The sequence below is a fragment of the Vipera berus genome (assembly GCF_964194415.1).
Source record: "Vipera berus genome assembly, chromosome: 5".
NCBI classification, from domain to species: Eukaryota; Metazoa; Chordata; class Lepidosauria; order Squamata; family Viperidae; genus Vipera; species Vipera berus.
Genome location: NC_138207.1, coordinates 62,110,967 through 62,183,055, shown reverse-complemented (window position 1 = coordinate 62,183,055; position 72,089 = coordinate 62,110,967). Strand labels below are relative to the sequence as shown.

Genomic DNA, 72,089 nt, shown 5'->3' with positions numbered 1-72,089 from the left:
GAACTAGTGGATCTAATTTCACCAGAAATTTCACCATCCTGCCTTCTGCCAGCCTCTCTTTTATTGCCTTCCATTTTCCAAGCATTATGGTATTTTCCAATTATTATGTATATAAAAAAAAATTATATTCCAATGAGAAATCTGGTTTTATTTCACTCAGCATTCAGTTTTTTCCCCTGCCTATGTAGTTCAAGGAATCTTCAATAATTTTCTTCAACATGAGTTAATTGAGCTTACGAAGAAAAAGGTTGTTACTCTTTTGACTTTTCCATCAATTTGTCATAAATTGTTAGGGTGTGTGTGTGCGTGTGCGCATGCACGTGTGTGTGTGCACATGTGCATATTTTAATATTGAGCAGACTAATGGCTTTTGCAATCTTTTGTATCTTCAACAAAACAATCCTCACATTTTCCTTGCTTAGATTTACCGTATTGGTATCATCAGTATATTTGAGATTTTTAAACAGAAACTTGTTTGTCCACTGAGAAAATGCTTATCACTAAATGATATAAATAAAAAGAATTAGCAACATGAAGAATTAGCAGATTGAAAAGAATTAGCAACATCCTAGAATATTGAATATTTAAAAATTGTTTTTTAAGCCACTTTCTAAAATAATTTTAGGGATTTCATATTTCAAAGAATAAAATGTAATGAGGGACAAAACTGCTGATTATAATATGAGCACCATTTTCTTCAAAGACAAAATGATTCAACATCAAATAAAAGTAGATGTTACTTATTCTACTTCCCCACTAGAAAAAAAAACTTCTACCACCAAAGAAGCAAAGAATTCAAGAAAAATTAAAGTATGGCATGTAAACACAAATGGGGAGAAGTAAATTACATACGAGTATGCCCTTGATGTTACTAATCATTGCTATTATTGAAATAACTAGTGGCATTTTGGTCATTAGTTTTAAAAATATATACATTTCCATATATTAGATTTTCAGTACAACATCTGCTTATTCACATTTAATGTGGCATGCAGAAGCATTCTTTCACAGAAAGAAGAGAGATATGATTAATGGTAGCTGAAAATAGTATTGGAAATACAATGATGCCATATGCGCTATACTGGATTACTAAACATTTTAGATCTGGGTTATTAACTATAGCAACCCCTTGGAAGTCTGTCATTTAAAGCAAAGCCTGACTATATTATTTTATTGTGCTTAAGCAGATATTCAAGAAAAACAGCCTCATAAAGCTGAGTTTCAATATTCACTTTACAGAATTGCTTCATTTTTATTGGTTTACTATATATACCATTTTGCTAGTCCCCTTTGTATTCTGTCCAATATTATGAGAGTTCAATTAATGTATTAACTGAGCATAAATTTTACCAAAGTAGAAGGGAGGAACTCCTCTCTGAAGGAGATGGGCAGTTTAGAAATTGGAAAACAAACAAACAGATTGATTCTTATCAATTATTTTTTATTGGAATAGAATTAAACTGCTATGTAACACACTCAAATAAAATGCAAGAATATATTGATATCATAAATGGACATATATTGATTGCAAACATGGGGCAGGATACAAGTCTAAATGCTATTGCTATTGCTAAAAATGCTTGTGAAAGTAATGTTTGTGCTGATTATGATATTCTTAGAGGATGTATTTATTTATTGTGAGGGGATGTATATAAACTACAGGGATGCATGACAAGCATTAGTTTGGCTTATTATGTTCATGATCTCCTCTGTAAAGTAGCCAATGAGTTGCTATGGGAAGCTGGTAATAAACTAAAGTTCCGTGGAACAGTACTGGGCCACGGCATGCCAGCAACTGGTCCGCATAAATAAGCAAAGCCCCATCCACGAGATACAGACAGCACACAGAACCACGCACCTTCCAGACCGTGGAAAAACCTCTCTCCATGGAACTGGTCCCTGGTGCTCAAAAGGTTGGGGATCTCTGCTCTAGCCCGAGTGGACAGGGAGACTTCAGATGGCAAAACAGGAAAAAGTGTGGAGCAAAGCACCCCAATATCATTTGAAGGTAAGTGGGGGATTAATAGAAGGTCATAGGTCCAGAAACAGTTACCTGTCTGTTCCAGCACCAGAATGGGTACTGCAGAAAAGCCAGCTTGGGTCAATCTTTTGGGTGACTTCTAGAAGCGTAATAATTTAATACTCTCGATCCTGCTTGATTTCTCAGTGGTTTTGATATGGTCTAGCACTTAATTTTCTTCAATCCTCTGTTTGAGATTGGAGAGTCATGTTTTAATAGTTCCACTCCCAGGAGCAGGAAAACTCAGAGAAAGATGCTTCTCCTTGCCCGGCTATCACAAGACAGTATTTTGTTGGCTGTTTGATGCCAGTTTCAGAAATGATTCAGAATTGCTTTGGACCTTAATGGAAAAGAAGCACATTTCTCTGCTGTTCATTAGTTCAGCCTGACTGTTTTTTCTCAAGAATTTACTCCTAACATTCTCCTCCTCCTCCTCCTCCTCCTCCCTCCCTCCCTCCCTCCTTCCTTCCTTCCTTCCTTCCTTCCTTCCTTCCTTCCTTCCTTCCTTCCTTTCTTTCTTTCTTTCTTTCTTTCTTTCTTTCTTTCTTTCTTTCTTTCTTTCTTTCTTTCTTTCTTTCTTTCTTTCTTTCTTTCTTTCTTTCTTTCTTTCTCTTTATCTACTTTACATTCTTTACCTTACTTTGTTCAGGAGTGCCCCTGTCCTTCTCCTGCTTCCTCGGTGATTCATACTGCTTTCTTTTCTTCCTGGTAATGTCTCCATATGGCTAACAAATGTATGCGTGGTTGAAATATTGGATCATTGTGTCAGCTTTTGTACACCTATTCACCACATATCTGCAATGAATCTAAATGCATCACTGAGATGATGAAGTGAATTCCATACCAACTGAGGGTCTGGAACAGGCAACATGCAGAAATACCAACCTATCTGCGTGCAGCATGTATGTAGAATATTAAATGTGCCCTTTCTGTGATATACAGTATGTGGGAATGCATAAGGACAGAAAAATCCTGTACACAAAATATTGAAAGTCATAAAGTGGAAGGTTGCCCAGTCACAATTTCCTGAATCCTGCATCACTTGCTGCATGGGACTCAGGGGCTAAAATTTAGGAAAAATGGATCGTTGCTTTCCTTTTGACATTTTTTTTTCTGTAATATTAAGAAGATACAGGGGTCCATGTATCTTGTAAAATGAGACATTGCAGAATCATTTTAATCTGATTGTCAAAAATAGCAATTTTTGACAGTTGATTCTTAATCAGTGATAGAAGAGAGTTTCCATATATATACAGAGTGTTTGTATTTATGTATGTGTGTGTGTATATGTGTGTGTGTATGTGTGTGTGTATGTATGTGTATGTGTGTGTGTGTGTGTGTGTACATACAGTATACATATGAGATAGGTAGGGTGGAATAAAAGGAATATAGTAAAATTGGAAGGATTTGGGGTTAGCTGTCATAGCATTTCTCCCTTGCAAACCTGTGTAAATATCTTTTAAGTCACTGCAGTGCTTTCCTGTTCATTCGCTGGTGTAGCATCTACAGTGACACCTATCAAGGTGAAATGACTGTAGTTGTGTGACTTGAGGTCATCTATTTGTCCTTTGCTGCTCTCTAGCCATTGGAGTTCTAAATAAATCATTATATTTATTTTCCTGTTGTCCAAATTCTATTCTATTCTATTCTATTCTATTCTATTCTATTCTATTCTATTCTATTCTATTCTATTCTATTCTATTCTATTCTATTCTATTCTATTCTATTCTATTCTATTCTATTCTATTCTTTCAATATCATCCACTGTTCTGTTTCCTTTTGCTTGCTTTTAGTTTGAGGCATGCAATTATCATACGCCCACTCTTTTTCTTCGCTCCTGGTCCTTTTCATGGCTCGCTTAATTCTTTGTGAAGGTTGATGTTTCCAGCTTGCTTAAAACCTGCAATTATTTGAAGACACCTAATGAGATCAACAGTGATATTCCATGCTAGGCAGAGAAAAAGGGTTCCCCCCCTCCTAATGGAATAAACAAGGAGAGATGACAGCTAGAGCACTGAAAGCAAATCTTCACATTAGACAACTGGAAGGAAAGGTCAGTTTTCTAAAAATGAGCATGCAATCAATTACTGTGCAGTTGTCTCCTTCCAAAGGTTTTTAACCAGGCTATTTTTATTTGCACTTTCAAAACCTAATTGGAAGACCTTGGTAGATTTTAAGCTGTAATTACAGGTGATGTTAACGCTGCCTTTAAACATCTTTCAGTTCCTGCCCTGCCTTAAAAAAAAAAAGAAAAAAGGTAACACTGTATCAAGGTTAATAATAGTTCCTACTTTAAACATACAGGCCATCTGGGTCTGGAAATGAGCTGAAGGACAACTGTTGTTGATTTTGAAGATGCAGAATTTAAAGTGAAATATGATAACTCTAGCCTCATACAATTTGACAATCTGGAAATCCTGATAAAACAAAGATAATTTATTCGGGGGGAATGATTCCTCCCACTTCAGATGTGGAGGCAAATATCAGAGCTTCTGCATTGTTCAAGCATAAGTCCAAGGGTGTGTGTGTGTGTGTGAAATTCTACCATGAAAGAAAGGAATTATGACTGAGTAGAGACTGAGATAGATATTGGACTAAACGGAGGCAAAATAGAATAGACAGCTGCCTTTAAAGTATAACCTGTGATACACGTATGAAATTTTCTCTTGTATACGAGTAGAGAAAGGGCAAAGACCATGTCTATTCTGTATTTGGCCACCTTACTGTACATTAAGCCTCAAATTTGGTTTTGGTGCAGATACTTCTACAATATTTCTAAAACTGTTTAGGATTGTAGGCACCACCTGCAGTTAGAAATCTAGTATAGTATAATGTGAGAGCAGGGGTCCCCAACCTTTCTGGGTTGATGGGCCCGAGGGGTTGGAGGTGCCTTTCCATGTGCGAGCATGAGCATATGCAAATGGGTCCATGGCCCACATGAATGGGACTGTGATTGCATGTGCGATGCAAATGGGGCCACGAGTGCACGTGCAATGATCGGGTGATGCTAGCACCCACGCAATGCCGCAATACTAGCACGAGTGGGGGTATTGCTCTTGCAGTGACAATAGCACAGCATGATGCTGTGACGCCAGTGTGAGTGGGGGTTGCACTCGTAGTGACGCTAGCGCCTGGGTTCTGCCATGACACTAGCGCAAGTGGGGGAGTGCGAGCACACGCACATGTGTGCACTGGCCAGCCACTCACATGGCCCAGTGACCACAGCCCATGGCCCAGTAGTGGGCCACAGACCACAGGTTGGTGACCCCCTGTGTTAGAGAATCTGTGCAACATGTTTCTAATAGACTTGGACTGTGTCAGAAGTTGTAATGATACGTGGGGAAGGCCCTTTCCTGGGAAGAGGGAATACATCCATCGGAGAAAAGCCCAAATTAGTGTGAATAGATGCTGCCTAGGGAGCAATCAGGTAAGAGACAGCATAGCTTACAACTCCATAGTGGGCGGAACAAGAGACTGTTAGACTGTAAAGAATACAGTAGGAGAATTGTACTTTCAGGCTTGGAATATTCTGTTAACGTGTGTCCCAAAGGTGCTTTTCCAAAAGGCAACTGGACTTTCCTGGTATTTTTCATTGAAAAGGGACAAAATTATATTATTTGTAGTCATTTTTCCTTGAAAATGGAAAAAAATGGAAGGATTAAAACCTTTCATTCCCCGTTACTTACTTAGAACTGAAGAAACTCCTAGGATGAGAAGAGAAATGTTTTCAAGGAAAACCCCAAGAAAGTCCTGTTGCCTTTTAGAAAAACATCATTGGGACAACCATGATTTGGATGATTGAGAATCTCTGTAGACATTCTGTTAATATAACTTTACAATAAAATAGCATTGAAGATGTTATCTAGCTTGGGTAATGAAATGCCTGCAAGGAAACAACAAAACTCAAAGAGCACCAAGGACCCCTCAGACTTAATTTGGCTGGTTGTGTTTTCTGTCTCATCTACCTGTTAAGACTATCAGAAGTTCAGAGACATGACACATACTAGCCACAAAAGCCTATATATAGACAAAATAACAATATCTTCAGTAGTGTTGGGCCAAAGTCCAAAAATGACACAATAAAATTCAATCAAGTCCAATCCTTTATTTGCTTATAGCTAATGGACAGAATCTTGCCAAACTAAAGCTGTAATCTCCTACCCTAACAGCTATGTCCTGAGAGATTCCAGGGTGTGGATCTCCTGAAAAATCTTTCGATTCCCCTCACCTCAACCTCAGGACAATGCAGTCTCTTAATTTGGGCTTTTCTCTGATGGATGTATTCCCTCCTCCCTGGGAAAGCTTTGTGCTGCCAAAACTCCTCTCCCTGCTTTGCCAGGTGCACATTCCATACATTTACTATGTTTACTTTTATTGGATTTCAAATTGCTTATTTTATTTATGCATTTATATAAGCAAAGCAAGATTAGTTACATATACTGTATAGTTTCTGCAAGGGAACAGATCATTATTCCATTTCAATGTCCTCACTCCCCAGGACTACATCAAGATGAGTTGCTGTCACTGACATGAAATTCTCTCTCTCTCTCTCTCTCTCTCTCTCTCTCTCTCTCTCTCTCTCTCTCTCTCTCTCTCTCTCTCTCTCTCTCTCTCTCTCCCTCCCTCCCTCCCCCTCCCTCTCTCTGATTCTTCTTTTAAAGAAATATATATGGAATACTATTTCAAAACATATTTTTTGGGTGAATTCCAATTCAGGGATTGGGATTCACCCATAACATCCATAACAATCACTAAAACATGAACACAGTTTGGCAAGATTCTTGATTAGAGTTAAGAACTGATTTTAGACAAAAGTATGTCAGATCCATTTACAATATGTATCAATGTACATATGATTTACATCCTTTATTTATTTATTGAATTTGTATTAATTCACATTCGCAACAAGAACCAGACATATCACAGAAACCACTGCTATCATAGAAATGTGATAATATCACCGGGCTATATAACTAGTCACATCTGGCTACATGATGACACTACAGAGGTGATTCAAACTAAGAATGCTTTTAGTTCTTAATAGGTATGGGCTTTATAGAAACAAACGGACAACCCAAGATCCACTGGGTCATCTTTTCAGAGATATTTCTTTACTTAAACAGAGAAACAGAATGACCATAGGCAATTTGTTTTGGTTTTAAAAGAAGAAAACATCCTTTATTAAAAAAGAAAGGTGCAAAGCAAGACAAATGTAGATTTTTTTTGGTATGCTTTTGATGACAACCTTTGTAGTTGATCTGCCATTTTTTAAGAATAGTGTATCATTTTCACTTCTTTTTCCTCAGCTTAAAGCAATATGCAGCTGATCATGCTGGAATACTGGTTTTTCCAGATAAATCAGAACCATAAAAATGTCATTTTTGAATCCACCAATGTTTATCTTCACTACAATAAAATTCTTTTGGGGTTCTTCCACAATCATCTGTGTTCTATTGCAAAGTCTTGAAAAATCCAAGATCCTCATTAAAATGATGGTAGATACTATCTTCAATCTAGCTAGCTAGCAAAATTACTATCTTTGCTACAGCACAAAACATTGGTATTTCCCATTCTCTAACAAGATAAGAACTAAGAAATCCCTTAGGCAATGATTTGAGAAACTACCCCACAATCTTACATCTTGTCTATATGACATATACCTTCCTGGGGATTTGTCACCAATACCCAATGTCTTCTAAAAATTCTCTCCTTACTTACTGGTAATTGTGAAAAAGTGGGTTTTCACCAAGTAAAATGACAGCACAGAGAAAAATTGTATTATTTTCTAATTTTAACTGGCTTTTCTAGGCTTATCTAGTTTACAATTAAGAACTTCAAGCTAACTGGAAAACATAGGGTTGAAACTGCTGCTCTGTTAGAAGATTGTATACACACACATACACACACACTTTGAAGTTCCAACCTCCCTTTCTCTTTAGAATGTCTTAATAAAAAAAGGAAAGGGTTCTTTCTAGTAAGCACAATATGAATGTTGTTGATCATACAGAATAGAGTTGAAAGCAGTACTTCCTTTCCACTTTTCTTCTCTGAATAGCATAAGCATGAAGAAAGACACCAGGAATTGGTGATTTCTTCACAGAATAGGCATACACAACAGTGAGGGCAGACAGTAGCAGAAATATTACATCGTACAAACTGTGCATTTTGCCTCGCTCTTTCTCTGTTGAACTCTTCTTGTTGAAGGTGGGTATTGTCATACTGAGGAATGCTCTCAGTAATTAATATGGGCCATATATTCTTGAGTTGACCTTCCCTTTCCTCCTCCAATTCTCACTAAGCCATAGAAAAGAAACAATGGAACTTGTGCCACCCACATGTTTTGGGCTATCATCAGCCCAGTGAGCCTGGTCAGTAGTGAATGGATATAATTGGAGTTTTAGCACAAATAAATGAAAAAAAACACCAGAATCTATCACTTTAGATTATAGAAAATCTAAATTGCATATTCTAAACCTTCTCTAAATGGCAGTTTCCTTATCTGTTGCCCATTTCAAATTTGCTTCCAATACCTACTGTTTCTCATTTTTGTTCATGTAGGCTGGACTGATGGAAGGTATCCAAAACATCAAGAGGACACCAACAAAAGTGTCTGCAACTGACTGCAGTGCTTCTGAAATGATACTGATATATCCTGAAAATCTTGCCATTATGTATTTTTCTATCCCAACATCTAATTTAAGTAGGAAATCATGGCATTTGCAATAGTGATGTTATGATCTTTTGTCATGGGGTCTCCCACTTGTACCTTACCTTTGCACCTTGTTTGTGCCTATATCAAATTGGGAAAGATATATAAAGTTCATTTGGTAAAACAACATCTGCATTGTTCTGGCTTTCTTGTCAAACCAGAAGGTCCCGCTTAATTTACTGTCTCCTCTGTTTTATTTGGGGTACAGTAGTCATAGTCCCATTTCACATGGATTTTGTTGGCTGGTCCAAATTTCTACTTGCTGAACTTTCTAGGCAAAGTTTTGCAAGATTGCTATTACAATTATAAGGCTCTGGGTTAGATTGTATGGGAGCCAGTTTGGTCTAGTGGTTAGGGCACCAGGCTAGAAAGCGGGGGACCATGAGCTCAAGTCCTGCTTTAGCCATGAAAGCCAGCTGGGTGACCTTGGGCCACTCATCCTATGTCAGCCCAACCCATCTTACAGGGTTGTTGTTGTGAGAAAAATAGGAGGAAGAAGATGTTTTGGGTATGTTCACTGCCTTAGATTTGCAAAAATAATAAAAGACATACATACATACATACATACATACATACATACATACATACATACATACATACATACAGAAATGGTGCTGTCTTCCTATCCTGTCCCTTCACTAGAGCTTTTAGAATACTATGTGTTTCCTTTTGTACATTGCTTCTTCTTATGCATTGTAGAGAAATCTGGTTTTTTGTATCTGGCAGTAGATTAATAAAGTTCACATTCTGTATATTTTCTTTACAAAATATTGCAGCTGGAGGTCACATTGACACGTAACAACAGTTTTCTTTTTTTCATAAAAAAGCGTGAACCTATTTTAAGGACTTTGGCTATCGAGGGCCACCCTTCCAATTATTTTTTTCATTTAGCTATTCAACAGATGAATCAGAGGTTAAAATGAAAACAGTATAATAAACAATTTCTCTGTATTGAAAGTGCATAAACAATTCCTGACAGAGCAGGGACTCAGTTGCTTATCTCTGCTATGAAAGAAGCAATCATGGAAACATTAGCGAGACTTAAATTATGTAGGTGTTATGGATTCAAGAAGAAGAAGAAAAGTGCAGAATAAGTGACTCAAGGTTACCACTATGAATTCCTTCTAAGAGTCAGTAGGAAAACACGGCTCACCAGAAGAGAAAAGTCTTCTGAAATCTCAGCCTGTCAGGTTTGTCCCAACTTGGCCATTTAGAAAGAAAGAGCTTTTGACTGCATTCATATTGAAAGGAATAACTTTACTAAAGCCAAGTGGTTACTAGGTAGAAAAAGCCAGACCTGAGGTTTGACCCCAAAAGCCAGTGGTGGGATTCAGCCAGTTCGCACCACTTTGGCAGAACCGGTAGCTAACTTTTTGTTGCTCAGGCCCAGAATGGACTTCCACAAATGGTATCCACGCAGAGAACTGGTTGTTCACATATTTGAATCCCACCACTGCCAAAAGCTGCGTACTTACGTACCTTTCCCCCACCCACCCACCCACCTATCACCCTTGTGTCCAATTAAATTCAAACAAAATGTTTCGGTGGACTCGGGGATGGTCCTCATTCCATTCTCATGGTTGTGACCTTGGGATCGGCTGGCCAATATCTCTGGCAGGCACCCAATTTCTTGTCATCCCTCTCTGCTTGCTGGCTCCTGACAGCCCCCCCTCCAGATTCATGGTTGTCTGGCATCAGCAAAGGAGTGAAGGGGCAAAGCAGGGTAGCAGCACTGACTGAGCCATTGTTTTGGTATATAGGTCACATATTAGAAGCACTCTGTTTTCGTTTAACTCAGTCCTTGAACCTTCTCCATTCCCATTACTTTTTAACTTGTATTCTTTCTACGCCAATAATTTGTGTAAGCTCTGAGACTATAAGACTTGCAATGCATTACAACTATATGTGATGTTATGATTGCTTGCAACCGATTTAGCAGTTAGTGCTGAAGGGAACAATTCAACAGCCGTGGAAGTAAAATAAGGTGGACAAATGAGATTTGAATTCAGCAGGAACCCTTCTTAGAGGATGTGATTCTAAGCATCTTCTGACTGCTAAAATAATACAGAGGAATTACATAGTAGAAAGTCCATTCAGAAGACAAATGCTCCATATGGTTACTTTGCCTGAAGAGTATATGCTTGGCCTGTCTGTCAATGAATGCTAATAGATATTTATTGCAATTGAAGAAAAAATAGATTTATTAAGAAATACCTAAGGCAGAGAACTCTTGCCTTTAAGCTGCATCTTGTAGTGAGTGAGAAAGTTTCCTCTATCTCTTAAACATAGAGACCCATTTTTCTAATAGCCTAGATAAGTAAAACAGGGAGAACATTTGAAAACTGTTCATCTTATATATCTGTGTCTCAACATTTACTCTAGTGGTCAAAACAGCCCATAAGAAAAAAAGAGATGATGTAATCTCTCAAAGATAATCACCAAATTATAGACTTGCTGAATTAGACCGAGGAGGGAAAAATATTCTGCTAAGCTCCATAGAAATCCTTCTATTTCCAGCCAACTTGGTTGTGTTAGATTAGAATGGATCACCTCCATGGTCTTATAAAAAGGATATTTTTGTTTTAAAAAGAAAGCTTTTGGGTTCAGACTGCAATTAGCATCAACTCTGCCATTTTAGAGAATAGTTAAATATCACTACATTAGAACAAGTGGGAAAAAGTGAGGTTTTGACTGATTTCATAATAGGATTTTGAGATGAAGGTGGCAATCACTCACCTGGGAGAGGATCAAGTAAAGGGTAAGTGACTCACCACTAGCTATAATGAAATGATAATTGATGCCAAGGAGCATACCATAATTAAATCTTCTTTTAATAAAACAAAGCAATATAATGCCCCGAAACAAACCTAAGGAACATGATTAAAAGTGCTTTAAAATGTTGCAGAGATGAAGTGTATATGGAATTATCAGACTGTACACAGGAGGAGGTTAATTATTATTAATTGCAAAATTTCAAATGAAAATACACAACCTAAGATAGATTCAGTCTTCATTCATCTCTTCTATATTCACTTATTTTGATTCTTGTGATTTATCAGCAATGTAAGCTCCTTAGGTTTAGCAAAACATTTTTTCCCTTAAGTGCAGTACCACGTGTTTTAAAAGTTGTTGCAAAATTATAATCTAATGTGACTGGAGACAAGTGTATTAAATAAACGACTCATGACAAAGACTATGAACTGAAATGTAAATGAAATCAAAATTACTCTGTATTTTGAATCCTTTCTTAAAACATAGCTTCTAATATAGACTACCAAAGGCCAAGAGTGGCAGCAAAATGATTTCCATCCTTAAGTTTTGGATGTCACCTGAAAAATATCTTGGTGCAAACTATATGTGGACTAAGTTGAAGTGTTGTACTGTATTTGTCAAGTTTTGAAGCATGGGTTTTGCTGGTGCGACAAATATTGCTTCTCAGCTTGCCATTGAACTTGGGAAGAAGAGAGAGGTTTGGAATGCAAACTTCAAAGATTGAGAAGCTAGATCATGAGACTCAAGGACATTACACAGTGGCTGGCCAGACCTAGAGATTCTTTCTCATAACAATATTTTCCACTTGATTGGGCAACATGACCTGCCCAGAGGGAGGAGGGAGAATTCAATGTTTTTACTATATGGGTTTGGGAGGGGTCTTGCCAGAGCTGGTTCTGCTTTCATTAGTGCTGAAGTGATGTACTCAATAAAGTTTTACATTAAGAGATTGAAATGTCTTGAAGGTGTTTGCTTGGTTGGGTTCATCAGTCAGAACCTTGACAGTATTTGTCATTTGAGTCAGGAGCCATCCATATCTTGACTGAGAAGTACTGACTCAGAAAACAGTGATGTAGCCTGGCCCATGCTCAGTACTCATCTGATGTGTTGGCTTAAGTATTTAGCAGTTGGACTTGTTCTTCCTATAGGATTTTTAGAGACTGTGGAACTGAGAATAATACAGATTGAGCCTGTGCTATTTCATATACCTACATACTTGTGAGGTTGAACATTTGCTATAAATTAATTTACTCTTTCAAGAGATTGAGGATCCCTTTATATTACTAAAGCTGTGTTCACTGCTTAACACATGAGATGAAGAGAAGGAATTGCTACACCCACAGCAGTTTACAGCCTTTAAATGCCAGGAATATATTTTCTACTTGGGTGGCATGTGGCCTAACTGAACATTAAAAAAATTAGTTTCTTCATACCAAAGTAATAAGGAAATTCTGATTCAATGCACTTATACATATGGCTAGTCATTTTGATCCAGTTAGGAGAAAATATATATGTAGAAAGAGTTGAATAAGATTTTCATGAAATTAACCAAGCTTTATAAAGTATTTTCTTTTTTGCATTGTCCTGAAATTAAAGCTAAATATTAAAGAACAATGAATAAATAAATAAAGGAGGAGAATAGGGGTTGGATGGGTGGAAAATGTTCCTGGACATGATGGAAATTGTAACAACATTACCCTTGGAATTCAAAATGCAATTTGCAACACTAATTAGATTAGCTTGTGTCTGATTTTTTTAAGTTAATGAAATAAAACTAATGTAAACCTAGGACAGAGAAGCAACAGTTACTTGATCTGCCTTTAACACTTATCAAAATATGTGGGTCCATTGTAAAGCAGAAAAGAAGATTGAAAATAGTAATATATAAGGCTATACTACAAAAGCTGGAAAATAACTTTGGAAGCAAAATGGTTATATTATAACCATATTATAATTTAATTTTATAATATAATCATATTATATTATAACCACCAGAACCCATGCTGGCACAGTGGTTAGAATGCAGTATTGTAGGATAAATCTGTCCACAGGGAGGAGTTCGATCCTGACCGACTCGAGGTTGAGTCAGCCTTCCACCCTTCCGAGGTTGGTAAAATGAGGACCCAGATAGTAGGTACCATATGCTGACTCTGTAAACCACTGTAAAGCACTGTGAAGCAATATATTAGTGCTATTGCTATTGCTATTACCTGTTCATAAAAATATTTCTTCTACTTTCTTTTATATCAGTATAATTATATCAGTATATTGCATCCTGAATTGTTTACATTTTTCTTCAGCTCATTGCCTTGAAACAAAGATGCATCTAGTGTCTATAATTGGACCACCTATGTCATATTTGGCAGAAATTGTAATAGTCTTTCTTTGCAGACCCAGTTTGAACATAGGTCTGGTTTACATGGCTCCTGGATATTTACCATTGCAAATGAAATGTGTACAGCAGTGTTTCTCAGCCTCAATAACTTTAAGATATTTGACTTCAGTTCTAGAATTCCACAGCCAGACATGAGAAACGTTGATAGATGTCTCCCTGTTGAATCACAAGGCAGAAAACCAACCAAACTATCTAATATAATTTTAAGGGTATGGATTTGGATGAAATTATTTTAAGAATATTATACTAGTTGTATTCAAAGCTACCCACACAGGGAAATTAATCCCAAGAAGTGCAATAAAAAAATGAATACAATGAATAATTTGGCTGCAGATTCTTTTATCTAACCTGACTGGACTGATCCCAGATTTTATTTTATTTTTTTACCTTCCCATCCATCCATTCTGGATAAAGAGCAGTGTTTAAAGGCAAAAAGATATAAATTTTAAAAGCATTATTCTACAATTCTACAAACCTCTACATTTGAGGTTTAGTTCAAATCGATGTTTTCATTGCTTTCATTAGAGCTGAATTTCTTCCAGCTGAGACCTATGAAAATCAAGAGATGGAATCTTTAGCATTTGAATAGAAATTAAGTATTATAAAGAAAAAAAAATCAAGGGAATCTCATTCAAAGGCAGCAATTGAAGAATAATATGCCATAACAATTTTAATTAGAAAATAATGGGACCCATCAAAAGTAAATACATTGCATGCAAATGAATGTTAAAAATAAATAAATAAAATGTGCAGAATTAATATGCAGATATTAAAATAGACCTTACTGAAGACAGTATGAATATTCACCAGGAAATCCTTTGTCAGCATTTAAATTAACATAAGGGATGGCAAATTCAGTGACAGTAATGTTTTTCTAGGAAAGATAAAAGCAATATCATGGAATGAAAGGAGTTATGATCCCTCTATCAATCAATAGACAAGGAATTAAAAGGGCAATGAGATGAAATGTGATCAAAATAAATTCCAAAAGATTTAAAGTCTTCCAATCACAGTTGACAATTCACATCTGACAATTCTTGACATAGCCAGATTATACTTTGGATGTAGGATTATTCATCTGGAATAATGACTCTAGACATAGTCTTTCAAATGGGTGACAATACACATTATGCAGTAGAAATTTTCACAGCTAAAATATAGTAGCATAATAGAGATGCTTACATCTACCAAGGAATAAAATTAATTAAATTTAGAAAACCACAAGTGTGTATAAACATATATAGGATCAATCTGCATAGTTCATTGACTCCTGTGGGACTTCGGGTAGGTGTTGAATTAAAGAGGTCCTTTGTTGCTCATTTAAAAAAATGCCAGAAGAAAGTGCTTTTTAGTGCACTCTTCAAGATGGGATGGACTAAGAAATTATACTCTGCCAATGTAAAAGCAAAATATATTTTCCCCAGATGTTTATATTTAGAATATCATCATTTTTAGCATCAGAATGCACAGTATTTGGTCACATGCAGCTAATTTAATTTAATTTAATAATATTTATATACCGCCCTTCTCCCTGAGGACTCAGGGCGGTTCACAGGGCAGAATAAAATACCAAATACAAACATTAAAAAGAGATTAAATGATTGCCCAAGTTAAAACAATAGGAATACAATTCTAAAAACCCCAAGATAAAATTAAGACACCAAAAATAAAACAACCCCACCGATCCCCATCAGGCTAGGCCGGCTTGTACAAACAAAAACGTCTTGAGATCGCGACGAAAGGAGCGAAGATCGGGCGCCATCCGGAGCTCTACCGGTAGCTGATTCCACAGCTCCGGAGCGCCCACAGAGAAGGATCTCCCCCTGGGGGCCACCAAGCTAACCATTGCCACATACCCATATTTTGTAGGAAGGATGTCATTCAGTGTAGGGAAAATTCCTCTGTCTCCAGAATGGGTCTGAATGTGTCCAGAAGGAGGATAGGCTCCAGCATGAGCCCTTTGGTTCTTGTGACAGATACAGATTGGATCCTGCATCATCACTTGAAGTTTAAAACAATGTAGCCCAACCTGTAAGCAGAAATAATGACCAAATGTTTAACCATTCCCAAATACAAAATCCTCTCTGGACCATGCTATTAAGTGGCCATGTTTCCTGACGCTCAGCTGGTTCCTTTAAATTATGTAAAAAATATTTTTAAAAAATGCGTATATACAACATCTACGAGATCAAAGGTTGAAGTTCTTTTTTCCAAAGTCTTCCCCAGCAGCATCTGTGGGGACATGTGTCAAAAAGTTAACATGGCAGTTGCACATACTATCTTAACTGTTTTGAGCTTCCCTGGGGTGATCCTTGGTCTCTTCTCTTTGTTGTGTTCATGCCTTTTCTTTTATCATATATCACAAGGAAGGTGTGTCTTTCACTAGTCAGAATAATAGAAAAACAGAGTTGGAAGGGACCTTGGAGGTCTTCTAGTCCAAACCCCTGCTTGCGCAGGAGACCCTATACAATTTGTCCAGTCTCCTCTTAAAAGCCTCCAGTGATGGAGCAGCCACAACTTCTAAAGGCAAGCTGTTCCACTGGGTTGATTGTTCTCAATTTTAATGCATTAATGTATTGTAATTCTTATTTTTCCTCAAGGATCACCTGACAAACTGCTAAACATGAACAAGAATTTGTTTGGCTGTCAGAATATTATTTAATTAATTTTGATTTCTTTTTCTAGTGTTATCTATCACTGAATTTGGCTGGGGAGCGAAAGAGAGGGAGAGAGGGAGAGGGAAAGACAGAGAGAGAAAATAAATGAAAACAAATGCAAATTATTTTGAATCAAGAAGAAAATGCAGAAATCTCTATGTATAGAGCAGGATGGATAGAAGAATTACTTTGTAGTCTTTGTGTTTCATAGATAAAAGTCTTTGCCACACTGTGTGTGCTTAATTCATAATTTAATGCAATATTTTTAAAACATTGCAGCATTTTCCTTTTTTAATATAATTTTTTTTGCTATGTGAGTAGTACTATGTAATAAGAAATGGTGGAGAAGGTGAATTCAGCAACTTCTTAAGATTGAGCAATTATAGGCCTCGCAGGAATAGGTCGATACATGGAGCTTTTGACAGAAATCCTGGAAGGATTAATTGGAGGATCTTTTCTCATGTTTCCAGTTAATTTATCAACTATTTATCAAGAAACAATAGGAGGAAGTAGCTTTTCATAGGAATGGCTCTTGAAAGATGCTCAGTGATGCCAACCACAGGGGTTTCTCCCATATAAATAATATGGCAGTTGGACAAAGAAAGTTTCCAGTGCTCATGATAAGGGATTTTGATGTGGATTTAAGTACTCAGCCTTTGTGATATGGATTTAAGTACTTTGAAATAAATGGTCTTTCTTTTCTATGCCCAGCAGTTGCCATTTAGCAGTCTTGTAAAAAAAAAGCCTGCTGTTTAGAGTTCTGCACACAGTAACTGGAATATTCGGAGAGTTTTTGTTTTGTCTGCTTTAACCTCAGCAAATTGAACAAACAAAAAAAAGCATTAAAAGATGCGTATAGGTATTCTTCTCCAGCAGCTGCGAAGGGAGCAGATTCCAAGATACCAATTAGCCTTTTGTGAGAAAGTTTGTTTACTTTACACAGGTGATGCAAACAATGTAGCAAAGGAGAAGAGTGTCAGGCAGTTCAGATGATGGAGACTGAGCCAAAATTTAGATTGATGAGATGCAGAAAAAAGCTTTTCTGTTATTTCTGTTTATAGTGTTCTATAATAAAGATTATTTTAAATATGTATTTCCCTGTTGTAATATGACATGTTCTTTTCTTAACCTAAAAATCCCTTATTGTTCAGGCACATTTATTTAACAAACAAATCTGCCTTATTTTTTTAACCAAACAAATCTGAATTTAAATGAAATGCAGTGCTATCATTAGTTTTTCAGCTCTGCACCCATTAAAATTGTGAGATTCCTTTTATATTCTCAACTCCTCAAGTTATTCTCTTTGAAACTTCTTAAGAAATTCCAATATGACTCAAACCTCATATAGCATTTCTTTAAGTATATTATATACTTTAAAAGTTTTAACTGATTTGCAGGCAAAGCAGCTGTAGGTTACTAGAAGAAAAGTTCATATGTCTCTAAGGTTAATTTTGTTGGGAAGAACTGTTAGAGAATAGAATGTTAGTTGGGCATTTTCCCCAGAAATAATCCCCTTCTAAATTGGCTAACTGGACATCAGAGATAATAAGTCTGCATTAGATCTTTAGCTGTGCCAAAACTATGGAAAAATCAGTACTTCATCTAGCTCTTGATCAATGTTGACATTTGACATAGCTGCTTTGTGAAAATCTATGGCTATTATAATTTGTGTACTGTTCTGTTAGGAATGTGTAACAGTAGAGAAGCCAATAGTTTGAGTCTAGACATGGTAAATATTGCTTGCCTTCTTTCAATAATGGAAGCATCAGGCTTTTAAAGCCTGAAAAAAGTAGCAGTTTACGATTTGAAAGATACATTAGATCAAATCACATAATCTGTGAAATTCATTACTGCGTATATGGTGCACGCACGCGCGTGCACACACACACACACACACACAGAAACATACACACACGGATATACCAATTCTTATGAATTTGCTATACCATTTACTTTAGGAATATAGTATTTGTGACTTCAGTATTGTATTAGGCCTCCTAGAGTTTGGGTGTGAGTGAAGAGTCCATACAAAAGTTGCCATTAATGGCAAATTATAATTTGACAAATAGGAAGACTTATTAGTACATTACATTAGCAAATCAACTTTATCTTTTATTCTGAATTCTTCCATTTGGGAATGGTTCTCCAGCATTCCACTTAAAGACCGAGGCGATGCTCCATCATAAAAATGTTATTTCCAGCTATTTTTCCAGAATAAATAATAAATAGTAGAGTTTTAGAAAGATATGTATAGTGACAGCCTAATTCCTAGGCATGGAAGAAGTCAGTGAAATAAAAATTCAGTATCTGAGATTTGTTGTTATTCAAATACTAAATAATATTGGAATAAGCATTTCATTTTGCATTCCTTTGAGAATGACAAGTAACTCAAAAATATGAGTTTTGCATTCTGAAATGATCTTTATAAAAAAATATCAGAAAGGAGGAAGTGCGTTTTGCAATTCAAGGCACCTGTTCATTACTTTCTTTTATTTTCCAGGCAATTTGCAATCATGATGTTTCAGTGTTTTCCTATGCAAATGCCCCCTATTTGTCTTCGCCTATTAATTAGATGTTCTACAGCAGGGGTGTCAAACTGCAGGTTGCATCATGGGCCGGTTGCATCATGCGGAGGCTGTGCCCACCCTAGCTCCGCAATGCAAAAAAAAATTGTGATATGTCGTAACACGTCATGTGACGCGGCGAGTTTGACACCCGTATTCTACAGGATAAAAAGTTACATAGAATATAACTAGTTATGGTTCTCTTAATGTCTGCTATGACATTGGCACTCTATGTGGTTTAAAAAAATATGTAAATCTGAAACCAGTTCATACACCATGGCTCTACTGAAAAAACTTTGTGAGTTACTATCCAAGCAGAGGCTACTCCGAATATGTTCCCAAGCCGACATGTAAAATATAAGCTGACACTTTATATATATAGTGAAATATTAAAATTACATGATTAAATTTGGAATTTACCTTAGAGATCTTCTATGTCAGTCTGTTGTTTGGTAGCTGCAATATAGGAGGCAGTTATAATATCCATAAGGATATCCTGTTTAAATAGGTTAATTTGCAGACTACTTATTTGGTATTTATTGGATACATCAGTATTATGTATCAGAAAGAGCTGCTTTCTGCATGATGCTGGGTTACAATGATGTATGTTATATTTTAATTCTCATTAGCTATCTTATAATAATTTCTCTGAATAAAAACTCAAGTTATAAATCAAATAAGTAAACACATGTACAGTATATTTGAGGAAGTATGTTCTGAAAAGGCCCCATAATCTCATAATTTTGCATTATTGTTGTTGAATAGTACTATATTGCAGTACTATAACTTGAAAGGACCTTAGTGTCCCATAAAATGAACATATATTATGAAATAGTAAGAGACTATGAAATGCCTCTTTCTAGGGATTCGGTAGGGATTCAGTACTACTACTCAAGCGTTAACTAGGAAAAGCAGTATGAATGCTAGTTCTCAAACACACACATATATCTAAGCATTGCTTATTCAGTTTTATGTGCTCAGGCTTTCTCCATGAAGACAAGTAAGGTCTGATTTCAACCATGCCAGTGGTGGTGGTAAAGAGGGGAGGAAAGATTTAATGAAAATGTTCCAGGGATGATAATATCCATACAAGATTAATGAGGTAACTACACAGCATAAGTCATGATCCTCACATGTCTGTAGAGAAGAATTGTCCAGATTTGAAGAGGTTCCTGTTACACTTTGCAAATTCTGGCTTTGACTGGTCCTTCTGAGTACAATAATTCAAGATGGATATATCTATAATACTGTAAATATGTACTTCACAACTGGGAAAGTCTTGTATGATTGCACCAAAAGATTTTTGCTGTTGTTATTGTTGGTCTGGTTTGTCATATTTTTTTCTGCTGTTCTAAAATAATTGGATTCACTCACCTCTTCACTTCCCATTCTGAGAAGCCTTTTCAATAATGTGCGCAGAATTCAAAATCATTGATAATATGTCCTGAAATGTGTTTAAAGAAAAACAACAACAACAATGTGCACTTTTACCAAATGAAAATAAATTGGTGGTCACAGCTAAATGCCTGCATTATATCTGATCATGCTTCTTAAATAAAATGACATTCTCTACCTTCTCTTGGTGAAGTTTAAATCGATATGAAAAAGGAAGAAGGTATACAGGAACAGTCAATTCCTGAAAGCAGTGAGTTTAGAAACAAAGATGAGTCAGTATACTTTTGAGGTCACTCCATGTGTTGGGTTTGTATCTGCCATATCCTCTTCTCAATTTCCTAGAATATCAATACAAGGAATTGTGAAAATGCAAAATATGGATGAGTTTTCCAGTAAAACTGCTACTTGAAAGAAGGAGACGAGTGGAAGAATGTGGAAAGAGACACTCAGGGGCAAAAAGAAACACATCTAATTATGGGGACTCTTAAAAGGTAAAGGTAAAGGTTCCCCCGCACATGTGTGCTAGTCGTTTCCAACTCTAGGGGCCGGTGCTCATCTCCGTTTCAAAGCCGAAGGGCCAGCGCTTGTCCAAGGACGTCTCCGTGGTCATGTGGCTGGCATGACTAGACGCCAAAGGCGCACGGAACGCTGTTACCTTCCCACCGTAGTGGTCCCTATTTTTTTACTTGCATTTTTTACGTGCTTTCAAACTGCTAGGTTGGCAGAAGTGGGGACTCTTACTGCCATACAAATTACCCTAGAATTTCTCCAGTATTCCCTTTTCTGCAATACTCTCTCACTCATCAAGAATTATGGACCAAAACACACACAGTAAAAGAAATCCATTAGCCTGTTAATGGCAGGAAATGAAATGGTGGTTACTAAATTTAACAGATATCTTTTTTTAGTTCTCCAGCTTTCTCTTTTTCCTATTTTAACAATATTGCAGTGAGATCAAAGCAGTCTTTATTCCTTTAATGTTCATATGTTTCAGGAGGAACAGAATAAAACTGAAAGCAGAATCAGATTTAAACTGTATGAAGACAGACAATTTTGATTTAGTATTCTGACAAGAACATTGACAGTGTTTTTTTTAACAATTTCTTTTGTAGCACATTGACTCATATAAATGTTGACTCTTGAATATACTGAAACTAGGCACAATAACATTTCCGTCCAAAACAAGAAGAATTGCTTAATTATACACAGTTAGCAAACTGGCATGCAAGGTGTTATATTTATTTGGGTTATAAGAGCAACTGCCTTATAAGTGCTTTTCAATAAAGTGCACTGACAGACTATCTAGATGACAACCTGAAATAAATATATTCATAAGAAACTTTTGCAATTGTAGCTCATTGGATCAATACTTTTCTTTTCATTATATTACTTTCATTCTGTAAAAAACCCCTCAAGTGCCTTAATTTATGTATGTACATATCCTGTATAACTTTACTTGATGTATGCACATTTCTTTATTTTTTTAAAAAAAAAATAATTTACAGCTCCTCTGCTACAAAATCTGTTTTGTAAACATATCACAATCCTTTCTTCCAAAGAACATCCACCAATAGCAAATTGAAAAGACTGTTCAAACAATGCAAATTAAAATAAAATTGGCCAAATCAAGCTTTGTGATCAATAGGGTCATAGATGTTGCAGCCAGGTTGTTCTCACATCTAGTACAAATTCTATTAACATACAATTGAACAAACAACAGTTACAGTTATCCCACTCTTGTGAATTTTTAAAATATGGAAGTAAACTTCTCATCCTTGAAATGCACTGCTTTCATGAACTTCATATATCAAAACTAATTATGGTAAGTGTTAAGACTTGGGGCATTTAGTCAAACATAATTGTGTATTTTTATGGATTAAATATTCAGATTATGAAACTGACATGAAATTTTGTTTTCTATTATTTTCCTGTTTTTGTTTGCCCATTAATGTGACAACAAATAGTGCAATAGTATTAGCAAGATGATTGATTTTTTAATCAATGGAATTCCTCGTTTGCAATAAAACGATAGCAATCAATCTCACTGATTCAAAAATCAATTGTTTTTAATTGCTTCCGCTCTATCTGGGATTATGTTAAGAGGCAAACAAACGAAAGTATAAAAAAATGGAAAACCTCATATTCTCCCTGAGATTTGATCAGCTCTGACCCACTTTATCTTCCACACGGCTTTTATATATCTGCTAATTTAGTGGAATTGTTATGTCTTCATTTTTGTCAGTTGATTATTTGCCACTGAGATATATATTTTTAATGAATTGTCTTATTATTGTTTTTCTAAATAAATAAAATCTCATGTTCTGAAATCTAATGGAAAAAATGGAATTGAAATTTCAAATTCTCAAAATGGTAAATTGAATGCTATTTAAGATTTCTATCTTCCTAGAGAAAAAAAACCCAAACAAATCAGTACTAATTCTATAGCATTACAAATATTTTCAGACTTTAGACTGCTCGACAAAGTGCACCCGAAAACTTTTGACATAAAGTCTTGGCAGCTAGTTATCTACTCACAATTGATTGTTGAATTCTTTAGATTCTTTTTTAAAAGGTCAAGTTACAACATTTTTGCTAACAGAAATATTAAATATGAAATCACTCAACACAGTTTGCAAGTCTTACAATTACACAAAGGCTGAACAAGATAAACCTTTTCCACAAATACTAGAATTGAAAGTATGCTGAAATCAAAAGAAGTAACCAAGCTGCTGATTTTCACCATAGTTTAGTTTGAAAACCTAGAAAAATAAGCCCAATCTCTTTAGAACGAATAAGCAACTGCAAGTAAGATTTGGGATTAAAGATTAATATTAATATTAAACAATCACATTATGATTATTGTGTCATTTTATGATTGTATAAAAAACCTGGTGATTAAAATACAAACTGTATGAATTTACAAAGTGACATATAGATTTAGATCATTTTGGAAAAAAATGAATATTTTATATTTATCAAATTATATATTACAAATTATATTTATCAAATTATATATTACAGGTACTCTATATTTCTGGCAGATGATTACATATTAAACCATTCATTATAAGCAATGGATTTAACTGGTATCATGTTAAATAATAATAAATTTGGTAATTACCATTGACATAACTTTAATAAAATGTCCACTTTATGACCAATTTTTATAGCCCTGCAGGTAATTTTCATGCTGGAATGTCATTGACCATACACATAATAGCAGGCATCAATTCATTAGTTTGCATGAGTGATTTCCTAAAGATCAAATTACAGATTTAGTGTTGAGTTATGTATCTTACAGTCAAAATAAGAGTCTTGAGCCCTCTGTTTCTGAATAATTAAAAAAATAGATATTCCTTGGGTGGAAGGGGTGTTCCTCAAAATTGTTTTCTGATTCCATTTTAGTGTGTGATAAAATAGTTAAAGGTACAATCCATCTAATGATACAACTACTCACCTAAAAAAGTCATAGATGAATAGAATCATAAATAATATCAATTAAAGGTTACCTTCACTAATCTTTTAGATGACCATTTTGAAAAAGTTAATTATCTTGCATTTTTCCAAAACAGACTGTATAATTTAAATTGCAGTTATCAACAAAATGTTGTACTTTTCCCTAATGTAATGTCTCAGTCTGATCCCCAACATGGTAAGGCTGTTTTATTTCAATCTACTTTGCGAAGAGGAATTGTGATAACTGGTTCTTATGAGGAAATTAAAAAACAACAGCAACTTCTTACTATTAATTTTGGGGAAAAGGCACTCTGACAGAATTGTATGAAATATTTATTGCTTAAAGTAATATTTAATATACTATATACTAATGAAAGATGGACTAAAATAGCTACATTAGTTATTACTTAATGAAGAATTAAGCAATATGCACCCTAGGCAAACATACATACCATACTTGAGATCTGCTTTTGTTTGTTAAAAATGAAACAAATGATAACACATTAAATTGGAGAACCTGTGATACCTTCAACTTTTTTGGACCTAATGTATTTCAGTCTCAGGGTGGTCATTCATAGCAAGATAGTCGATTTCCAGTTTCAGCGCATTAGCATTTTAGCATATTTATTTTAAAGAATACTGGATTCAAATGGAAATGTCCAATTATGCTAAAATAGTTGATGGAAGACTTAAGATCAAAATAAATAACCCTGAAGATGTTGTTAGATTCTGACTTCCATGAGATCTTGTCAAGAATGCCAGAGATCAGATAATTATAGTCCAATTAGAGGGCCTTGCATATATGCCACAATATATACAGTATATTGTGTTTATTACATATGCACAGATAGAAGAGTGCCTTTCAACTTAACTCCAATCTAAATATCTTCTGCTTTGATCTTAATTGTACAATAAAATACTTCACTGTGTTAAAATAACAGCAAGTCTGAAGGAATCCAGAAACTTCACAAAAGCACTCTGGAGAATCTTGCATGATTTATCCTTATACTCAGGGCTTTTTTCTCATAGAACGCTTAGAACGGAGTTCCGGCACCTTTTTTGGATGGAACCTTGTAGGGTAGGCAAAGTGGGTTGTATGACATGTGTGAGTTCCGGCACCTTTTTCTTTTACAAAAAAGCACTGCTTATACTACTTTAGAATGGTCAGTAAAGAATTCTGAAGGCTTGTCAGCATATAGAATTGCATGAAATGAAGACGATTTGAAGAAGATGGTTTGCCAACATATAATGGAGAATGAAGTTCTTGCCTTATACCATGCTATAATGCAAGGTGTAAAAATCAGAAATTGTCTCTGTGTGTCTCTCTCTACACTGTATACCCAGTATGCATGCTTGTCATCTCATTTTTGTCATCATATGAAGCTGTATGGAAGATGAATTCATATAAATGGATCTTGGTAGTGAGTATAACTAGTGAAATAAAGATGTTGCTTCTCCTCCAGATGTAAGAATTAAGATTAATATGATAACCAGAAAATTACCTCAGCTTCTTAAAAATCAGATGGCATAAATCTTCATCAGGGAATCACTTGTCCATCTACAGATGTTCTCAGCATACGGTCAAATGATGAAACTAATAGGCATCAAACAAGCCTATTTTATAACTGTTCCCCATAAATCTTCAGGAATCAAGTAGAAATTTGGGATTTATAACATGGAATGAGAGTTAAAAAACAGATTCATTTCACCACTTTCTACACTATTGATTGATACCTTGCTGCTGAGTGAGAACAATCTTATCATTTGAACATTAGCACAACCCTTTGGCTTTCCATTCAGCCATGTCAGATAGACAAATTCTATCCTTGAACTGCATCCTGAAGACATAACAAACTATGAGGGCATGATTATTTTCTTTTCAGGAGAACATTATGTTACTATGTTTGAGCAAAGGTTATTTTGACAACAGATAAATTTGCAACAGACCCTAAGGATAAATGCAAAAACAAAATGATTGAAACCAATTTTTTTTAAAATGCAGTGATGATAGTTATCTAGAAACAGTAATATAAATTAACTGAAAATTATTGTGTCTTTCTCTTGTTTAATAGTTTAAAAAGAAAATAATAATGACATGGAAGCATTCTCATAGAAAAGGTAGCTTCAGCTGACCTCAAATTGTTATTGAGAAGTAAAATTAAAAACTATCAGTTAAAATACTTGAAAACTGTACTTGTATCACATAATTAGTCATTTTATTATAAGTAATATGTCAACTAAATAGGGAGGGAGGGAGGGAGGGAGGAAGGAAGGAAGGAAGGAAGAAAGGAAGGAAGGAAGGAAGGAAGGAAGGAAGGAAGGAAGGAAGGAAGGAAGGAAGGAAGGAAGGAAGGAAGGAAAAAGATGCCAATACTATTTTATATGATTGTGAGAGAATTTTGGATTAGATCCAGTGGTGGGATTCAGCCAGTTCACACCACTTCAGTAGAACCAGTAGCTAATTTTTTGTTGCCCAGGCCCAGAATGGACTTCCAGAAGTGGCATCCATACAGAGAACCAGTTGTTTACATATTTGAATCCCACCACTGATTCGATCCATACATAGCTAACCCCAATTCATCGCAGGACAGCGAAATATCATTCATTTCTAAAGAAAAAGTAGTTCTTTGTGTAAATGAATATCTTATTTGATACCAAAAAGATCTATGAGGAAAGTATAAATATGTTTAGATGGACATGGTCATAACCTTTTATAGGAGCAGGAACCTTATGCTTGGCTGTTCATTTCCTACAATTCTGTTTTTGAGGAAGGGCTACATTTTTTTTTTTGAACGCTTGAAGTGGATTTAAATAAGGAAAATCATGCATGCAAAAAATTTTTGAGCAATGATGTTTGCAGAAGATGTAAAACGAGGGAAAGTTCGTCTGCTGAACGATATATTGAGGACAAAAACATGGTAATTTTTAAGGAAAGTTATTTAGATGCCCCAATTCTGAGTGGCTGTCACATTAATATGTAAAAGTATAGTATTCATTTGGTGTGTGGGCATGTGTAATGAAAAGAGAGAGAGAGACAGAGAGACAGAGAGAGAAGACACAACTTCAGATAATAAATATTCTTTTTTTATGATTCTAAATTCAGCTGAAATTCTCAGAAGGCATATTTTTAATCAAAGCTGAGAGATTTTTGTTTCATGCCCTTTCCTCATTCTGAAAAAAGATCACTTTGCATAAACCTTCCTTCCTTCCTTCCTTCCTTCCTTCCTTCCTTCCTTCCTTCCTTCCTTCCTTCCTTCCTTCCTTCCTTCTTTCCTTCCTCTCTCCCTTACTTATATCTAGGCAAAAAGAAAAACTGTTGCCATTTCCTCCCAAAGAGGAGAATTTCTCTTTGCCCTTATAGATGTTTTTCTATACTTTCTACTCCCCTAAATAGAGTGTTTTTATTTTTTTACCTAAGAGACCATTTTCTTGCAGTTATAATTTTACCATACTACAGTTTCCTCCTGAACCCAACTATCAATGCACCAAAGGCTGAAAAAAAACAACAAGCAGGATAGGAAGTTAAGCCTGAACTCTTATCTTAAAATAAGAATTACATATTCTGGAATTTTTGAAGAATGGCTGCTAGTTTTAAATACAGTTGTACAGAACAGTGAGAAAGGGTCTTTTTTTTAGGTGTGGCATTTTTATTTCATAAATTTGTGCCAAAAAAAAATAATGTTTAGAACTTGTCCAGCCTTTTTGATGTAGACCAATGGGCACAAACAGCACACTGGAAACAGGTGGAATACCAGTAAGTGAAGGGGATTCAGCGTCAGTAGAATTCAACGCTCAAGCCCATCCCAACATAACTCACAAAAGAGGAAAGAATCAGCCAAAGTCTCAATAATATACCCTTTCATTTTACATTCCTCAGTCTGAATCTTTTCTTATTATTATTCTAGAAATTTAGTTTTAATAAATTCCCAATGATACTTCCGGTTTAAGTGTTCCAGTTACTGGAAAGAAATGTCTAACTTTGTTCAGATTCACTTGATGATAGTTTCAGACTTAAACACATTTTTTCATACATTGTTTTTTTTAACATAAATACTTTCTTAAATGAATACAATGAGTGCATAGGACTATCTGTGTGGAATCTGTGCAAATGTTTTGATCCAATTCTGAGCACTGACAAAGGAGTCCTGTACAACATTTCTGTATACACCTCTTGAAGCTGTCAGTCAGGGCTTCAGGACCAGACATAACACAATGTTCACAATGAATCTTTTTGTGAAGATTACATTCTAGACTGCCAGCAGCCTGTATTTAGCCAGTGTACTGCAGACTCAGATTAATGCAAAACACACAGGCATTTTTTCATAGTCAGAAAACCATAGCAATATGGTAACCATTTAGGTGAAATGTGACAGAGCTTCCTCTCTTGTGGGATGTTAGTGTAGTATAGAATTGAGAAAGACCAGAAGGAAAAGGCTAGACCTGTCCTCCAATGGACACATGCAGATTGCAAAAGATATGATCTCAAAAGATATTATCTCATACAGTGGTGGTCCTTCTCAACCACTGATATGGTGAGCCATGAAAGATTCTATATCTTTGACTAAAAATAGTGAAGCAGTATAGTTAATACTTGAAAACCACATAATATCCCCATTTTGACGTGTAAAAATGCTTTAGTGTATAAAGGGCATGAGCATCACTTTAAAAATATAAGCAAAGACATGGCCCAACAATAGTATCTTTCTTGTATTTGCACATCATGAAAGCAGTACCTCAGACTAAGAATTTGTAGATGAGATATCCTGATTCTCATCCAACAGGCTTATGTGCAATTAAGTATGACCTTGTATGGCCATATCTTAGGAAGAATAGTTATGTCTATTTATAACAGATCATGTACTTTATGTAATCACATTTTAGCAGGTGTCAATTTGATGTTACATATCAAAAGTGTCACAAAGTTGTCCAGTGTTTTCATATTTCAAGGGGATGGTAGGCATGTAAGCACCATCCTTTACTATAATCCAAACCAAATCCATATTTAAATAAAAACAAGATTATGTCTTTGTGGATATGGATGGACATATTTCATGAAGCTGAAGGAGATCCTGTAGGCTATATTGTATGCCAGAATTAAAAGGCATCCAGCTTTGCTTTGAAATTAATTACCTAAATTGCTGAACACTCAGCAGGCAGGCTTTCCAAAATATTGTCGGAAGATGATCCCAGAGATGCCAGCCTACCATTCCTCAGCTTTTGTCCACCAGCATTATGCTACATTTCAAAAAACAGTTCTTGCCTCTTCATTCATTCCCTTGCAAAAAATTCCGACTTTGTGATTCACTTCTGAGAGCTGATGAATTTATTGAGCCTCTTTTCAGCATCTTATTTATTATGTCTTTCCATGTTTTCTTATACTGATGTCGTAACAAAGAATAAACGAAGGGATCTGAAACAGCTTTACTATAGGCCAGACACTTGGAAATAACTCCCCAGTGAGCATTGATGGGAACTATTGATGACAATTCTAGTAATCTGCCAAGAAAAAAAGAGAAAGGAAAAAAAATTAGTCTCAGATAAAGATATCGAGCATTTGAATGTTCTACATTAAAACAACGTTCAAGAACTCTATCTCTACCAGTCATAACCTCTGAGAAATTTATATGCATAAGAAAGTAACAAACTATTACTGGACATAAATAAAACTGCCACTTGGTTTAATGCATGTTCTCCAATCGATATGTCTAGTCTCTAAGAAATACACTATCTTTTTTATATCAAAATGAGGTGGGTAACTTTATTCTTGAAACTATATTAAATCCATTGTATTTATGCAATTAGTGGAGACACTTTCCACTGAGATGCAGAGAAGTGGACAAAAGGTGGCTTGAAAGCGGATTTCTTTTCCAACTGATATTTTTTAATAGGGATGATTTTTTATTGTCAAAATTGTTGGGCAAAGAAGATGGTTATCTCTCCCTCCTGTAATCTTCCTAGTGCTAACTAGATAATGAGCAAGAGAACGCAAAGGTTACAAGTACCACTTTTTCCCATTGAATAAGCGATGGTTGGTCTGAGGATTATGCTAAATAAATAAATAAATAAATAAATAAATAAATAAATAAATAAATAAATAAATAAATAAATAAATAGCAAGATAATTTTTTCTTGGACACCATCATACTAATTGCAGAAAGTCTATATACTGTAGAATATAATTACAGTAGAGAAATAAAGCATCCCCAAGGCTTGTTAAAGATTTCGCATAATGTCTAGAGAAAGTTTGTGAGTATGTATGTGTGCATACCTCCTGTTTTGCCAATTGAGTGATCAATGAACACAGCAGTAAATAAAGGAATTTTAAGCTTTATTCTGTCAAACAATCATAAAAAGCATAACATAACAAGCATAAAAGTGTAACATAAAAAGCATACAGTACATACCAAGCAATATAATATCCATATCTCTTTAAAGCTGCCAAGAGCTACTTAATAACAACAGCAGAGGTATCCTGAGGGTGGCCAGTTTCCAGTTTCCATAGTACCTATGCTAAGTTCTGTGCAGAAGCTCCCCACAAACAACAGTCACCCCAAAGCTTTATTAAAACCTGTCACCATGTCTTCATAGCCCTGCTATGCTTATAAGACTGCACCATGCCTCGGAGGTGGCAACTGTCCCTCTTCAACCAGCTGCCTGCTAATTTGCCGAGGTCCCACATGGCTGAATGCATCCCGGCATGGCTGGTTTCCCTCCCCCCAATCCTGTCCCTCCTGGCTTCGCATGCTCTCCTTTTCCCAGGGACGACCCACTACATCACCTCCTCAGCTGTTGGCCGACCATCTATCTCAGAGGCGGCTTCTTTGAACTGCTGACAACGGGTTGCGGAGCCCCAGAGTGTGTCTGTCGAGGGGCTGGCAGGCTGTGGCTACTGACAGACACCCTTGGCCCCCATGCGCTTGCTGGCCTCTGTGTGCGGGGGCCGATGGTGTCAGGCAGCAGCTGCCCCAGCCCTTGTCTTGCCCCATGGCAATGGGACCCCACCCTGCCTCGCCTCACCCCACAGGATGAGTCTCCTGCCTACTGCCTCACTTGCCAGAGACCTCCTGGAGCTCCCCCAACCCTACCCACCCCCAGAGGTGTCCCTTCCCATGAGCAACATTGAGGTGACCACACCCACCTTGGCCACACCCACCCAATCTTCCATGACCACCACAGCCACAGCCACCCAGTGGGCCACTCCTACCTGGTACCCAGTGATAGATAAGTGGGTTTTGGGTTGCAGTTTGGGCACTCGGTCTCTAAAAGGTTTACCACCACTGTCCTAGACTTTTACAGCAATCTGAAGATCCCTGCTCTTGACTCTATTATTTAGCAAAGAAAAGTGGAAAAACAAACTGGATAACTCAGAATAAGCTCTAAATTTCTAGATTTTTCTTAATATGGAGCAGCAATCAAAATTAAGTCATTAAAATTCTTGAAGTAACAATATTCTTCTGCATTTCTACAACAGCTCCCAGAGAATCTGATGAGAAAATATACTGAATTCTGCTGTTATGGACAGATTATTTGCACAATTTCAGTGAGCAATGATGAAGGCACACAATGCCCCATATTATCAGTACTAATAAATGGATGCTCATTATTTGTTAGATTTAACAAAATCTTTTCCTGCATAAATTTTATACACACACACACACACACCTTTTAGGCACTGTACTGTCCAAGTTCAGTTCCTGAGTGTAATTTCTCATGAAAATGGATGAGAGGGGAAGAAAGATGCAACAGGAATTTGAGTTCACCAAAAACACTACACAACATCTCTGAGGACATGTCTGCACCACATAGCATCGATCTTGGTACTAGCCCATTTATGAGGCAGGTTGAAGCCAAATCAAGTGGATCTGGTATATTTCATCACAAAATAGAAAAAATGTTCTCTACAAATATTCCATGTTGCACAGAGAGGAAATCTGTGGAGGGTCAATGAACTGCCCTACTTCGAGATTGCCTCTCTATCCAGCCACAGAGCACTGTTTTGGCTAACAGAGTGGACATAAACTTGTTTAATCACTGTTCCTTTTTATGGGGGGGGCAGGAAGATATTGATATTGATATCAATACTGAAGATATTGATCTCCTAGTGACCTTTCATTTAATTTTTAATATGAGCTCTCTCCTTTTCTTTCTCCTTTAGCTGAAATGGAGACATTGGCTCTATCCTAATCCTAGGAGGAAATGAAGTAGAAAAGTACAAAGGGGTAGTGGAAGAAAGCGTGCTGGGAATGATAACTTCAAAGAAAAGCAAATTCCTCCCTCCTCTATTGAGGCATTTGTTTTGAGTTCCCTACAGATGGAACTATTTCCTATTTTTTGGTTGATGTTCACAAATGCTCTTTCTGGGTGAATGTGCACCCTAAATTTATGAGTTGAAGAGTCTGGCTTTTGAGACAGGAAAAGTTCTCAAGCTCCCATGCCTCACCCCCACTGCATTCTGTCATCAAAGAATGAGTGATAGTAAAAGCAGGAACAGAAATCTGCTGCCCTTATGTGAGGACCATGATTCTACTGGCCTCACTCCTGAGATCAACATACTTTCTTCCCATCTTTCAGGACCAAAGTAAAGCACATTGGTCTCTGTCTCTCCCCCTCCCTCCCTCCCTCCCTCCCTCCCTCCGTGTGTGTGTGTGTGTGTGTGTGTGTGTGTGTGTGTGTGTGAGAGAGAGAGAGAGAGAGAGAGAGAGAGAGAGAGAGAGAGAGAGAGAGAGAGAGAGAGAGAGAGAGAGAGAGGACAAATATGGGAATCTTCCTTCATAGAGAAAGAACAGTCAAAGAACTTGCTCACAACTGCATCTGCAGAATGAACCAATACACCAAGAATATTTATGAGTACTACAATATAATGGTAGCATTGGAAAGCTGTAGCATATATGACCTTCAAGGGAACAATTAGTTCCACTTTCTTATAATTAATTTCTGTCAAACTGTCAGTTTTAGAATTTTCACATGCAGTGTGTGCCACTCTTATCTGTAAGATCTCTATTAAAAATATTTAAATGTATACAGGCCATTTTGGATTTTTCAGTATTCAGAAGGTTTTACAGTATTGTTATCAAAGAAAAGGAACAAGAGATTTTAAAGGAGAAGCTAAAGTGTCTCATTATAGGAAAAATATAATTCATACACTAATGTCAATTGATTAATCTTTAAGTTGTCAATCTATATGTAGCTTTGAAAAAATAGATATGAGCCACTGGGACTCATTCCATGCATAATGAAATAAATATTTCAATGAATATTGAAAATAAAGAATAATGCCCTTTGCAGAGCTTGGTATTTTTTTATGTTAGGGAATCAAGCAAGTGTCTTAGATGCAATTATGATTTGAATTTTAAAAGGGGGAATATAACTCCCTTTCTGTTTTTAGGGAGAGAGTAATAAAAGTCTACATAAACTACATGGCAAAGACAGCAAAAGATAACTTTAACCATTAATCTAAGAATAAACTCTAGGCAGTAGCTGTTATCATTATCTGATTGTGCCTTTCTGAGTCTAGATTAATGTTTCTCAACTTTAACAATTTTAAGATATAATCATAATCATAATAGTAAAGTTGGAAGGGACCTTGGAGGTCATCTAGTTCAACCCCCTGCTCAGGCAGGAAACCCTATACCATTTCAGACAAATGTCTGTCCAATCTCTTCTTAAAAACTTCCAGTGTTGGAGCATTCACAGCTTCTGGAGGCAGGTTGTTCCACTGGTTAATTGTTCTAACTGTCAGGAAGTTTCTCCTTAGTTCTAGGTTGCTTCTCTCCTTGATTGGTTTCCATCCATTGCTTCTTGTCCTGCCTTCAGGTGCTTAGGAGAATAGCTTGACTCCCTCTTCTTTGTGGCAGCCCCTGAGATATTGTAACACTGCTATCATGTCACTCCTAGTCCTTCTCTTCATTAAACTGGACATACCCAATTCCAACAGCCGTTCCTTATATGTTTTAGCCTCCAGACCTCTAATCATCTTTGTTGCTCTTCTCTGTACTCTTTCCAGAGTCTCAACATCTTTTTTTATATCGTGGTGACCAAAACTGGATGCAGTATTCCAAGCGTGGCCTTACCAAGGCATTCTAAAGTGGTATTAATACTTCACGTGATCTTGAATCTATCTCTCTGTTAATGCAGCCTAGCACTGTGTTGGCTTTTTTTGGCAGCTGCAGCACACTGCTGGCTCATATTGATGTGATTGTCCACTAGGACTCCGAGATCCCTCTCACAGTTACTACTATTGAGCAAGGTACCCCCTATACTATACCTGTACATTTGGTTTCTCTTGCCTAAATGTAGAACCTTACTTTTTTCACCATTGAATTTCATTTTGTTAGATAGCGCCCAGTGTTCAAGTCTGTCAAGTCTGGACTTCAATTGCCAGAATGCTGGGAATTGAATTCTGAGACTTGAAGTCCACACTTTTTAAAGTTTCCAAGGTTGAGACACATTAGTCTAGAACAGGGGTCCACAACAGTACTGGGCCATGGCATGCCAGCAATCAGGCCGCACAAACAAGTAAAGCCCCATCCGCGAGATGCAGGCGGCACACAAACCTACGTACCCTCCAGTCTGCGGAAACACCTCTCTCCAGAAGAACCGGTCCCTGGTGCCGAAAAGGTTGGGGACCTCTGGTCTAGACCATTTCTTGATCCAGGCATGGGATTACAAATTTGAATGGTTTCAGTATTTTCAAAAAGATCTTTGCATCTGGAATTTATCAGAGACAGACAATAGCCGACCTCCCTAGCATGCTTGCTTTATAAAAGGAAAAATTATTTTAGCAAATTTAGAAAATACTAGCCATATATTAGTCCTAAAAGCCCTCAGAATAGTATACAGATCATCTGGTGGTCAATTTATTTATTTCCCTTCTTTATTATTTTTATGAATAATTCAAGGCAGAAAACATACTTAACATTCTTTTTTCTTCTTATTTTCCTCACAACGACAACCCTGTAAGATGAATTGGGCAGAGACAGAGTGACTGGCCAAAGGTCACCTAGATTGGTTTCCCAGTTTCTAGTATGGTGCCTTAACCATTAGACCAGGGGTAGGCAACCTCGGCTCGTTTATGACTCATGGACTTCAACTCCCAGAATTCCTGAGTCAGCTATGTAGAAGCTCTGCAGCTGTGTAAACTTTGACACATGTTTAATGATGCTGTTGACTTTCTCTATGATAGTGCTAGATTATTTTTGTCCTTAAGAACATCCATTCTAATCGCTCAGTTCTGCTGTGCAGAAGAAAACAAGGTTATCATTCACATGTGCTCTTGCATTCTATTGCTACTACTACTAGCAATAGCAATAGTAGACTTATATACCCCTTCATAGTGCTTTACAGCCTTCTCTAAGCCAGACATGTCAAACTCACGATGTCATGTGACATCGCACAATGTATCGGAATGACTTTCCCATTGCCAGCAATGGATGGTGTGGCTTCCGGATGATGTGTCTGGCCTGCGGGCCGACAGTTTGACACCCCTGCAGTTTACAGAGTCAGCATATGTTGGAACTCATTGTTGGAATATATTTTTGTGCAACAACCACAGTAGTATTTAGACCAGGGGTCTTCAAACTTGGCCCTTTTATGACTCATGGACTTCAACTCCCAGAATTCCTCAGCCAGGCACACTGGCTGAGGAATTCTGGGAGTTGAAGTCCATGAGTCATAAAAGGGCCGAGTTTGAAGACCCCTGATTTAGACAGTAAATGGCAGTGTTTACAAGTTTGGATCTATGGTATATCTATGGTTCTCTTTGTCTTAGGTAGAGTTTCCTGTTTCCTGTTACAGTTAAATCAGATAAAGCAGCAAAGCACATGGTGACTGTACCCTTTGTTTGTTCTGCATTATATCCTGTTTTTACAACCTGACATTAGGTATCTTGTTCTCTTTATAGAAAGGAATGCTTGAACTTACTGGCAGATCAATTGCCATCAATTTTGCCTTCTAAAAAAAGCATTTAAACAGTCAGCATAAAATAGAAGACAAAAATAAAACTACAAAATATTGCAATTTAATATTAACAGACACTCAAATGTATGAATGCTGTATAAGTAAATTTGTTTATATATTTTTAGAAATTGGTGGATGAGGAGAATTTGCCCAATACAAGGAGAAAATCTATGTTGTTACTAAGAGTTGACATGATGTAATGGCACATAAACAATTAGTAAGACAAAACTGAGATATATATTTAGGAGAATAAAACCAATTCTTGTTCAGGAAAATAGTTACAGTGAACCATTTCCCAATACTGGTAGCCTAAATGTTCTTTAAATTTAATTATATTTGATAAAGCACATTTAACATTAACTGATCAGTACTGGTATCAGATAATAGGGTGATTCAAGTATTAGCCTATCACAAGTTATATGCCTACAGAAAACAACTAAGCACAAAAAATATTGGACACTAATTAAAATAAGTAATAATCAACCCCTGCAAGATGCTATTGGCTAGGGATGATTTAGAAGAGTTTCAGAACATGCACAAGCAGAGTACTGCTTATAAGAACAGAAAGCTGCCTTATACTTATTCCAGTGACTTTGTAGAAATGGCAAAGATCAAGCTATTACTTTTTTGCTAAACACAAATTCATGGTGCATTTATATAGATATGTATATTGAATTATTTTAGACAGTATTAAATTATATTTGTCATTTTAAATTGATCCATTAGAATATCTATCTATCTATCTATCTATCTATCTATCTATCTATCTATCTATCTATCTATCTATCTATCTATCTATCTATCATGATCTATCTATTGTCCATCATCTCTCTCTCTCTCTCTCTGCCATCTATCTATCTATCTATACATTATAAACACATTTTATAGTGATCAGGCAGAAGAGATTTTTGTCTTTCAAAGTTGTTCTTAACCATCTTATTTGATCATATAAGCCCAACTACATAATAGTAAATCCATCCATCAATCCATCTATCTATCCATCCCAATCTACCGGTAATTTCTCTACTCATAGGTCATCTATTTATGTTTACCTCATACCCCAAACTAACCACTATGGGAATGAGTCCAAGCTATAATGGAGGAGTATTTCACAATCAATATGTCAACTGACAAATTAGCAAACAAAAAATCAAGTAGTACAATGAAAAACAGTCATTTTGCACTATTATGTCTTTTGAGCCAGTAACCACAAAAATGAAAAATCTGATTATATACCTACTCTCCAGAGAAGAAACTAAAAGAAGCTATCTCTCATTCCAATACCTTGCAACACTAATCCATTATCTTTTCTCTCCCAAATATATCGCTCTGTCCCAACACATTGTTTTCTCCAAACACTGATCAAATAGCAGGATAGATTAGTCTTATAATGATGGAAAAAAAGAGACTCTGCTAGGTATTTTCAACATATTGAGAGTACCTCGTCTTAAATTCCCTAATTAATCCCCTTAATTTCATGCAAATATGAAATATTTTAGGGGAAGCACAATTGCCAAGATTAAGGAATATTATATCACTGTTAGTCTCTGAAATTGACTGGGGCAGTAAGGGAAGAATTATTTTAATACAATGCCTCAGATAAATCTGGATGATGTAATGATTATCTACCAGGGACTATTTTGTTCATTTTCAGGTGTTACTCAGTAAAATAAAGACAAGAGTCCCGATATTTGTCTCTTGAGCAATACATGTTTATTCAGCTGAATAAAGATGGGCCCCTCAAAGCAAGAGGGAACCCTGAACACACTGTGATACTCATATTTATATACTTACTACATTGCTTACTTCACCACTCAGAAGAACTGGCACTCTACAGATAAAATAAGGAACTACAGAAATAGTAAACCACCTCCCTTGGTGTCATTCCAAGGACATCGGGTAGTAACTCAGGGGCTTTGGGTGTTCCCTGCAGGACTTTCCATGACCCTAAAGGCCTGCTGAGGTAACTGGGTTAACTGCACGTAAGTCCCTTCGAGACTATAATTAGATTACTGATCAACTGGACCAAAGCAGTTTTCTCTTCAAATTTGGAATTTGATTTAACATATTTTAAACAGCCTGCCTGATCTCAATGTCTGCGAATGTATCGGTAAAACAACACACAGAATTCTCAATAGGCATAACCACAGACCACTATAACTGAAAATTTTGGACACTGAAAATATTTGAAATCCAGCAATATGGAGATACCAAGGCTGGATAAATAATTTATTCAAAGAACACTTGATAAGAGCTATTACATGTACCAGATAAACATTTCAATTCATGAGTCAAAATATAGACGTGAAAGATAAGAACTGTATTTGATAAACTCCTCATGTTTGGACATATGTACATTAATTATTAGCACCAGGAAACTAACATCAGTATGCATACTGCTTTAAGTTTCATATGTGTGCCAAGATATTCTTATTTTTTCCATAAATAAATAAATCTACACATTCCAAATGTTCATAAAAGCTAGCATAATCTCTCAGATTTTTGCCTCTTGTGCTGTTTCTGAAGTACCACAATCAACATTTCAATAATTTATTTCAACTAGAACAATTTTAAATGATGTTTTTGATTACAGTTTTCCCCTCAGTCTTTATTTTGCAGTAGTAGTGAACTGTTTTGACAATCGTGGTAGAACTGAGATTTTTGTGATCTTGTGTTAGTTAAACTATACACTCTTATTTATTAATAACTCTATCACCGGCAGTCCTTGCTTACAAATTGCCTGAACTAGCAATTGTTCAAAGTTACAATACTATAAAAAAACAACAACTTTGCAACCAATCCTCACATTTACAAGCACTGAAGCATCCTGAAATCATATAGCTGCCATTTGTGTGTTTCCCAATCAACTTGTGATAAGCAGATTTACTGTAATAGAGAATGCAGAAGTAAAATAAGAAGTCACAGACACATGATTTGCCTCACCGTGGTGACTTCCTTAATGATGAAATGGGAAGTTAGGTCATAAATCTGTCACAGTCATGTTATTTTCCATTTAGTGACCTTCGAGCTTAGCAACAGAGTTGTCAGTCTCAAATGTGGTCACTAAGCAAGGACTACCTATGCATATATTTTGGCTATATACTCCCTTCCTATTATGTTACTATTACTAGAAGCATTTTTCTAATCTTCTTTAATATATTTAGCAGTGATAAATCCTGGCTGAGGTTCCAAAGTGATAAAGCTGGGCTATTAGTAATCATCACCATGTGGAGGTCACTCGAAATGTTCTTTTACAATGATATATTTGTAATATGGCACAGAGCAAAGATGTCACTAGTAATAGCCAAAGGGAGCAAAGTAATATGAGAGAGTGTCAGGAAATTATCCAAGGTTAAATGGACAAATAAATTTTATTAGAGATGAACATCATAAAATACAGGTCTATAAGCATTATGGAAATATATGACATGACATCTTCCTCAAAGATGTTTGCTATGGCTTGAAATATCAATACACAAATAAATGTGGGTACAAGTATTTATGCATTACAGAGCATAATAGACCTGTTGCATTTTAGGGTCAACATTCTAAAAACTTTCTAATCTCATTCCAGTCTTCACAACATTTATTGGAATATTTATAATGCAAGAAACAAAATGCAAGCAGTGTAGTGAAAAAAAAATCCTGAGCAGAATGTTGCCTAGTGAACATTGGGTATATCTTTGTTTGGAAAGGATTGAAGTGGCATAAAACTTACCTTGTGATTACATACGGTGCAAAACAAAGTATAAAAGTGCCAATAAATGTACTGATCTTCTTGGTTGCTCGTTGTCTCCGTCTCTTTTGTTCTTCTAGACATCGCTCTCTTACACTATGCAGCATTTGACACAAACAGAAAAGTCAATTATAAACTGAGGTTGTATTTCCACATTTTTCTTTAGCCAGTTCAATATGCATTTTTCCAAGAGGCATTCAAATTGTGTAGGATTATTTTTCTGGATCTTAATGTTTCTTGACAAAACATTAAAGAAAATGTATCCTTTGCAACAAATCATATTATAATATAAATTATATTTATGGATATCCTACATAAGTAGATATATGGTAAGTTAATGTACCCCATGTTGCTTATATTCATGTTGTAAAAAATAAAGTTTGAATATATGTATGTGCGCTTATATACAAAATCTATGTAGGGCTGCACAGTTTTAGTTTTCAGAACCTTGCGGATTTGCAGAAAAGAAGTAGCAATAGCAATCTGAAGTCTAAAGGATACAATCCCATAAAGCCCTAAATGGCATGGGACCAGATTATTTACGAGAGCACCTTCTGCCGGCGTTAACTTCCCATCGTTCTGTGCGCTCCCACAGAGAGGGCCTCCTCAGGGTGCCGTTGGCCAGGGAATGCCGACTGGCAGCCCCCAGGGGGAGAGCATTCTCTGTGGGCATGCCTGCCCTCTGGAACCAGCTCCCTGTTGAGCTCCGGACGGCTCCCGACCTTCACTCCTTTTGCTGCAACCTGAAAACTTGGTTATTTGAGCTTGCCGGCCTGGACTGAGGGATTGGAATCTTAAATTTTTAGAATGTGATTTATTTGTTGGGGCTAATTTAATTTAATTTATTTTTAACTTTGTATATTGTGTTTTAACTGCCCTGTACACCGCCCCGAGTCCTTCGGGAGAAGGGCGGTATATAAATCCAATAAAATAAATAAAATAAATAAATGAATGAATGAATGGATGGATAGATGGATGGATGGATGGAAGGAAGGAAGGAAGGAAGGAAGGAAGGAAGGAAGGAAGGAAGGAAGGAAGGAAATATAATAGGAATAAAAAACTATATCTCCCCCACCTCTGATCTTCAGTTCTAAGCAGCAGGATCCAAATGAGAGATTTTCCTATTCCGCTTTCATTTGCATTAGATTTCTCCCTTTGGTCTGACATTTCAAACAATATATATGGATTCAATTATAATAATAAGCAATCTGACAATGACCTGTAAAGCTGACATAAGTGATAAATCATATATTGAGCCCTTATTGATTCAGGCTATTACCAAAAGTTTAACTAAAGTTAATGTAATAACTTTTAAATATTAATCTGAAACATGCAAGTAAGCTTGCAAATTAGAGGAGCAGGTTATTTAGAAAGAGGGATAGATGGCTCTTTAAAAATTGGCTTCACTTTATGGAAAAGACAACTTCTATTAAATATAGCTCTAGTGACATCTCTGGGAACCTTCCCTTTGGACTAACAGCAGTTTCAGGCTAGTAAACCTTAGATGAACCATGATTTGCAATCCAGTCTGGATATTCCTTATTTCACTGTTACAATGGAAAGACAGAAAACTTCACATGAAATACAAATTATTTTTATAAGTTTTTATTGATTTTTTTAATACAATTCAACAGTGCTTATTCAACAAATGTGTTGTCTGAGTTTATCTGAGTTGAAATACAAATGAATTTTTAACATCAATCCTTCAGACAAAAATTGTGTATAATTCAGTATAAGAACATAATTAGTAGGTCCTGTTGTGTCATCTGACAAAATGTAAAATATTATCCTAATCTGGCAGTCCAGATAAACTGAAAACATTTATAAAGTTTATCAAGTTATCTTGGAATATCATAGATGACTTGTAAACTGAGATCCAGCTGTTTGATTATAAATTGCTCAAGCCCGATATCATTATAACTGATTCTACCTTGAGCACAATATATTTTGAATTTGCCCATACAGTGTTAATTTTCATATGATGTTAATACATTCAAATAAGCTGTTCTACATATATTTAAAAATTTCTTTTGTTAAATATATGTGATAACAATTGTTAATCAAAGCAACAAGTATTTGGCTCCTTTCCTTCCTATCCTTCCTATTCTTATTTGGCTAATAAGGAGGAACCAATAAGTGGAGAATAATAAGAGCTAGTTTGGTGTGGTGCTTAAGGCATCAGGTTGACTCAGCCTTCCATCCTTCTGAGGTTGGTAAAACGACAACCCAGATTTTGGGGGGGGCAATACGTTGAGTCTGTAAACCACTTAGAGAGGGCTGTAAAGCACTTTGAAGCAGTATATAAGTCTAAGTGCTATTGCTATCAGGTTAGCAACTGAGAAATCATGCCACCATGGTTGTTTGGGTAATCTTGTGCTAGTCAGTCTCTTTCAACTCTATGGCAAACTACTTCTGAAATCTTGTCAAGAAAACTGCAGTCTTCTTTAGAGAGTCACCAGGAGTCAGGATTGACTCAAAGACATTTAAAAAAAAAGAACCAAAAGCAAAAAATGGCTTGTAAGCTGCATGGCAAACGTAGGATTCAAGTTATTCTGCCTGGGAATGGGCTAAGGTAAGGGGATGATTAAATTTGCATGAGATGCAGTTGGATCACAATGACTGACAAATTGAGCCAATTCTGGGGTTTTTTCTGCCATGTGAAAAGCTATCAGGCTCCTAAAATAACCATGAGAGCCTGATAAAACAGTTTATTTTTTGTACATAGTTTAGAAAAGTAACTGTGGTGAAGTATAATTTATGTTTGTAAATTTGTTTGTTCAATTGATGTGAAGCCAAGTCACTGTGAAATAGGACAATTGGGGGAACATTTTAGTCATCTGAGATAGGATGGATGTCTTTAATTCACCATGTAGAATAGAATAGAATAGAACAGAATAGAATAGAACAGAACAGAACAGAACGGAACGGAACGGAACGGAACGGAACGGAACGGAACGGAACAGAACAGAACAGAACAGAACAGAACAGAACAGAACAGAACAGAACAGAATAGAATAGAATAGAATAGAATAGAATAGAATAGAATAGAATAGAATCTGGAAGGGACCTTGGAGGTCTTCTAGTCCAGCGCCCCGCTCAAGCAGGAGAACCTATACCATTTCAGACAAGTGACAGCATCCAAATGAATATATTCTAATAAAGTTTATAAGTGAAGTGGTACAACAGAGACCATTTCCTTCTCTGGATCTATATACCTTATAGCCACTGTGTTCGCTTTTTTGGCAGCTGCAGTACATTGCTGGCTCATATTTAAGTGGTTGTCCACTAGGACTCTTAGATTCCTCTCACAGTTACTGCTATTGAACCAAGTACCACCTTTTCTAAACCTATGCATTTGGTTTATATTGCCTAAATGTAAAACCTTATTTTCCCCACCACTGGATTGCACTTTGTTGGATAGGGCTAGAGTTCAGGTTTGTCAAGATCCTTTTGGGTCTTGAGCCTATCTTCTAAAGTGTTGGCTATTCCTCCCAGGTTGGTGTCATCTGCCAATCTGATGAGTTCATTTTCTATTCCCTTCCTTTGTCAATCTGCTTTAAATAATTAAGTGGAACTAGCATTGATATTGCTCTCAAAATATGTAACAGTCTGGATGCAATGTTTCTGATGCAATATTTTTCATATTACCAGAAAATAATTATTCTTTACTAGTGAATTGGGAAAAAAATCAAGAAATCTGTGAATGTTGGGTGGTAAAAGAACAGGGAACTTAGACTGGAAAGAAAAAAATGACAGAGATGAAAAGAAAAGAAAAGAAAAGAAAAGAAAAGAAAAGAAAAGAAAAGAAAAGAAAAGAAAAGAAAAGAAAGAAGAAAAGAAAGAAGGAAGGAAGGAAGGAAGGAAGGAAGGAAGGAAGGAAGGAAGGAAGGAAGGAAGGAAGGAAGGAAGGAAGGAAGGAAGGAAGGAAAGGATACATTAGAGATATGCTAAACCTTTCAAATTCAAAATATTTTGAATGTGGAATATTATGGATTTGAAAAAAAATGTTCTGCTGATTCTGGAAATGTTTGAACTCCAAGTTATAAGTTGAAATAATTTTTATGCTTTAAACTATACTGAATGAAAGGAAGAAAGATAGTGATGAACCTGTAGATTCCATTTTGATTATAAGGTATATTTGGTTGATTTTTAGGTCCAATTTGAACAATTAATTTATTCCTTAATCTATTCATTAAATTAATACATGCAACCTTAATTCAACAGAACAGTAAATAGCTATTTTGAAACAGAGCTTTTGTGTATTTTTAAATACTTTGAATCGAGTACTGTAAAATTTGCTGCATCAGTAGGATAATGGGAGGAGTTAGTTTAAATGCTTAAAGTAGGCTAAAATAGGGATTGTGAAAGTTGGGGATTCAGGACACTAAAAAAATCACACGTGAAGAATGAATAAGACATTTTATCACAAAGAAGGCTATATGTAGATGCTATGTCTTCAGATGGTTTGCATATGAAACATCATTCCCTTCTAATTTCATGATGCCTTAGCATTCAGTCACCAGGGAGATCAAATTAGTACATTATCTTGATATAAAGGGCCTTTGGGAATTATTTTGGGGGAAATTCTCCCAGTCATAAATTTGCAATATACAATCAGTACAGTACTGTAAAAATATGGGTACCAAAATCAAAAGGCTGGGTGTAACCAGTGCTGAATTTTCCAGTGTGTACCAATCCTATCACAGTGGTAAATTATATCAGGCTATAGTACTTCTTGACATTTTGTCTGACTGTAATACAAATTTCAGTGCTATAAGAGGAATAGTATTTATAGCTGAGCTTTTTAATTCTTTTCAATCAAGGACTGAACTAGCCTTTAAATACTGGGTCAAGGACCAAATCTCAAGGGGTAGATGGAACAAAGACAAAAACAGGAAAAAAGCAAAGATGATCAATAAATGGGTTCATTTTTAAATGTAACATCTTAAGTTCAATTGCAACTGATAAGATTTTTATGCATCTTATCTCTTTTCATCTCATTGAAAAGTTATAATTTGATGGCACCTTTTTGAGGAGTTTTGGAGTCACATATTGCCATGATGAGTGTCTATGAATTTATTCTATAATGAAATGTATATCCCATATTTGTGTTTGAGTAAACAATCAAGGCAACTTACGGAATTTTAAGAATGTCAAATACAAAGATAAAGTAAAAATAAAAAATTAAGATCATGATCAGTAAAATGCAATAAAATAATTAACATCAAGAGCTTGGTGACAGATACATTTTGGCAACTTTCCTAAATACTTAAAAGAGAAGAGGCTGCATCTACTTGGAAGAACACCCTCTCTTACACCATTAAAAAAGCTGAGCTTCTTATAGTGGAGGCATCTTCACATGGTCCTCTAAGTCAGGGCTTTTCAACCAGTGGTACATGTACCACCAGTGGTACTTTGGCATGTGGCAGGTGGTATGCAACCATCCTAGAGAAGTGTAGTGGGGGAGGGGAATGAGCTGAAGCAACCTAAGCCTGAGGGAGAAGCAGCTGTAGGTGCAGGACTGTCAGGGCTCAGCAGAAGCCCCAGGAACGCTGGCAGGGCTCCAGCTGATTGGCACTTCTGGAAGCAACGTGGAGCTGGAGGTGAACTGGAGAAAAGGGTGGTGAGGAGCAGATATAAAAGTAGGCGGTTTTGGTGGGAAAGGGGGGAAAAAGACAAAAAGAGAAGGGGACAGAGAAGAAGCTGTGGAAGGAGAGCTCATCAGGCAGGGAGGAAAAAGAGACAGGGAAGAAGAAGCAGTTGTTGCTGGAAGTAAAGGTCCCCTGGTCCATTTTCTCCAGCCAGGAGAATGCAATCAGCTCTGATGAAATGAAAAGCCAGGAGGCAAGAATGTCGGAAAGAAGGTTGATTTATTTCAGAAACCAGTGGGTTTCTGGTCAACTGGCAGCTTGATTGAATTACTATAAGGATTTTTGTATAGTTTTTACAGCATTTTATAATTCAGAGGCTCATTTGTGTGCTTTGGTTGTTGGAATATTTTAGTCTGTTTCACAAAGGCTAGCAATGAGTCCAAAGTGTTGGCTTCCGTAGGTTTAATCCCTTTAAACAAATGTAATTAGTTTTACTCCCTTATCTTGAGTCTGTCTATGGCTTTTAGAAAGTTTTCTTTCTAGGTAGACAAGCTTAATTTAAAGTTATCACTTTTTGCAATTGCCGGACCCTGGTTGCTAGATTGTTTAAACTGAGACATGCCTGAGGCAGCTTAAATAAAAGAAAACTTAGTGTTTCTTTATTCTGGGAGGCTTTTTTGAGCCTTTCTTGCTTTGCACTTGATGCCTGTGTTTTTGAGGGTACAGTGAAGGGACTGGGGTGTGTGTGCATTTTTACTACACTGTGGAAGGAGAGCTCAGAAGGCAGGGAGGAAGAAGAGGAGAGGGAGAGAGGAAGAAGGGCCGACCAGCCAGCTGGTAGTGATGCATATTAATAAATATGGATAAGTTCATCATACATTTGTCAGTACAAAGGGAAAGTGATTCAGCAAAGGAACTGTCACCAAACAAGTTAAAAGTGGCACTTCCCCCCTTTTTTTCTACAGTTTGTAACATTTTATTAGATTATAGAATAAAATACAAAAATACGAAAGCAAATAGTAGGGCACAGTGAGGAGGAAAAGGAGGGGGGGAAAAATTTATTTATTTTTATTTTATTTTAATTCCATTTATATCCCGCCCTTCTCCGAAGACTCAGGGTGGCTTACAAGCTTAGCAGTAGCCTTCATTCTATGTATATGCCTGCTTATTAGGGCTTTCACACACACCCCAAGCGGCATTATTACAAAGTCAGCTTATTGCCCCCAACAATCTGGGTCCTCATTTTACCTACCTCGGAAGGATGGAAGGCTGAGTCAACCTTGAGCCTGGTGGGACGCGAACCTGCACTAATTGCAGGCAGCTGGTGTTACTTAAGGAGGCATTAGCCCACTGCTCCATCAATGAGAGGGAGAAGGGAAAAAACAGACTTCCTCTGTTGCAGTAGAACAGGGGTGTCAAACTCAATTTCATTGAAGGCCACATCAGCATTGCGGTTGCCCTCAGGGGGCCGGGTAGGTATGGCCTGGGTGGGCGTGGCCTACTGGGTGGGTGTGGCTAGAGTGCGTATGGCCTACTGGGTGGGCATGGCCAGCTCTACATCGTTCGCATCAAGGGTGCCTATGGGGGCCTGGGCAGGAGTGGGACAGATCTGAGGGTCTCTGGCAGAAGGAGGGTCTCTGGGCCGGGGCCAAGGCAGTGGCGGCCGTTCCCTCACTGTTTCCAGGATGGCTTCACGGGCCGCATGAAACCACTTCGTGGGCCGGATCCGGCCCCCGAGCCTTGTGTTTGACATGTCTGCAGTAGAAGGAAGCATTAACATTGAACCTCAACTTTTTACTTTTCCATAATATTATAAACTAGCCATCTCTATAACAACAAATGAATCTAATCAGTAAAACCCAAAATCCTCCCTCCTTTTTTTTTAGTCATCAAGTTTTTGACACCTTGCTAAGCACTGGTGGTACTCAAATATAGTCATGTCCTAAAAGTGGTACAATCTGTGAAAAGGTTGAAAAGCCCTGGTCTAAGTTACCAGGCTGGTTCATAGCAGGAAAGGCAATCTCTCAGATACAAGTAGTTCTTGACTTACAACCATTCATTTAGTGACCATTCGAAGTTAGAATGGCACTGAAAAAGAGACTTACAACCATTTTTCACACTTATGACTGTTGCAGCATCCCCATGGCCACGTGATCAAAACTAGAGGTTGGCAACTGGCTCACATTTGTGACGGTTGCAGTGTCCCAGGTTCATGTGATCATCTTTTGGGACTTTTTGACAAGCAAAGTCAATGGGGAAGCCAGATTCACTTCACACAGTGTTGCTAACTTAACAACTGCAGCAATTCACTTAAGAACTGTGGCAACAAAGGTTGTAAAACGGAGCAGAGCTCACTTAGCAAATGTCTTGCTTAGCAGCAGAAATTTAGGCTCAATTGTGCTTGTAAGTTGAGGACTACTTGCAACCAAGTTGAAAGTTGTTTAGCACTTAAAATTGTGCCCAGCAGAATAGGAGGTGGGAGTATTGGATACATATGCTGCTTTGAGTTCATAAAAAATAAAGGCAGGATAAGACAAGTAAATGTCATAAACAATAAATAAATGATTGGGAGCCAGAACAAATTATTGCTGTAGAAACATACTCTTTATTATACCACTACAAATCCAATGACAATTAGGTATTTAGGAGCACTCCCAAAATGGATATTCTATTTTAATTCTAATGATATTTTTTTACTGTTCATGGCCCAGAGTCCATTAGGATGGACTGGGGAAGCCTAGAAATGTCATTTTAAAAAGTAGATAAAGGACAGAAAGAAAAAAGGGCACATCACTCAGCTCTGAGATTAGATAGAGTTAGATTATTCTATTGTGGAATATCCCATATCTAACCTGTCTCAAACATCAGCAAAACCTGTTTACAAAAATAAAAGTTTCATGCCTTAATTGATTTTGATGAGTTAAAGTCCAAATTGGCAGATAGAAGGATAAGGAGAAAGGATTCTAAAAAATATAGTGATATTTTTGGAGAGGGAAAAGACAATAATAAATAAAGAGAACACTATTCTAAAATACTATACTAAAAAAATAGAGTATTTATTGTGATTGAAGAATGAGAGTATTTATGACAAATAATGGTATTAAAGGTGAAAAAAAACATAGCTACTTGTTGATAAAAAATTTCTGGAGGTTTCAAGGACACTTCTGTGTAATTTCCTTAGCAACCGTAGGGAAGAGATTTGCCAAAGTCTTCTTTCAGCGTGCAGAATTAAATAAAATATTGAACTTTGCTTTGCCAAGACTCAACTATTTCAGTTTTAAAATACTTTCTTCCTTTGTTTGGTTACAATATTGTTCAAAGGTTATTTGTTTGCTCCAAAGAAACAAGTACTGGTTACCAAAATGCGGTAGTTGGCATTTTAGCTCAAGCTTTTTAAATATCACAATATTAATACTTAGGCTTTCACTGGTTATATAGCTCAGTTAATGGTCTAATGGATTTTTTTTAATTCCATTTATATCCCGCCCTTCTCCAAAGACTCAGGGCGGCTTACAAGCTTAGCAGTAGCGTTCATTCTATGTATATGCCTGCTTATTAGGGCTTTCACACATCCCCAAGCGGCATTATTACAAAGTCAGCTTAATTGCCCCCAACAATCTGGGTCCTCATTTTACCTACCTCGGAAGGATGGAAGGCTGAGTCAACCTTGAGCCTGGTGGGATGCGAACCTGCACTAATTGCAGGCAGCTGGTGTTACTTAAGGAGGCATTAGCCCACTGCTCCACCAAGGCTCTTGATTTACACAGCAGTTCTCTGCTTTCAGTAGAATTTATTCCCAGGATATGTTACTCAGAATGTTTATAAAACTCCAAGATTAATGCATTTTGTTATATAAATAAAACAGCCTTCCTATTATTAGATCAAAGAGAAACAGAATGTGAGACGTCATGCTGTATCATTTATATATTTGTTCTACTAGTTCCAGTATATACTGTATGTACATAAATATCTTTATGTATGAATTCTGGTAATATGCAGTTTTCCTATTTAGAGTAATTTTGAGTATCTCCTCTTGTTTATCTAAGCAATGATTCAAACTTTTTGACACATCTATTTTTATAAACTACTTTCTGCTTTATCAGTTTTCCCACTAATAGTCTTTGTTATCAAGTTTCTTGCAATTGGGAATATAAATGTGCTTAAGAAATGTAGACATTCCATGGAAAATGAATTCTACGCCAGCATATAGCTAGCAGAAATAATCTTGCTGCGCAACTTTGATTAAAGTTTCCCAGCCAGCTATGAGTGTGGGAAAGCTAGGAACATGATGCTCAAGCCAACTTGTAGTTTGTTAGTTAGCACTGGAAAACAAAATAATACTAACGGTAGAGCAGTCTTTCAAAATTAATTCCATGTAAAATTGAGTTTTTGCTTTGAAATTGGAATTTGCATCTTTATATCCATACAATTTAGGAATCCAATTATATACACATAAAGCAAATTGCCCTCTTGTCTGCCATCCTTACTTAACATGATGTTCAAAAAAGCTGTGATGGAGGAAGTTAATCCTAACAACAATGCCTTAAGTCAGAGGCATCTAAGGTTACAAGATTACGTTCATGTGGAGGTACACAATCTGTAATTAAAATCATGTTCAGTACTATATACTAAAAAGCAAATGAGATAAAGAAAATGAAGGGTGAGCCAAAAGGGCAAATGATTAGAACAAAGAATATTGAGTGTAATTTTTCATGTAATTAATCCATTTATTTATAATTATTAAAATTATCAATATAAGTTACATGCTTAAGCTTCACAAATGAAATATACAGATAATAACTATTCTCCTTCTAACCATAGCCAATGACATATCCTCAAAAGACCTAAAACTTCAGCTGCTACCGCAATCTCATGTGGACATTATTCAATATGATTTTTTTAAAAATGCTAGCTAGAAGGCAAAGATGTCATCAAAGTTAAACTTCAGTCTCAACAATAATTCCAAAGGTACCATTTTCCAATATTGTTATTTGTTTTCTAAATAACAACAACAACAACAACAACAACAACAACAACAACAACAACAACAACAACAACAATAATAATAATAATAATAATAATAATAATAATAATAATAATAATAATAATAATAATAATAATAATAGAGTTGGAAGGGACCTTGGAGGTCTTCTAGTCCCATGCTCTGCTCAGGCAGGAAACCCTATACCATTTCAGACAAATTATTGTCCAATCTCTTCTTAAAAACTTCCAGTGTTTGAGCATTCACAACTTCTGGAAGCAGGTTGTTCCACTGATTAATTGTTCTGTCAGGAAACTTCTCCTTACTTCTAGGTTGCTTCTCTCCTTGATTGGTTTCCATCCATTGCTTCTTGTCCTGCCTTCAGGTGCTTTGGAGAATAGCTTGACTCCCTTTTCTTTGTGGCAACCCCTGCTATCATGTCACCCCTCGTCCTTCTCTTCATTAAACTAGACATACCCAATTCGAGCAACCATTTTTTATATATTTTAGCCTCCAGTCCCCTAATCATCTTTGTTGCTCTTCTCTGTACTCTTTCTAGAGTTTCAACATCTTTTTTACATCGTGGTGACCAAAATGGATGCAGTATTACAAGTGTGGCCTTGCCAAGATGTTACAAAGTAGTATTAACACTTCACGTGATCTTGATTCTGTCCCTCTGTTAATGGAGCTTAACACTGTGTTGGCTTTTTTGGCAGCTGCAGCACACTGCTGGCTCATATTTAAGTGATTGTCCACTAGGACTCCTAGATCCCTCTCACAGTTACTACTACTGCGCAAGGTACCACCTATATTGTACCTGTGCATTTGGTATTTCTTGCCTAAATGTAGAACCTTACTTTTTTCACCATTGAATTTCATTTTGTTAGATAGCGCCCAATGTTCCAGTCTGTCAAGATCCTTCTGTATCTTAAGCCTATCATCTGGCTATTCCTGCCAACTTGGTGTCTTCTGCAAATTTGATGAGTTCCCCATCTATCCCCTCATCCAAATCATTGATGAAGATTTGAAGAGCATTGGGCCAAGAACAGAGCCGTGGGACACCCCTTACACACTTCCCTACATGCAGATGCAGTTCCATTGAGGACCAGATATTGAATACAGCTGGTCAGCCAGCTACAAATCCATCTGAGACAGCTATGAATCCATCTGATTCTCATTTAACAACCTTCATCCAAGTACTCATCAGGGCTGACCCTGCTTAGGTTCTGAAATTAGTTAATGTCAGCTAAGTGCTGTCAGTTGTTGAGGCAAATTAAAATTTAACTGTTTTAAGTCAGCTGTATGTGAAAACAAACAGTGATGCAGCAAGGAGTTGTCCACCTTTGCTTTAGAGCAGGGGTGTCAAACTGCTGGCCCACGGGCTGGAGCATCACAGAGAAACCACGTCCATCCCATTGCCGGCAATGGGAAAAGGTTCAGAGACGTCGCACAACGTCATGTGACGTCGTGAGTTTGACATGTCTGCTTTAGAGGGTTTCAATTTCTCTGTAAATCCTTCACAAAAATTAACAAATTAGAAGTTTTAAAGCATCCTCAAAAGATACGTGGGCATTCTACTTTTTTTTACAATTAGTGGTCAATCTTTAATCATTCAAGTGTAAAACACCAGAGATTCTCCCTTCTTACTTAAAATAGTACAACTGCCATTCTGAGCTCTTTTAGTCACTAATAGAAGGCCTATAAGTGACTTTATAATGTGCTATATAGCACATCGAGAAGTGTTGATTTGGTTACTTAGCATCATTCCTTCAAATGCCCAAATATAATCCATATTTCTGTAATAAGCATCACAGTCAGAAGGAAGCTTTATCTCATGAATTGTAAGGTATGAAGGAAAAAAGAAATACAAAGGAGTGCAATTGATAATAGTTATGGGAAATAGCTGTGGTTCCCAGAAGTCATTTTAGTTGTAGAATCACTATAACTTTGAGATCAATTGACTGACACTGATATTTATATATATATATATTCCAGAGTGTAGTTCTTTTTCTTCTGAATTATTCACTTATATTTAAAGGTAAAGGTAAAGGTTCCCCCGCACATGTGTGCTGGTCATTTCCGACTCTAGGGGCCGGTGCTCATCTCCGTTTCAAAGCCAAAGAGCCAGCACTTGTCCGAGGACGTCTCCGTGGTCATGTGGCCGGCATGACTAGACGCCAAAGGTGCACGGAATGCTGTTACCTTCCCACTGTAGTGGTCCCTATTTTTCTACTTGCATTTTTACGTGCTTTCGAACTGCTAGGTTGGCAGAAGCTGGGACGAGTAACAGGCGCTCACTCTGCTATGCGGCACTCGGGATTCGACCCGCCAAACTGCCGACCTTCTGATCATCAAGCTCAGTGTCCTAACCCACTGAGCCACTACGCCCCTCACTTATATTTAAACACTGATTAATCACAAACAGCCCAGACATATTTTCAAATAACATCAAATATTAGATATTAGATACCACATACTAACCTCACTTTCATCTTAATTAATAGCCTAAACTACTTAAAAGACATATAGGGAAAATATTTAACTTAATGTTTAATTTTAATTTTAATATTCATTCTAATTACAATGATAAAAGGCCCTTTTGGTGTTTGCAAAATTGGTTTCAGATCTTGGTTTTGTACTGGATTTATAATATTCCATTTTATAATTTGTCCAAAAGCACATTGTCACTTTAGAAATAAAGGAAATACTCCACTTTCAAATTAATCTCAGACAGGTGTCTGATGATAAAGAGACTCTGCATCTATTAAAGTGCTTATCCCATAATACTTTAACCTCTGATAGAAATACATGTCCCCTTTATGCAAACTTTTTTAACCAAATGAAGTTCTAGTACTACTTCAGTGGTGGGATTCAGCCCGTTCGCACCACTTTGGCAGAACCAGTAGCTAATTTTTTGTTGTGCGGGCCCAGAATGGACTTCCGGAAGCGGCACCAACACAGAGAACCAGTTGTTCACATATTTGAATCCCACCACTGTACTACTTGCCTTCTACATGTCTATCATGTGTTTTAAATTGTGTTAGAATTCTTCTATAAATTAATTTCCTTGTTCCCAATTCACATAACTTTCATTCCATTTTACTGGAAATTCCATTTTACTCTGAAAAAGCATTCAAAATAATTTGCCTCAAAATGATTCAAGTTTGAACTAGCTGTGTTATATATAAGACTTCTAAAAGTTGTCTCTAGGTTACTAAATTATAGTGATTTATAGAATGCTGCCATTGGAATGGGTTCACTTCCATGAATGCTGCAACCTTGATCTAAATTACAGTCCGGTGTTATTTTTAAATATAAATGTATATTGGGACATTTAATCATAACTTCCCGATAGTTTGTGTACCTTGATTTTAAGTGGTCTTGAGATGTCAAGCAATGGATTGGCCATTAATCTGAATTTCATTTCTGACCAACTCCCATAGTAATGATAGACCTTTACTTCCTGTTTCATGCTAGCCTACGGCTGAGGTTTTTTGGGGGGAGAGGATGATTTATTTATTTATTTATTCGTTCGTTCATTCATTCATTCATTCATTCATTCATTCATTCAGTTTATATGCCACTTACTTTGGCAACCCCTCAGTTTCTAGTTCCATATATCATTTTTTAAAAAAATCTTTCAGTACCCTTAATTTTAAAAATGGGATGCTCGACTAATAATAAAGCAAAGAACTTCAGCACAATATTCTTCCCCTATGGATCACTTCAATTTTATCTTAGAAAATAAGAAAGAATGGCAACAGTGTCTCTATGCTTTAAGTATACTCAATTGCCCAACAAAAGGGCAAGGCCCTTAGGAACATTGTAAGAGATGGGATTAAGATGATTGGCATTCTAATCAGTTAGTATTTTCTGATTGGTTATTTATTTATTATTTTATTTATTAGGCTTATATGGTTGCCCATTTCACCAAGACAACTCAGGGTGATGAATAATAATACAATAAGATAATGCCCGTGTAACAACCATAATATAAATATATAAAAATTGGGGTTAAAAATGAATACTATTAAAACTAAGAGTGAAACATACAAACGCCCCAATGACCACCATTTTATTAGTAGAAAAGTTCCCAAGCAGCCATTTTGTGAGAACACCCACAGCATGGTCTCAGAATTCAAAATCTGCTTACCACTCCCCTAAAAGTAGAGACCCATTGTAAAAATGTGTGATATTACTCCTTATTCTTTTCTCTGCACAATTGTCTATTATTTCTTTGTACTGTATTCTGTGTTATAAATATCATTATAGTTTCAGTAATCCCAAATTATTTTTTCTTGTTAGAGGTGACAAGCTACTAGAGTATATTACTTCTACTTCATTTATTCATATATGATAATTGAACCTTGTGTACACCTTTATTTATTTCTTCCAGTGACATCTTTACAGTGAGTTTCTATATTATCCATCACATTTCTTTTTTTTTTCCGGATGATCCCTCCCACACACACCTCTACACGTAACACACAAATACTTTGAATTCTCAGTAAACTAAACAGATTGCTCTGTGATTTTGCCCCTCGAAACATTTCTTCATCTCCCTACAGCAAAATCTAGTTTAACTAAGATGATTAGATCAGTTTTCCCACTGAATCTTCTCACTTCTTCTCTGTAAGTCTCTATTTCACAGATCTTCCAGTTATATTTCCTCATTCTATACCCAGTTTCTACCTTCCCACTGTTTATGCTTTCTTATCATAATGATTCCTTCTTTCACCTCTAGCTTGAGATTCACCTTACTGTACATAGAAAATGTGGGTTGATTTAAGGACTCTTGAGTACACTTAACTCAACTTTCTTTAGTTGTCAATATGAATTTGAATCTTAATGCTATTTTTGATGTATTTTTACTAGTTGGTTGCTTGTGTTTATTTTGGAATAAATATTTCTCTGGGCATTTTCCTTCAAGGAAAGTTATTGACTTTACAGTGACATTCCAAAATGCACAAAAACAAAACAAAACAAAACCCAGAATGACATGTAGTATGCTATTTTCCCACTGACATATCTTAAGGGCAACCAGAAATTGCCATTTGATTTTGTTCATACAGCATGTATGAATAACACTGATTAACATTAATGAACAGGCATTGGATCTATTCACTCACTAGCAAAATTGTTGAAATGCACTACTCTAAAGGAAATGCATTCATATGTAAACTTTGGGGTTCCAAGACTGCCTTCAAAACACATTCCTAGATGAGTTTTCTTTCTCTGCCAAACACCCCTAACACATTTTCAAAATATTATTGGCAATAAATTTTATAGCTACGGTGGAATCTGGGAATAGAAAAATGCAGAAGAAAAGCAGGGAAGAGCTGCATTTTAAAATAATTGGAATCAGACAGACGATAATTTTGTCCAACAAAATAGTAGTGTGTGATCTTGTTAGTAAAAGATGAAGGCATCTCCTTACCTAGGATGGATGTCCACAAGGAGCACAAGGGTCTGCATAGTAATCACGTCAATCCTTTTACAGTGAAAGCGTGCCACCTTCAGCACTTTCAGATATGTGAAACACAAGACTATGAGAGAGAGGAGAAAGCTAAAGGAATGAAAGATTCCTGTGAAAATCATAAACTGGGTCCTGTCCTCCAGTCTCTTGTTGCACAGGGTGCAAGAGGCATAAAGGTGGTGGAATCTTACCCAAGAAAGAGAAGTTGCCACAATTGGGAAGGATATTGAGTGTAACCACGTGTAGCTCAGTATGAGGGCAGCATCTTTGTAGCGCATCTTGGAATGGTAGTTCAGAGGAAATACCACTGCTATCCACCGGTCAATGCTGAGAGCTGCCATGCTCAGCATGGAGTTGGTAGTCAAAAAAGTCTCTAAAAACCCCACTATGTGGCAAAGCTGGTCTCCTCCAGGTGGTTTCTTGTAAATGATCCCAGCCAGAGTGAGGGGCATGTTCAAAACAGTCATCAACAAGTTGCAGAAGGTCAGGTTGAGGATAAACAATCCCGGGACTTGCTTGCGGATATCTGCACTATACAGAAAGCAGATCAGCACCAAAACATTGGACAGCAACGATACAAGGATGAGCACCACAATCAAGAAAGCCAGGATCACTTCCCAAATGTTCATGGTGCCTCCATTCACAGGAGGAACATTTCCAAAACTGCACCCAGCTGGCATCCAGAAAACATGGTGTGAGGCACTCTCACACCCTCCTCCTCCTCCTCCCCAGCCTGCTCGCACTCCTGCATGCCCTCCGTATTTTTAGAAGAGCTGCAGTCCCCCCCACCCCCTGCTGCTGCTTCTTTCCACGTCAATGCTTTTTAGAGAGAGGCACAAAAAGCAATGGGAATGGCCATTAAACTACAAAGGGGGTGATTTAAAAAAACAAAACACAAAACAAACCGTGTGGATCATCCGTGTGGATCATCCTTTCTTTCTTCTAAAGAAAGCAGAATACTCTGAGCAGCAGGTCTTCTGAGATGTTTCATTATTGGTCCTAATGCCTCTCAGCAATTCAGCAAGTATATTTATTTTCTTTTATTCCCTGCCTCCGTCTCTCTCTCTCTCTCTCTCTCTCTCTCTCTCTCTCTCTCTCTCTCTCTCTCTCTCTCTCTCTCTCTCTCTCTCTCTCTCTCTCTCTCTCTCTCTCTCTCTCTCTCTCTCTCTCCCTCCCTCCCTCCCTCCCTCCCTCCCTTGCTCTCACTCTCTCTCTCTCCCCCGCCCACCTATAAGCTTTCAGGCTGACTCTAACCTGCTTTTATGATCACAGATATATCTCCCATTAATGGATTAAAGTGTGTACACTGCTGGTGATTTGCTGGCATGATTGATTTTCCATCATTTTCTTTTTATTTTGCCCTTCTCTGCATCCCCAGTGAACATTTCTTATATTAGTTTCATCCCTTAGTGATTTTGGAACAACCAATCCCAAAGTACCCCCCTCCTTTTCTTTTCACCCACTTCTACTCTCTCGTGCAACCTGAAATTAATTTTCTCTTCTGTTATTTGTCCCAGAGTTTGAGTTTTCTAAAAAAATGACTTGCAGTTGCTTAACTCATGCAGACTAACCTATAGGTGTTCCCAAAGAAATTTGAATCCTTTGTATAGCCGTTGATTGTAGGGAGAATAAAAGATAGATGATACATGAAAGAAATGAGGAGAGAAAGGAGAATGGAGAGGGAGACAGAGACAAAGAGGGAGAAAGAAAGAGAAAAATAAAGAAAGAGAGAGAGACAGGAAGGCAGGAAGGCAGGAAGGCAGGAAGGAAGGAAGGAAGGAAGGAAGGAAAGGAAGAAAGAAAGAAAGAAAGAAAGAAAGAAAGAAAGAAAGAAAGAAAGAAAGAAAGAAAGAAAGAAAGAAAGAAAGAAAGAAAGAAAGAAAGATAATATAAGAGTCTTGCTGGAGGGCTCCTGTTGATTTAGACTCTAAGTGGTGATTGGTTGGCCCTATAATTTTCTATAGTGATGGGGAACTGGTGGCATGATTTTAAAATTTAGAAACTCATATTTTCAAGGACTGAACATGCTATGGAAAGGCCCTCTGTCATTTAGAATTTCAAAGTTGTGGGTCCATTCTCCATCCTAATATCTAGGCTCCTCCCCTCGCACATCTTTCAGCACTGACTTTGAAAGTTTTTAACTCCTGCCACAAAAGAGATGTTTGGAAGTTATCTATTCCCCTATCATACTAATGCTAACGTACCATTTTGGTGGATTTATTTGCGGGATCATGTATAGGATAAGGCAGGGGTGGGCAATTATGGCCCCTTTATGGCCTGTGGACTTCAATTCCCAGAGTTCCTGAGCCAGCACGGTCACAAAACGGCCATAGTTGCCCACTTCTGGGATAAGGCATGTTATATCATTTCACTTGTGTTGTAAACATTCACCGTTTGAGCAGAAATAACCAAATCTTCAAGAAAGTAACCAAATCGATCTGACTCTGTTTTCCAGTTACTGATAATTCTAATGGCCAGAAATATCAAGGAGCTTTTATGTAAGAGACATAAATATAGCAAATACAGATATGGATAAATGAGACTTGCATCTAGGTGATAGACTTATTTGCCAGAAGGAAAGCTTGTGAACTGCTATTATTATAACAAGAAAGACTGTTAATAAATCATATTGCTAGAGTATAGGAAAAATATTTCTCAAGCTTCTCTCTCTCTCTCTCTCTCTCTCTCTCTCTCTCTCTCCATATTTGTGTGTGTGTGTGTGAGAGAGAGAGAGAGAGACAGAGACAGAGACAGAGAGACAGGGACAGAGAGGGAGAGACCCACCACAATGGAGAAAATTTGTGTGCATCAAGGCTCGGGATATACACAAGCAAATGAGTAGATGTGGTCAGAAAAAAGCAGGTAGCAGGGAAATGACTGACCTGAGAGTAGAGGAACAAAGTACTTTCTTATGATTGGCAAGAGAGTTAGGAAATTCACAGACAGAAGAACAGTGTCAGAACTGTAACCTCTCGCCTGTGCATTCCTGAAGTGACTTACAGACCACTCAGAGACAGCTGGCTAAGTCTGACAGGTTTATTCGAAGAACCGGACAAGTGGGTGTTAGGCTCCAGCTCTTTTATAGCCAGCCGCCGGTCGGCTGGGCCAATCCGCGGCCGTTCTTCTCCCGCCGGGATTCCGGAGCCAATCAGCTGTGGTGTGTGTTTGACAGCTCCGCGTCCTCGTGGCTGGAACGCATGCGCGGTGTGATACTTAGTTTGACAGCGGAGAGCTGTCAACTGGCTGCGCATGCGCTTCCGCTGGCGGCGGCTTTTGACAGCTGTCAAAAGCTCCCGCGTGTTCCCCTGTCACTGTGTTTACCTCACAATATTACAACAGTTTAACTCTAACATTCGAAACATATAACACACCCCTTACCCTTCCCCTGGATTAGTTCTTTCCCCCTGCTGTTGTTGGTTGCTACCTGTCCACTCATAGTCCTGCAGGTAGGCGGGGGCTTTTCTGGATCGGCTGGAGCGGCGTAGGGGTGTTTCGTCGTCAGGCTCCCTTCCCCCCTGATCTGGTTGTTGAATGTCGGCGGCGTTGGGCAGTACTGGATCGGGAAGTGCTGGGTCGACTGCTTGCGGACAGACTCGGCCCTCTGTGGGTTGTTGAGAGTTATTTTGGGGGCTCCGTGCTCGTAATTGGTCTATGTGCTGTCGTAGTTGTCTGTTAGGGCCAGCATCTATTAGGTATGACAGGGGGCCGGTTTGGTGTAGTACGACCCCTTGCACCCACTTTTGCCCGCTTGTGTAACTCCTCGCCCAGATGGGTTGTCCTTGTTTGAAGGACCGGGGTGGGGGAGGTTGCTCTGTGTTGCAGTTCGACCTGTCGGGGTGAAGTCTGTTCAGTCTAGTTATTAGCCGCCTTCCCCACCGCAGTTCTGCCGGTGATTTGCCCGTGGTGGTGCAGGGGGTGGTGTGTTGTGCTAGGAGGAATTGGCTTAGGCGCCGGTGCCAGTCTCCTTTGATGAACTTCTTTAACGCCTCTTTAGTGGACCTCACCATAATCTCTGCCATGCCGTTAGACAAGGGGTGGAACGGAGCCGACGTGACATGCTTAATAGAGTTCCTCATTGTGAACATCTGAAATTCATGAGAGGTGAATTGGGGGCCGTTATCGGAGACAAGGACATCGGGGAGGCAGTGAGTGGCGAAAACCCCTCTGAGAGCTTGAATGGTGGCAGTTGTGGTGGTTTTGTTGACCAGGATCACCTCGAGCCACTTGGAAAAACTATCTACGACTATCAGAAAATTTTGTCCCCGCGGGGGCCCGGCGAAATCTAGGTGGATACGGGACCATGGATTTTTCGTAGTTTCCCATCTATGGACAGGTGCGTGGGGTGGATCTGATCTGGCTAATTGGCAAGGGTAGCACCCTCCCACATGGTCCTCGATGTTGTTATCAATTCCTGGCCACCACACATAGCTCCTTGCAAGGGACTTCATTTTCACAACCCCTGGGTGTCCCTCATGCAGTGTGCGTAGTGTCTGGGGTCTATTTTTCTCAGGAATCACCACTCTATTTCCCCAAAGAGCCGTCGAAGACATCTGCAAATTGTTTGCAGATGGCTTCGAGGCTTGAGGCCTGTGTCGCGTTGACTCCAGTAATAGCGATGCCCAAAGCTTTAAACCAGTTAAGCCCTATTAGGCTGTTGTGTTCCCCTTGTGTTACTAATACTTCTAGGGGGCCCTGAAATTTTTTAAACTCTACCCACACTCGGGCTCTCCCTTTAAGCAGAATGGGGGTTTTCTGATAGTCTGCCAAATGTATCTGGGGGGGCTCTAAGGGAATTTCCCTGTTGTTGTGCCAGCAATTTTTTTGTAAGTTTTGAGGGAGATTAGTGACACTGCTGACCCAGAGTCGACCTCCATGTCGCAGGAAACCCCTTGAAGTTTGGCTTTGATTTTTACCTTGGGGCTTAGTTGGTGGACCCCTTGAGCCCTCTTGTCCCTGTCTAGCACCTGCACTAAACTACCCGGGGGTTTTTGGCTAAGAGCTCAGGTAGGTCTCGTACCTGGGGGGGGTGGCCTCCAATTCGTGCAGATTGTCGCGGGGTCGGCTCCGGCAAACTGTCCTGATGTGCCCGGTTTTTCCGCAGTTGTGGTACTTGGCGTTACGGAAACGGCAGATGGCTCGGGCATGGTTGCCCCCACAGCTGGCACAGGTGGCCCATTGTTCCCTGGGGTAGCTCCAGGGGGGATGTAGCTCCGTGCTTTTTGTTTGTTGCTGTGGTCGCTTTGGCGGGTTTGGAGTCTCTCCATCCGCCGTTGGATGGCATCCACGTTGGTTAGGTCTATGGTTCCGTCGTCATCACTGAGGGTCGTTTCGTCTTGATGCACGGTTCTGTGATGTTCGTTGGTTGGACGAGCGGGGTCTCCTCAGTGGCTGTCTTCGTACGCCAACACCTCCCTGGAGACCTCCGCTAGATTCAGATTGGGCTTTGCGATAATCTTCTTTTGGAGATGATCGTCTCTCAGCCCTATGACGATTTGGTCCCTGATCCGGTCTTCTAAGTCCGGAAATCAGCAGCTTCGCGCGGAGTGCCGGACTCCTGTGATGAAGTCATTCGCAGATTCATCCGGTCACTGGCGTCAATGTGTGAATTGCACTCTCCAGTACAGCTCCGAGCAGGCAGGCATGAAATGTTTGTTGAGTCTTTCGGTGAGCTCGGCGTAGGGTACCTCAGCGATCGGTATGGGGCTGAACAACCCCACAGCGATGTCATAGACTGGAGGCCCGCTTATGTACAGGAGGGCTGCCGCTTTTGCTCGGTCGTCAGTGATTTTACTGACCAAGAGAAACCCTTCGACCTGCCCCAGATGCGACTCCCATCGCTCCGGGTGGCGGGTATCGAATTCTCTTACGCGTCCGAAGTTGGCCATGCTGTCTTGGTCCGGTTATCTGCTTTGCCGTGTTCGTGGAAGTTATAACTTCCAAGCGACTCAGCCGTGACTCGCTCGGATTTGCCAGGAACTCTCTTTCCTGGTGGTGACTTCAGCTCGGCGAAGCAGATCCCACCTTCGTCGCCAGTGAAGTGACTTACAGACCACTCGGAGACAGCTGGCTAAGTCTGACAGGTTTATTCGAGGAACCGGACAAGTGGGTGTTAGGCTCCAGCTCTTTTATAGCCAGCCGCTGGTCGGCTGGGCCAATCCGTGGCCGTTCTTCTCCTGCCGGGATTCCGGAACCAATCAGCTGTGGTGTGTGTTTGACAGCTCCGCGTCCTCGTGGCTGGAAGGCATGCGCGGTGTGATACTTAGTTTGACAGCGGAGAGCTGTCAACTGGCTGCGCATGCGCTTCTGCTGTCACTGTGTTTACCTCACAATATTACAACAGTTTAACTCTAACATTCGAAACATATAACACAATTCCTATCATTCAGTGCCAGTTTGTCATGAACCCTGGGGGGGAGGGTAAAAGGGAGAGGGAATGCTTGGGGGAAAGCGAAAGTAACAGACATAAATATGCCTCTCTGAGACAGCGCTTCAAGGTCACTTCCCTGGGAAGAGAATGCAGCCGTCTTCTTTGAAATTGATTGGACAATGGGGGTGGGTGAGACCAGCAATGGAAGATTCCTAAGAGGGGGAAAGTTACACCTAGGATTTTGGCGGGCAAACTTCAGTTCTGGCTTTGCTTTACTGTAATCCACTTGACCTTTAATAAACTATCACTTTCTCAACAAATGGAGTCAAGGATCGTTCTTGCTTAAAGGTTCAAGTTGAGGCAGGATTGACAAAAAGATATGAGGCGCCCTCTAAATGTTTTTTATGATGATAATGAATTAGAGCCCTTTGGGTTTGCAATGCGTATCATGAATATTGCTTTCTTCCAACATTTTTTCCAAGCTACATTATTTGAAGATCACGACACTGTTGGATAAAATGTGCCTTTTCCAGGCAAAGCAACAACAGCAATGCTATAACGTTTTTCTTGAAACTTCGGTTCTTATCTTGAAAGCCGAAACAATAATGGCTCATCTCAACCAAGAGCCTTCTATATTAAAGTGATCTGATTGCTGCACTATTAAGCTTTCAGAGCACTGAAGCAGTGCTGTAAGTTTTTTACACTTTATCTTTTGTCCTTGTAAATTACTAATATCTCCTTATCGTTTAGAGTTTTTTTTCAATGCAAGGAATGGTTGAAGATGATTTGCCCTTTGTTTGTTTGTTTTTTGTCCTTGCCTGACGGCTTTTATGAAAGACTTGAAAATCAAATTAATCCAACAACAGCAGCTGCCCACACAGACCTTTGACAAGGAAATGTTCTGTAGATGGATCTGTGGGGGTGGAAAGCAGAGCTGTTTCCTCTGGACAGTTTCTGAGCATTGTTGAAGCTTTATTCCATATAATTAATCAGGTATTGAAAGGTGTTCATTTCCAGTAGTACGATGTATGAACATAGACTTTCTAGATATAGTCACTGAATAGACATAGACATAAAACCTATTTCTATCAACTTGTGTTGGATTTTCTCTTAATGGACTAGTATTTAAATGAGAAATTATCTTTTTTAAAAAAAAATCTCCGAAGACTCAGGGCGGCTTACAATCTAAGCACAAATCAATGTGCTTAGCAATAGCCTTCATTCTATGTATAGGCCTGCTTATTAGGGCTTTCGGCCAAGCGGCATTATTACAAAGTCAGCTTATTGCCCCCAACAATCTGGGTCCTCATTTTATCTACCTCGGAAGGATGGAAGGCTGAGTCAACCTTGAGCCTGGTGGGATGCGAACCTGCACTAATGGCAGGCAGCTGGTGTTACTTAAGGAGGCATTAGCCCACTGCTCCATCAAGGCTCCATCTTCTGCATTGTCAGAAAGGAGAACATGTATAATTTTATTGCAAAAAGAAATATGATGTTTCCTATGATGTACACTATTTTTTCCTTTCTTCTGAATACTAGTTGTTCAATTTCATAGAGGAGGAGAGGGGGGGGGGAAACTGCCCTAGAAAGCCTTAGGAAGCAATTTTCTGAAGTCTGCCATCTACTGATTGTTGTTAAGGTGCAGTAAAGGTAGGCACGGATGAACAAAATTTACCTCCACATACTTCATGATTGAAGATGAGGCTATACTCTATCATTTAGAGTATAAAGGGATCAGGCTGTAAGAGTTTGGCAAAAACATTTATTCAATTGACCAAATGATAAGATGTTTACATGCAGTCTGGAAGAGGAGAGGATCTGGGTAGGGAAAAAGCAGCAGCTAAAATGGAGATTAGAGATTAGAAAAGGGTTTAGTGGACAGGTTTGTACATATTCCATTTGTTTGATGTTTGGACATATTTTTAGAGAGTTGAGCAACATTTTATTCCATGTATACTTACATGGAGGCTTTATAGGAGCTTGGACATTCTCTTTAATTTAAAAGTTAGTTTAGTTTTTTTTTTAAAAAAAAGGCCAGCACAGCAACAACACTGGGCTCTTTGAAAAGAGAATATTCTTTCCCAGTACTATCTGGAAAGTCCATTTTATCACACAATAGTAAAAATGTAAAGCAGTTTACACGGTTTGAGCTTCCTTCCAAGAGCAAGATAGGCAAGTGTGTCTTTTTCTTTCTGTTTTTTTTTTCCCCAGCACCCACAAACCTGGAATACTGGATGCCTCAGTGAATATGTCCTGCATAGGAGAAAAGAAAACTCACAGGGTGTGAAATATGTGCTTTTCTGGCCTCTTCCACAAGGCTGTGACAATGTGCTTTCCCTCCTTCTTCAATCTAGAACAAGGGTAGGCAACCTTGGCTCTTTTATGACTCGTGGACTTCAACTCCCAGAATTCCTGAGCCAGCTGGCTCAGGAATTCTGGGAGTTGAAGTCCACGAGTCATAAAAGAGCCAAGGTTGCCTATCCCTGATCTAGAAGTATGTAGCGGCAAATTGTGCTGGTCTATAGTCTACCTTTGCTGGACCTCAGCAGCAATCTGCAGATGGCAGCCTTTGGGAAACTGCTTTGTAAGGCTTTCTAGGGAGAATTGACATGCCAAACATCTGTCAAGCAGCTCCCTCCCTCTCTTCCCCTCCCCTCCCAATTGGTCTGCCTGAGTAATCTGAAGAGCTGCTTTGAAATACACACTGAACCAGGGAACTCTCAGTGCTTTTGTGCCTCTCAATCTTTTTCTCTTTTCTTCGTCTTGAAGCCGATTTCCCCCTTGAATCTTTTTCTCCAGCAAAAATCTCTTCTCTCATATTTCACAACCGGGTGTACGTGATGCTTTCCATACTTTATATTTCCTTAGCACACACGTGCATGCACATGATGATCATGATGATGATAACTTTATTGTCACTTTGAATGTACACCAATCGGCATACATCAAAATGAAATTTCATTGTATACAGCTCTCAAAGGGTCACCACCTCCGATATATACTCCTTGTTCGGGGCCCGCTCAAATTTCACATTGTCCATTTTAGTCTCTAGGGAGTGAATGATGGCAAACAGGACAGATGGAAATGGGGCTCCATGTGGATTAGCCCTCAAATTCGCTTGTATTCTGACAACCTCGCCTTCTTTCCTTTTTCTGATCCTGACTCTTCCACCTTTTCCTTTAAGAGGCCTTGCTTCTTTTCACCCCTGGAGCACGCTGCTGCCGCCACCACCAACTCCTCCAAAAGCCTCTCTCTCTCTTCCTCTGGACCTGCTGACAGCCTCATCCAGTTCCTTCGCTCCATAAGCTCCAGGTCCTCTCTTCCTCTGCCTCCTCTGGAAACAGCCCTGATTTGCAGTAGAATCCATCACTGGGCCAGCAGTCAGATCTTGCTGCTGGTAGAACAAATTCAAACAGCGCCAACGACTTTTAACGGTCTCACCAACAGTTCCAAAACAACTAGAAACTCGCCAGGCCAGCAAGGATTGTTGGTCGTATGTCGTATGTTACCTTAGTTCAACCATGTTGCTCAAACACATTAAAATCTTCCTGATCATGTGGCCTATAGCCCTTACTATCCCTCCCAAAACTATTGGCCTTCAAGAGCCAATGCAGCCGCAGCCATTCCAGGCGCCGCCATCTTAGAACATGGACACACACATGCTCGCATCCTATACACAAATGTCAAACAGCAGAATCCCTTGATTAATATCTCTATCAAACTCCCGGTGGTTCCATATTCCAAGATAGAGAGAAGAGGGTCAGGTGTTTGGTCTCTCTTGCAATCGAAGCCAAAACAGGCATGAATGAGCAATACCCAGCCATCCCAGAGAGGAGACATTTCCATAGCAGACTTTTTAGGACAGTTGGAGTTGAGGAGATTGCTGGACCTGACTGGGTCAGCCATAGCTTTCTCACCAGGATGCCCTTGAATATCTGCAACAAGGGAGCTTTTAGTTCAGGAGGAAAGGACTATAATGAATCATTTGTTGAATTAGGATACAAAGATTCTGATTCTGTCCCTGAATAGTTTTGACATCAAAATGCTCAGCAGGTCATCTTTGCAAATAAAGACCTATCACAGAAGAAGAGAATTAAAGGAAGACCTGCTACATGTGGTTTGACTGTCCAATATGGTCACTCAGTGGTAGATCATTTTATTGCTCGCCTATATGGGTAGAGGCCTTGTCTTTGTCCCACTGCTTCTTGAAACCACTTTCCCATTCTTTCCCCTGACCCCTTCCTGTTTAGCCAGACTAATGGTTCCTGACGAATGTTTGTGAAAGACTTTAGCAAAATTTATTCTGTCTCAGTGAGACAAACAAAGAGAACATGACCCATCAGCCCCGGATGAAGAAATCCTGAGAGTGGTTTGGAGCAGAATGGGAAAGAAGGACAGTGCACTTGTTTGAGGGAAAGTGCAGAAGGTGTGACCAGAAGGCATTCCTTCATATGAAAACGACCACTTAAGTCAGCACGCTGGCTGAGGAATTCTGGGAGTTGAAGTCCACAAGTCATAAAAGGTCCAAGTTTGAAGACCCCTGACTTGGAAAATAAGTGGGGTAGCATTCTAATTTTGGAGGAGGAGCTATTATAAAATGAGAGGGGTGCCTCTAGAAAGCTTCTACTCTATAAGTTTCCAGAAGTAGAAACCCATGACATCTGATCTCAACTTGCAAATCTTAGCAGTGGAGTAGATAATTCTGAAGGCAACGAAATTATAAGATATAAAGAGCTTTATAGTAACCCACACCTTGAATTAAGCCTGTGGGACTTACCAACAATGAGCATTGGTGCTTTACACTGTTAAGTGAGTTTCTTCTGCTCAGTGTATTCTGATCCACAAACACCAAATCAGGTGACACAGGGGAAGCTAAGAAAATGGTAACGGAAGCTGTAAGTTCAGGAAAGTCCCCAGATTGCAGACCTATCAGTTGAGAATCTTTTAGTAAACAATAACAACCCATGCTGATCCATGCCTATAGGAAGGTAGGGTCATGAATAAAATCTCAGAAATCTTATCAGAAAATAGTATTTTGAAAGTCACTGTCTGACATACTACAATGATCTCTGAATCAAACGCTTCATATAGCATCTTTTCCAATAGCAGCATGTGTTAGATCAATAGGGAAGGTTTTGTTTGTGGCCTTGCTTTTGGGAATGACCCAAAATATAACACTATACATGTAGGCCTCGACGTATGACAGTTCATTTAGTGACTGAAGTTACAAAGGCACTGAAAATGTGACTTATGACTATTTTTCACACTTACGACCGTTGCAGCATCCCCATGGTCACATGATCAAAATTCAGACATTTGGCAACACTTGGTTACACTACTGCCCCAGGGGTCATGTCATCATCTTTGTGACCTTTTGAGAGGCAAGGTCAATGGGGAAGCCAGATTCACTTAACAATCATGTGACTAACTTAATAATTGCAGTGATTCATTTAACAACTGTGGCTAGAAAGGTCCTAAAATGGGGCAAAGTTCACTTAACAAACATCTCACTTAGCAACAGAATTTTTGGGGTCAATAGGTCATAAGTATCATAAGCGGACATAAGTCGAGGGCTATCTGTAGTTCAACTGAAGTATTATATTCTTCTATATGCTGGCAAGTAGTTCTTCATTTAGGAGATAACCAAAAAAACATCAATTACTTAAATTATCCTCTATTTTATTGGAAGCAAACCCTATCCTTACACACATCCACACACACTTAAACAAATGTGTTTTATTTGTACCAAAGCAGTTTCACTTCTTTCTGATTCACATACCTGAATAGGAACTTGGAGCAATCATGTAAGGTTTCTATAACCCAAAGTATTATGAGTGGACTAGTGGGTGTGAGCTTAGGAAGCATAAATAAATATAAATGGGGAAGAAGTGTAGCAAATAAAAAGAATAAAAAATGCAATCACGCTTGCAACATCTGAAATGTAACATTGGTTCCAAGTCCCTTTTTATTAAGACCAAATAACAAGTGATAAACAAAAACAAAATGAAACAGAAAAGAATTCAGGCTTTCTACTTCAAAGTATTATAAAGAAAGGTCATGGACAAATGCCAGTTGGACGAATAGTTCAGCTTTAGAGCACTTGAAAGAGTTAAATTACAGTAGAAATGTGGAGTTTTGATATCCCCAAAAAAGTCATTTGGGAAAGCTGTTTTTTTTTCTAAGAGCTTGAATAGCAATTTACAAATATCTATAAATACACATATCAGGAGTTCTAACTTCCATGAAAATAAACTCCAGTAAATTGGGCTGACCCAACGAAAACTGTGGCAAGGACTATAGTTAATTTTTTTTCATTTCTAAACAAACAGACTTTCTTAAAATAGCCATAATGGGAGAAAATGACTAATCTGTGTTTTGCTCTTCCTTTTTTCTTCGTGCTGCTATATTTATCCCTTGCATTACATGGTTACTTTGTGATGAAGAGAGAAAGATGGGAAGAAAGAGGGAAAGGAATGCAGCAGTAGAAGTAAAGGGCACATTGTCTTATCTTTTTTCACATTCAGATGAAATGTACATTGATCCCATTTTGATTCACTTTAAGCAATTCAGTTTAAAACAGTACAGGCAGTCCTCGACTTACAACAGTTCATTTTTAGTGACCATTTGAAGTTGCAATGGCACTGAAGAAAGTGACTTATGACCACACTTCATACTTATGACCATTGCAGCACTCCCAGGGTCACATGATTTACATTTGGACGATTGGCAACTGGTTCATATTTATGACGGTTGCAGTGTGATCCCCTTTTACAACCTTCTGACTAGCAAAGTTGACGGGGAAGCCAGATTCACTTAACAACCGTGTCACTAGCTTAACAACTGCAGTGATTCACTTAACAAATGTGGCAAGAAAGGTCGTAAAATGGGGCAAAACTCACTTAACAAATTTCTCGCTTAGCAACATAAATTCTGGGCTCAATTGTGGCCGTAAGTCGAAGATTACCTGTATTAAATAAAATTGTTGAATGCAAAGTTGTTGGTTTTTTTTTGTCATTCTGTTTTCTCTGGAAAGATGTTTTCTGCAAAATCAAAATAAGGTAGTTTATATTTTCCCCTTAAAAAGGTAAAGGTAAAGGTTCCCCCGCACATGCGGGCTAGTCGTTTCCGACTCTAGGGGCCGGTGCTCATCTCCGTTTCAAAGCCGAAGAGCCAGCGTTTGTCCGAGGACAACTCCATGGTCATGTGGCCGGCATGACTAGACACCAAAGGGGCATGGAACGCTGTTACCTTCCCACCGTAGTGGTCCCTATTTTTCTACTTGCATTTTGACGTGCTTTCGAACTGCTAGGTTGGCAGAAGCAACAAGGATTAGGGTTAGATTTCCATGAATTTGAATAGCAAAATAGACATTTCCAATGGATTTGTTGTATGTCAGAGGAAGGAAGGAAGGAAGGAAGGAAGGAAGGAAGGAAGGAAGGAAGGAAGGAAGGAAGGAAGGAAGGAAGGAAGGAAGGAAGGAAGGAAGGAAGGAAGGAAGATAAATAAATAAATAACTTAGAAAAAGAATAAAAAAAATAAATGCTGTCCACCTAAGAGCACATATACATGTCCAATGACATAGCCCACAATTTCATTTATCCAGACAAGCCCCTTTTATCTTTTTTTCCAAGTTCTTCCTTCCTTCCTTCCTCCCTCTGACACACGACAAATCCATTGGAAATGTCTATTTTGCTATTCAAATTCATGGAATTCTAACCCTAACCCTTGCTGGATTCTTAGCCATGTATCTCTAGTTTTGAATGTCAATAAATGGCTGTTGAGCGGATGTTTTGACAAATACATTTCCCTGCTGAATACTGCAAGGGACTATTGTTATCTACATCTATTGTTATTTATAGTTTACTAAGTTTTAATTACGTACTTATGTGATATAGTATCAGAGACCTTTAGAACTGAAGCTGATATGAATTTAAAATATAAAAGCTTAATAGTATTGGTTATAGACAAAAAAAACCATATGTATGCTTTGTGGCACTTTTAGTTTAGCAACAAAACTTTGTTTTTTGGAATATAACTTCTTGATGTAGCCCAAAAATGGGGTATTGAGGCAAAGGATAGCACAAAGTAAACATACGTTTACTTCATCTTGCAAATGTTTCTGATAAAAAAAGATGGACAGTTTAGGATATTCTTTCAATTAAGTGATCCTGCAGTTAGGCTGCTTAACTAAAATTATTCTGCAGCATCTTAGAGAAAATTTAATTTTAGAAATAGCTTTTTTCCATTAGTGGTAAGGAGATCCAAGAAAAACATTTTTCAGAAACTCAGAATTCTGGCTGGGTTCACATTTTTCCACTGGGTTTTGAAGTAACCTAAATCAGTGTTTTGACTTGAATGACATTTTACCATGCACAATCTTTCATACATACAGGGAGAAAAAATAATTGTGCATCATGTTGAAGGCTAGAAAACAATGTTGTTAAAACTAGATAAACATCATTCTAAAAGTGATGCTCATCCTGTCTGATGAATAATAAATCATTTATTTTCTGGCCACCAGAAAGTTACAGGACAGAAGATCATTGAAATGAACATTTGACTTTAGAGTAAGTTACATTATAGTGTGCAATTCTGTATAGAAAGGACATGAAAGAATACACACTATTCCAAGAAATATATTACCATCCAACAGGTACTAAATTAATCCCCTGACTTTGGAGCTTATCTTTAATGCCAGTTTATTAAAAGAAGGAAGAAGAAAAAGAGTGTATATGCAGCTGTAGAAACTGACAGCAAGGTTTTTCAAATGAACTGGCTCTTACATAGCTTGCTTTGCTGTTTGTATTTTGGGCTGCATCAGATGTTTTCTGGAATGGAGAGTTCCTTCTTTGATCCAATCCAACACAGGGCTTTCATGTTCACCTATGGAAGTAAAAACTTGAACTTGTTTGCACAACATCTTTACTGGGTTGGGATTTGAGTTTGGAGCAGTAGATCCTATGAACATCATAACATAATCAGTAGCAAACTAGAAGGGATTAGTTTTAGCCTTAAACACCCCCAAGGCTCCCTTCATCAACTATGTTGTCCAAACAAGGATAAGAAAGAAATATCAGGAAGTGTCAACCTTCCAAACATTTTAGGTTGACCCTATAGAGAAGTCTCTTTCAGATAATAAAATTGTCATACAAGAACTTAAAATAATGTGAACTTTCTCAGCGAGAAATTGACTAGGTTCATAGCAGATAATCAAGCATTAAGCCATTTAGAGTTGCCTCTATCTTTCAGAGGCCTGGTAAATGCTGCAGACCAAAACCTTGAAATGATGATATTCATGTCAACTTGTTGTTCCTCCCAAATAAGTAGACTTTCTTTCTTAGCAGTAAAGAAAACTGGCAAAAAGAGAAAAGATTACAGCTCAGTGAATGCCTTGCATAGAAAGACCTAGATTTAATCCAGTATGACAATATAACCGAGCTTCTTATGACTTATCTACTCTGTCAGGTTGCCCCATTGCTAGTATTGTAGCAGGGGAAAAAATGGCATCTAGGTATGTATTCCTATTTTGCTATCCTGCTTTTGTCACTTAAAATGCTGCTGTTAATTTTGCTTGCAGTGATTATTTTCTTTTTCTAAGCTAGTCCCTGCACTTTGATTGGCTACTTTGCAGAGAGAGGAACTCAGCTTATCATTATGTCTAATATTTTCTGGAGCTATCACCTTTTCTAATAATCTTACAATAGTACAATTGTTTTAACAGTTGTCTAGCACAAGAATCTTTGCTGGTTCAAAATGTGGCAAAGCCTGTTTTGAACTGTTATTTTTCTTTTTCTGAGCTATCTACCTTTGTAGGGTTTTTTTTTTAATAAGACCAGAAATATAGTTCAATGACGTCCAGTCATTTGAAATATTTCCTTCCCCCTTTTTAAAAAAAACAAAAGCAGCTTCAACAAAAACATTTTTTAAAACCTTGTCCTCTGAAAATTCAACAATTAAGATAGCACTGAGAGCAAAAGGAGAGCAGCGCAAGGAAGCTCAAAAAAACTTATCTTTA

General features: G+C 37.9%; 1 protein-coding gene across 1 annotated transcript; it reads right to left on the bottom strand.

The window, feature by feature from the left end:
- Window positions 1–29,232: 29,232 nt before the first annotated feature.
- Window positions 29,233–56,387, bottom strand: GPR26 (G protein-coupled receptor 26; the record flags this gene model as incomplete). The annotated part of the gene is made up of 3 exons (XM_081328265.1): window positions 29,233–29,464; window positions 39,642–39,755; window positions 55,669–56,387. 3 exons carry the CDS (start codon window positions 56,385–56,387, stop codon window positions 29,233–29,235), a joined length of 1,065 nt encoding a protein of 354 aa, XP_081184391.1.
- Between the last annotated feature and the right edge of the window lie 15,702 nt (window positions 56,388–72,089).